The sequence below is a fragment of the Macrotis lagotis genome, chromosome 1 (genome assembly GCF_037893015.1).
Source record: "Macrotis lagotis isolate mMagLag1 chromosome 1, bilby.v1.9.chrom.fasta, whole genome shotgun sequence".
Taxonomy (NCBI): Eukaryota; Metazoa; Chordata; class Mammalia; order Peramelemorphia; family Peramelidae; genus Macrotis; species Macrotis lagotis.
In genome coordinates, this window is record NC_133658.1 from 506,994,376 (window position 1) to 507,064,915 (window position 70,540).

At 37.2% G+C, this 70,540-nt stretch overlaps 2 protein-coding genes and 1 long non-coding RNA gene across 7 annotated transcripts; 1 reads left to right on the forward strand and 2 right to left on the reverse strand.

Moving 5' to 3' along the window:
- Positions 1-6,567: 6,567 nt before the first annotated feature.
- On the reverse strand, positions 6,568-11,344 carry LOC141506893 (uncharacterized). The gene is made up of 4 exons (XR_012474004.1): positions 11,101-11,344; positions 9,308-9,445; positions 7,781-7,879; positions 6,568-6,757 (listed from the first exon to the last, which is right to left on the reverse strand). It is a non-coding gene; the product is annotated as an uncharacterized LOC141506893 (long non-coding RNA).
- Positions 11,037-51,285, forward strand: TMEM50B (transmembrane protein 50B). Of its 5 annotated transcripts, none has more exons than XM_074214077.1 (7): positions 11,044-11,207; positions 29,662-29,800; positions 37,335-37,447; positions 38,140-38,207; positions 41,546-41,638; positions 45,601-45,658; positions 47,618-47,753. In XM_074214077.1, the coding sequence occupies exons 2-7, from the start codon at positions 29,702-29,704 to the stop codon at positions 47,661-47,663; spliced, it is 477 nt and encodes a 158-aa protein (XP_074070178.1). In that variant the 5' UTR covers positions 11,044-11,207; positions 29,662-29,701; the 3' UTR covers positions 47,664-47,753. The 5 variants fall into 5 exon arrangements, 4 of the variants coding, with proteins under 4 accessions (XP_074070176.1, XP_074070175.1, XP_074070178.1 ...); XR_012474003.1 differs by lacking the exon at positions 47,618-47,753 and adding an exon at positions 41,996-43,939 and having other exon boundaries at positions 11,046-11,207; positions 45,601-45,655; XM_074214075.1 differs by lacking the exon at positions 45,601-45,658 and having other exon boundaries at positions 11,037-11,233; positions 47,618-51,285.
- LOC141506892 (NADH dehydrogenase [ubiquinone] 1 alpha subcomplex subunit 3-like) lies at positions 43,081-43,479 on the reverse strand. The gene has a single exon (XM_074214078.1). It carries the CDS (start codon positions 43,384-43,386, stop codon positions 43,087-43,089), a length of 300 nt encoding a protein of 99 aa, XP_074070179.1. The 5' UTR covers positions 43,387-43,479; the 3' UTR covers positions 43,081-43,086.
- Positions 51,286-70,540: the final 19,255 nt, after the last annotated feature.

Consider the following 70,540-nt stretch of genomic DNA (forward strand, 5'->3'; position numbering starts at 1 on the left):
TGTGTGTGTGTGTGTGTGTGTGTGTGTGCGCAAGGGTAGGGCAAAGAAAACCATTTTCCTTACCACCAAGTCCAGGCTATACTGGGTTTAAAGGTCTTGCTTCGGATTTTTAGAGATCTACTCATCAATTTCTCCTGTCTGTTCATATCCTTCTTTGCAAATGCTTCGTAAGTAGTGGTTTATATGGTAAATCTTCCAGTATATCAAAGAAATGAAAGATAACATGTGCACAAAAGATGTATCCCAGTAAAGTTTTGGAAGGAATCATGGAGTCACAAATGACTATGCCATCTGTAGTGAGGCTTAGAACAGGGTTTTTGTTCTATTCAGTGTTCTTTGTAAGAAGGAATGATAAATCCTTGTTGAGTTGAACTGAAAAAAAAATCAAGCTGTTTTAATTTTGGTCTATCATCACTTATCATTATTCATCCAACATGAGCAGAAGTGGTGTCTTTCCTTTCATTTCCCATATTTCCCTGGTATAGCTTAAACAATAACAAGATTTTTGCTTTCTTGCCTTTAGTCTTATTTGCAAGCCTCAATTCATTCTGATCTTTGGCACTGTGTTTACCATATTTTCCCCAAGTATAAGACACACCTTAATTTTGGGGGTCAAAATTTGAAAAAAAAATTACATAAAGTTATTGCATTTTTATTCATCATGAAATTCAAGGACTTTCTGCTCAAAACTTTCAGGCATCTTTTGGACAAGTCTGGTGCATTGGACACATGCTTAGTCCATTCTGTTTCATGAACCTGAAGCACCAATTGTGTCCTTTCTTTTTTTTAATTAAAGATTTTATTTGAGTTTTACAATTTTTTCCCTAATCTTACTTTCCTCCCCTCACCCCCCACCCCCAGAAGGCAATTTGTCAGTCTTTACATTATTTCCTTGGTATACATTGATCCAAATTGAGTGTGATAAGAGGGAAATCATATCCTTAAGGAAGAAACATAAAGTTTAAGAGATAGCAAGATCAGACAAATCATTTTTTCCCCCTAAATTTAAGGTAATAGTCCTTGGTCTTTGTTCAAACTCCACAGATTTTTCTCTAGATACAGATGGTATTCTCTATCACAGACAGCCCCAAATTGTCCCTGATTGTTGCACTGATAGAATGAGTGAGTCCATCAAGGTTGATCATCACCCCCATGTTGCTGTTAGGGTGTACAGTGTTTTTCTGGTTCTGCTCATCTCACTCAGCATCAGTTCATGCAAATCTCTCCAGGCTTTCCTGAAATCCCATCCCTCCTGGTTTCTAATAGAACAATAGTGTTCCATGACATACATATACCACAGTTTGCTAAGCCATTCCCCAATTGAAGGACATTGACTTGATTTCCAATTTTTTGCCACCACAAGCAGGGCTGCTATGAATATTTTTGTACAAGTGATGTTTTTACCCTTTTTCATCATCTCTTCAGGGTATAGACCCAGTAGTGGTATTGCTGGGTCAAAGGGTATGCACATTTTTGTTGCCCTTTGGGCCGTAGTTCCAAATTTCTCTCCAGAGAGGTTGGATGAGTTCACAGCTCCACCAACAATGTATTAGTTTCCCAGATTTCCCACAATACTTTCAACAATGATCATTATCCTTTCTGGTCATATGGGCCAGTCTGAGAGGTATGAGGCGGTACCTCAGAGAAGCTTTAATTTGCATTTCTCTAATAAGTAATGATTTAGAGCAATTTTTCATATAACTATGGATTGCTTTGATCTCCTCATCTGTAAATTGCCCTTGTAAATCCTTTGACCATTTGTCAATTGGGGAATGGCTTTTTTTAAAATATGACTCAATTCTTTGTATATTTTAGAAATGAGTCCTTTGTCAGAAACATTAGTTATAAAGTTTGTTTCCCAGTTTACTACATTTCTTTTGATCTTGGTTACAGTGGTTTTATCTGTGCAAAAGCTTTTTAATTTAATGTAATCAAAATTATCGAGTTTGTTTTTAGTGATGTTCTCCATCTCTTCCTTAGTCATGAACTGTTTCCCTTTCCATAGATCTGACAGGTAAACTAGACCTTGATCTTCTAATTTGCTTATAGTATTTTTTTTATGTCTAAATCCTGTATCCATTTGGATCTTATCTTGGTATAGGGTGGTCTAATCTAAGTCAGTTGTGTCCTTTCATCAGCAATTCTTGCCTTCTGCAAGAACCTTCTTTGTGGACACAGGAATTCCAATGACCTTTGCTTTTCAATTCATCTCAGTTCCCTCTTTAACTCAGACCATTTTGCTGACTTGCCTCTCAAGACCTTTTTCTGCTATGGACTTTTAAGTTGGGTTTCTTCTTCCTGTAGCCAGTCTCAGATTGTTTTCTCAGTAGGAGGAGGGCCAAACTGATATTCAACATCATGATTTCATTCACTTTTGCAAACTGGATCATTTTTAACTTGAATTCAGCATTTTAGGAAAATCTTTTCTGAGCCATTTTTGGGCAGAACATGGCAAAACATAACCTAATATGTAGGTAACAAGTGTGAAACTGTGAAGGCAAAGACAACAAGCATGAAAAAGAAGGAAATGAAAATAAAAAAATCTACAACTACTGTCTAAGATGCTCCCAGTTTTTAGACCCCAAATTTTTCAAAAAAAGTGCATCTTATATATTCGGAAACAGGGTATATACTATTCCAATAGGACCATGCCACAATTTTGTATTCATCTTCTGTAAACCAAAATATGAAAAGGTGATCCCTCGATAAAAAGGAAGATAGTGCTATAAATGGAAGTGAATTAAAAGCTGTTTATAGAGGGAAAAGTACAGGAGGCTGGATCTGAGCAGATTCCAGCAGTGGGTAGTGGGGAGAACAAATCTTTTTATAGGACATGGGATATAGGAGGCAGGTTGGTAAGGTTTCTACAGGGACTAGGAGGTGTTTGGTATCTCCATGAAGTGTATTGTTTTTTGGGGGGGTCACTAAGGTGAGATTGAGAATCGTTTGTTGTTTCTATAGAAGTTAGGGATAATCAATGGTGTTCTACTAGGCAAGAGTGAAATTCAGGCCTGGATCCAACATAAACAGTTCTCTATTTCCATCTTCTGTACTTATTGAATGATTCTAAGTTTATTAGTGAGTTCTCTGTATATCCATATTGGTTTCCTTTGAGAAATTCACTTTATCTTTCTTAAAGAAATTTTTTCTTGGTAGTGAAATTTTGAGAGATTTCCTTTCCTCTTGTGCTGACTTTGCATGTGGAATTTTAGTTCATGAGATCCTCCCTCTAATTCCTCTGAATTCTTTGAATTTCCCCAAATTCTCTCAAATTTTCCTGCCAAGATGACTTTCTAAAAAAGAGACAGACTGTCTAGCTCCTGTATAAGCACTCTAACAACCCCCTGAATTTTACACCAGACCAAATAACAATCAGGAAATCCAGTGCAAAACCACAAGAAGTGACTTCCTTCGCTCCCAAATGGCAGAAGAAATCAACAGGAGGAGTCAAAAGCAAGATCTGAAGGAGCCCTGAAGGCATCAGTCCAGCCTGAGGTAGTGCAGTCAGAGGTTGGAGACAAGGGGTCTCTTAAGAAAGCCCTAGAATAATCAGAGAGGCCCAAGGTGGGTAGTTTGGAAATATTGAAGAGTGGAGGAAGCCACCAAGGTGGTGCTGACCAGTGTTGTGCCACTGTGCTTAGTCTAAAATGACTGACCCAGAGGCTTCCAGGTTCCTAATGCTCTTTGTCTTCAGGCACCAGGGGGCCTAACTCCTGAAAGATCAGCATAAGAATTGTATAGAAACAGCACAGGGAGAACTGGATAGGGAGAGGTCAAAACAGGAACCTAGGGGACCTGGTGTTGACCATCCTACAGACACACAAGGCAAAAGCCCCTCTTTTTTTTTTTCAAGGTAAATGGGGTTAAGTGGCTTGCCCAAGGCCACACAGCTAGGTAATTATTAAGTGTCTGAGACAGGATTTGAATCCTGACTCCAGGGCCGGTGCTTTATGCACTGCACCACCTAGCCGCTCCTCCAAAGCCCCTCTTAAAGTATTCAAGTTGGGGAGAAGAGTGAGCACCTCTAGGAAGATTTTTTGTTTTTGTTATTCAGTTTGCGTATGACTCTTCATGCCCCCCCTTTAGGTTTTTTTTGGTAAGACCTGGAATGATTCGCCATTTCCTTTTTCTGCTTATTTTACAAATAAGGAACTAAGGCAGATAAGGATTAAGTGACTTGTCTACAGCTAGTAAGTGTGTGATCTGAATTCGGAAAGATATCTGTCTTTCATATCCCAGGCCTGCTCTGGAGACCTGCTCTGCTATTCTACTCACTGTGTCCCCTAGAGGTTCACAGGAAAACTTTAATACTATAAAAAATCATTACAAATCTAGAAATCTAGATCTCTAGTTGGAGAAAGTAGGTGAGTTTCCAAAAAAAAAAAAAAAATCCAACTCCGTTTCATTGACTATACTAAAACCTCATACTATATGGAACTCAACAAAATGTGTCAAGTCTTCAAAGAGACTGGAATACCAGATTATCTTCCTTGTCTCCTAAGGATCCTGTATATAGGTCAAGAAGCAATAGTTAGAACTGAATATGGAATAATTTATTGGTTTAAGATTGGAAAAGGAAGTCAACAAGACTGTATATTGTTACCTTATTTACTTTACTTACACGCAGAGTATATCATATGAAATGCCAGCCTGGATTTATCTAAAACCAGAATTAAGGTTGCCAGAAGCAATATCAGCAATCGAAGAATGCTGATGATACCATTCTGACAACAGATAGTGAAGAAGAATTAAGAAGCCTCTTGATAAGGGCTTGATGGAGTGCACATGGGATTATAAAGAGTTGGACACAACTGAACAACTAAACTACGACAAAGATATATACCAAAAGTTGAAGTGTACCAAAAGTTTGAAGTTAAGTTTGAAATTTAACATTTAACATACCCCCCCCCCCCAAATTAAGATCTTGGCAGCTGGCACCTCCTGGCAAAATAAAGGGAGAAGAAATAGAAGCAGTGTCAGATTTTATTTTCTTGGGTTCAGAGATCACTCACTACAGATGGTACTACAACCATGAAATTTAAAGATCCTTGCTCCTTGGAAGGAAAACTATGACAAACCTGGATAGCACAACAAAAAGCAGATATCATTGCTGAAAAAGGTTCTGTTTTTCCATTAGCAAGGTATGGCTGAGAGCACTGGATTATAAGGAAGCTGAGTGAAACAGAATATTTGGTTTTGAATTGTGGTGCTAGAGAAGAGGTTTGACAATTCTTTTGACAGCAAGAATATTAAATCAAGCAATACTTAAAGAATTAGTTCAGACTATTTACTGGAAGGTCAAATTCTGAAGCTGAAGCTTAAATACTTTGACCACATTATAAATAGACAGGACTCATTGGAAAATATCCCGTTGTTAGGAAAGATTGAAAGCAAAAGGAAAAGGGGATAGCAGAGGATGAGATAGTGTTAAGGAAATAATGAACATGAACTTTGACAGACTTCAAGAGATAGTGAAGGATAGAAAGGCCTGGAGGGCTATGGTCCCTGAGAGACACAGAGAGATGGACATGACTGAACAACTACACAATAACAATGAGTTGTACCAAAAGTTGAGAGTAACTGTTAACAACCACAAGTAGAAAGGAAATTCCTCATTCCAGAGGTTCCAAGATCCTACAGGAGGATCCTTTAACTAGACTTCAAAATAAGGTTAGATCAAAAAATTTATTCAGCATCAACTGAGGGGCACTTGCCAGGTGGATAGCAAAGAGAGACACATATTGGGATTTACACAATCCTAGAGTAACATTTTGGGCAGCAAAAGAGCCTATGAGGTAAGGCTGTTCAGTCACTTTCCTTATTTGGTACATTAAGTAATAGAAAAAGGATGTCAGATGATTTTTTAGAGAATGTGTTAACCTTGAGGTCTCAGGAGTTGCCAAATATCGAGTTTGTTTTAGTGGAGACATTTTTTTCTGTAGTTAATCTCATAAGAATATTTTGGTGGGATAGGAAATCTCTTAAGTTAGTGGAAGTCTCCAAGATAGATCGAATCAGTGGGCTTTTGTGAAATAAAATACATACTCAGAATCTAACTTTATATTACCTAGTACTTCCATTTCTATAAACTCTAAGATTGCTTTTTTCCCCTGAGGAGATATTTCCCACACCTTTCCCAAACACACAGCACCTAGGTTTTATCCATTTTCTGTACACAGATACTGAAAGGGGGGGGAAAAAAGGATTTTTCATAGGGACTGTATGAATACCCGGGAGAAATGAAGCAAGAGATTTAAAAACAGTAGCTTTGAAGAAAAGATTAAGGAGAATAAACTTATTTTTAAGAAAGTACTTAGTGATATAACCCTAAATGTTGATGAAGAGGAAAGTTTAGATTTTTCAAGGCAATGGGGGTTAAGTGGCTTACCCAAGGCCACACAGCTAGGTAATTATTAAGTGTCTGAGGCTGGATTTGAACTCAGGTACTCCTGACTCCAAGGCCGGTGCTCTATCCACTGTGCCACCTAGCTGCCCCCAGAAGTGGAAAGTTTAATGGATTTGTTTTTGTCAGTCTTATTTCCCTTTAAATGACCTCACATACCTTTGCATGCCAGGCCCTTCTATCTTCCATTGTCTCTTGAAGTCCATCCTTTGCCATTTCGCTTTCTTTTTGCCTCCACTCTTTCCTAACAAGAGAGTCTTTTCCAATGTGTTGTAGTCATCGTGGGATCAAAATCTGACTGATAACTTTCATCTGTGTGACAAGTCATTTCTTTTTCAGACTTAGTTTCCTTATCTGTAAAATTGAACTAAATGATTTTTTGACCTTCTAACTGTAAGTCCTATGATTCATTCATTTGACAAGAATTTATCAAGCTCCTGCCTGGTACTGTGTTAGATACCAGGGTTACAAAGACAATATAGAAACAGTTCTTGCCCTTGAAGAACTTAAATTCATTTGTAAGGGAACAACAAATACATAGAAAAATTAAATACAAAAAAAATGTAGAAAGTAATTTCCAGGGAGAAGGTACTCACATATAAGTAATGGGACAAACTTTCCTGAAAGAAGAAACACTTGAAGGAGCCTTTGGAAATTTTATCTTCTGCAAGAAGCCTTTCCAGATCTCCTTTAATACTAGTGCCATCCCTCTCAGATTTCCTCCAATTTTTTCATATTAATTTTGTGAATTTCAGTCACCCTTAATAGTTTTGAGTCTCAATCCCCATTTATAAATTGAAGAAATCATAGATGTTGGAAAGAGACTTTAGAGGTAATTTAATCCAACATACTTATTAAATACCTGAGGCCAGAGCCTACAGATGTTAAGTGACTTATTCAGTAGCAGTTCCAGAAATATAAAGCAAAGTCATCTGATTCCAAATCCCATGCTTTCCACTATACCATACCATTGAGATGCCCTCTAAGATCTCCTCCAGCATTATCTTTGAATCTGTTACAACATCATGTGGGATAATTAATGGATATATATTTTTGTCTCATTAGTGATGTCAAATAGCTTCAAATACTTTTAAGGGTACAATGTCTGAGCTAGCTGTCAGGAAGCTCTTGAACCAATTTGTCCCTGCTTTATGGATACATATGGCTGGGCATGCTAACCTTTCAACATGGTGCTATTATGGTCTCCAGCCACTAGAGGTCAATGAAAGCCTGGTTTTTCCCCTTTGAGTGGCTGCATCTTGTGCCTTTACCCTTTTTTGCTTAGAAGGGGTGACCTTTTGCCCAAAGCTATTGCTTCCTGCATTCTAGTTTAGGAAATTAAATATAAATATGGAAAAGATATATGACTAAAGTTACCTGGCTTTGGTTTCCACTAGTTTGTGAGAGTAATTCAGATTATCTTCCCTTTAGTTTTCCATTGATTCAGTTGTAATGCATTGGGGATGGGGTGGAACACTGCAGGTTTAATATATGAATTAAAATGAAAAAAGCATACAACCTTCATTAAACCTGCATTATTGTTTCTTTCATGTCCTTTTCCCTCCCAGATCTGTATGGGGAATGTTTTCACAAACTTCTGATATTAATAGAGGGTGCATCCCATAAGAAGGAAGGGAAAGAGTCAAGGCTGATTTTTTCACTGTTTCAGCAATTTGGTAGCTGGCAGAATTAATAGCACCCTGAAGTGATCAGCAGACTGTGGATTGTAGATAATACTGAAATTTCTTCTTCAAGTGACTTTGTTATATTTTTAGCAATTGTCTGGACCCTGGAGTCCCAAAAATTGTAAAAGGGAGCCATCTTTACTTTTATGATGTTGTCCGTTTCAGGACAATTCCATTTTCTAAAGAAGGGCTCTAGAATCTCATATCTTTGGTTCTCCTTTGAGTCATTCTGGGACCTTTGCGAGAGTCACAGAAGAAAAATAGAGAAAATCTCCCGAAGTTACATGTGAGTACTAAGAAAGTCCCAGAGTTTGGAGCAATCAGCTTAGCATTTTATAATTCTTTTTCACCTCAGAACACTGAGGCCAAAAGTGCTGAAACAAAGTATTGAGTTTGCATTGTTGAGCCCAGTGAAATCCAGTTTAACTGGTTGTATGAGCCTAGGCTCTGTGAAAAGGAACAGCCTCATAGCTTTGGCATGCACCTGCCCTGAAACCACTTTCAAAGTATCCTAGATAATCTGGCAAATACTCCATTGGACCTTTATTTCTGTGATAACATAACCTTCCCTATTGTGCTCCACAGCAAAAAAGTGTATTTGGGGTATAGAGGGCAGTACTATTCTTCCCTAGTGATTGAACATTGAGAGCCCTGTGCTTTGATGGAGTTGACAGTCAAGGCATATAGTGTCTTGGAGTGGTTCTGATATGGAGGGTGAGATCAGTTTGAAAGAATTTTTTCTTTTCTCTATATAGGGGTGTCTGAAACCAAAAAAATAATCAAAAACTTAACCAAAACTCAAGTAGATTGCATCTAGGGCAGTTAGATGGAGAAATGGGTAGAGTGCAGGTAGGCCCTGAAGTTAGGAGGACCTGAGTTCAAATGTGTGTGTGATCTTAGGCAAGTCACTTAACCCTGATTGCCTCACATCCACGGGCCTAATGAATCAGTTGTCCTGATTCATATCTAGTCACTGGACCCAGAGGGCTCCCAAGGAGAAAGTGAGATTGGTGACTAAGCACAGCACCCCCTCACTCAAATCCAATTCATATGTATGTCATGGTACCACCTCCCTGATGTCATAGTCTTCAAGAACAAAAGCAAGCTGCCTTGTCCTGGACTATCTAACTAGACAACCAGAGAGAGGACTACAACTAATGCCCCCTGTGGTTTAGGGGTTAAGTAGGTTGAACCATGGGGAAATTAAGTATCAAACTACCTGGCTCTCTGCGGTGTGATCAGATCCTGTTTTCTGGGATTTATTCTCATTTGGCTTCTAGAAAGGCTGGATTCATAGAGTTTTCCAAACCTTGGCCCTCTGCATAATGGGCGAGGTTGTAATTCTGAGCAAGATCAGCTGTGGATTATAATTCATCCAGTCTTAGTTTATTAATTACTTCATTAGCCATATTTCCTTAAGAATGGAGAGCTCTTGGGGGTGGTTAGGTGGCACTGTGGATAAAGCACTGGCCCTGGAGTCAGGAGTACCTAGGTTCAAATCCAGTCTCAGACACTTAATAATGACCTAGCTGTGTGGCCTTGGGCAAGCCACTTAACCCCACTGCCTTGCAAAAACCTAAAAAAAAAAAAGATTGGAGAGCTCTTGATCTGGTTACCAGGGTGCTGGGACTAGAACCTGTGAAAAACCACATAATAGATATGGCCCACCTACCCCATTCCCCCACACTCAGGATATATATGCGTGAACTAGAGACTAAGCATTATCCCCTCCTGCTTCCCAGGACCTTAGTGGATGTTAGAGTTAAGTTCTCAACATCCCAGCCATTCTTCCTTCACTCCTTAAATAAGCAATTTAGAAAATACTCTGACCTCCAGATCTAAGCAATAGGAAAGGGGGCAGCTAGGTGGCACAGTGAATAGAGCACTGGTCTTAGAGTCAGGAAGACCTGAGTTCAAATCCAACCTCAGACTTAATAATTACCTGTGTCACCTTGGACAAGTCACTTAACCTCACTGCCTTGCCAAAAAAATACAAAACTCTACACAGGAAAAAATGAATTGTTCATAGTTAGGTAGAGCTAATAAAAATGGCAATTCTACCCAAATTAAATTACTTATTCATTGACATACCAAACTACCAAAAACCTATTTTATAGAGCTAGAAAAATAGTAACAAAATTCATCTGAAGCAACAAAAGGTCAAAGTTATAAGGGAACTGATGAAAAAAATGTAATGAAAGGGGTCTTGCTCTATCAGATCTATCCTTCATTTTCTGTCTTTCTTTTTTTTTTTGCAAGGCAAACGGGGTTAAGTGGCTTGCCCAAGGCCACACAGCTAGGTCATTATTAAGTGTCTGAGGCCGGATTTGAACCCAGGTCCGCCTGACTCCAGGGCGGTGCTCTACCCACTGTACCACCCAGCCATTTCCGAGGAAGGCCTAGGGAGAGCCACGTGGGTCCAGCGGTCAGATCTGAATGGGGTGGGGGGCTGGGATGAGTCGGGGTCTGAGGCTGCGTGGGCTGCCGTCCCCCGCTCTCGGGGCCGGGGCTCCGCGCCCGCGCCCGCGCCGTCCGTGCCCGGTGCAGCTCCTGGGGTAGCTGGCGCCTCCCGGCCCGCCCCGCACCCTCCACGGAGGCGGGCACCGCCGGTCCTGGGCACGGCGCCGGGGCACTCGGGCGCGCGGCCCCCTTCGCCGCACAGCGCAGACTCGGCATCCACGGCCCGGCTGGGCCCAACTTCCGCCCCCGCACGTAGAGGAGGCCGGGACGCGGCGGCGGCGCCTCGTTCCGGCCACTTCCGGGCCCGGGAGCCCGGGGGGCGGGGCGGGGCGGGGCTCGCGGCTCTGCTCCGGGCCCCGCCCCGCGGCGCTCACGCCCGGCTCGGCCCGCGCAGGTCGGCGCCCCCGCGCTCGCCCCCGCGCTCGCCTCCCGGCCGCCGCGGCGCACGCGGCCGCCCCGCCCCGCCCCCCGCGGCTCGCCGCGCCGGGATTGGTCGCCGGCGGCCTCTGGGCGCCGCTCCCCTCTGCCCGCCCGGCCCAGCCCCTTTCCCACCTAGCCTCGGGCCGGCGGGGAGTTGGGAAAGAGGCCGCGGAGGAGGAGGCCGGCGCTGCGGGGCCCAGGCCGCGCCGGCGACCGAGGCCGGCCGGAGGACGAGGACAGTGAGTCGGCTCGGGGAAGCCTTCGGGTCGGTCGGCCGGATGGGAAGCGCCCCCCGGGGCTCCGGTTGGGGGGGGACAGTGCCCTTAGAGGGAGGGGGCCCTCCCGCCGCCGCCCCGAGCGCCCCTCCCCCGCTTCCGGCTGGCGCCGGCGGGGCGGAAGCGCTTCCGCTCCCCCCCTCGTTTCCTTCCCCCCCTGGGGTGCGGGGTCCCCGCGCGGCCTTGAGCGGAGCGCTCGCCCGGTTCCCGCCGGTGGGGCCGCGGGCCGAGGGGCTCCGGCCGGCACTCCCCAGGTCCCGGCGGCTTTTGGGCCCCCGGAAGCCTGGGGCCGCGTGAAGCCTCCCCGCCGGCGGCTCCCCCGAAGCTGCGGGCGCTACGGGGCGGGGCGGCCGGGCCGCGTGCCCCGAAGATCTCCGCCGTGAAGCGGCCCGGGAGCCCTTCTGTAGCCCCGTGGCCTTCCCCGCCCCGCCCCGCCGGCGGACAAACTTTCCTCAGATCGCTTCCGAGGTTCGGGGGGACGACCCCTTTCGCTTTCGTCCCGTCGGGAAATCGCTGCAATGTAATAATATCCGCGACCATCTCCGATGCCCTTCAACTCTGACTCAAACCCTTTTGAGCTTATTCATAATGGAGAATCAGGAATGATGTTTGGAGAATGAGAAGCAAAATATATTTGGAGGCTATCGTCCGTTCTCCAACTACCTTTTAATTCTAGAGCCGTTAGGGTTTTAAATTGACCTACCAAATGCAATTTTTTAAAACTAAATTTCTATTTTGAGTTTTACAATTTTTCCCCTAATCTCATCCCCCCCCCAGAAGCCACTCTGTTAATTTTTACATTGTTTCCATGGTATACACTGATCTAAGTTGAATGCGATGAGAGAGAAATCATATCCTTAAGGAAGAAACAAAGTATGAGATAACAAAATTACATAATAAGATAACGGTTGTTTTTTTTTTTTTTTTAATTAAAGGTATTATTTCTTGGTCTTTGTTCAAACTCCACAACTCTTTCCCCGGATACAGATGGTATTCTCCATTGCAGACAGCCCCAAATTGTCCCTGATTGTTGCACTGATGGAATGAGTGAGTCCATCAAGGTTGATCATCACTTCCATGTCGCTGTTAGGGTGTACAGTGTTCTTCTGGTTCTGCTCATCTCACCCAGCATCACTTCATGCAGATCCCTCCAGGCTTCCCTGAATTCCCATCCCTCCTGGTTTCTAATAGAACCATAGTGTTCCATGACATACATATACCACAGTTTGCTAAGCCATTCCCCAATTGATGGACATTTACTTGATTTCCAATTTTTTGCCACCACAAATGGTGGGCTATTATGAATATTTTTGAACAGGTGATGTTTCTACTCTTTTTCATGATCTCTTAAACATATAGACCCAGTAGTGTTAATGATGGGTCAAAGGGTATGAACATTTTTGTTGCCCTTTGGGCCTATTTCCAAATTGCTCTCCAGAAAGATTGGCTCCACTAATAATGTATTAGTGTCCCAGATTTCCCACATCCCTTACAACATTGGTCATTGTCCTTTCTGTTCATATTGGCCAGTCTAAGAGGTGTGAAATGATATCTCAGAGATGCTTTAATTCAATTAAAATTTTTTAAACAACTGGGTTTGAATGTCCATGCTAGAAGATATTTAAAATTTAAACATTTGATTTTTAAATAGTTTGAACCAAGTTGAGAGATTGGCTTATAAATTAATATATCTCAAAAAAATCTAAATACCAGCACCTAAATATCAGATATCTATGCAGGAACTAGTGTTTAACAATAAAACTTGTCATCTTCTTATAACTTGATGGCTCTTTATTTTCCATTTATCTTGTATACAGAGCATCCCAAAGGTCTTTGTACAGTTTAAAACTAGTAAAGCTTCAAACTGCACACAGACTGGACATATTCTATACAACATGTTTGTGCACAGTTTGCATTTCTTCCCCCAGTCTTTAGATTGTGAACTCCTTAAAGACTGGAATGGTTTTTGCATCTTTTCATATACCCAGTGCTTAGCCATGCATGTAATAGGTGCTGATAAATGTACTAACTTAGGATAGTAATGACTACTTTATTTCCAGTTTCTTTTTGAGCACTCTTTAGGTTTAGCTTTAGCATGAGATTACATATACAGTACTTGGCAGGCTAATGTGAACTAAGTGAGATGTCAATGAAGGAAAGGAAGAACAGACTAATTTTATTTTCTCAGTTTCCTATAATAATGCTTTGTAAACGGCTCATAAACCATTGTCATCTTGGGCAAGTCACTCTCTACTTCATACTTCATCTTTAAAATAAAGAGATTGTGCAGGAGATTGCCTAATCCTGTTAAAATACCATCTTTGTAAATGCTCCAAAAAACAATGACATTAACTTTTTTTATTCAAGATAATTTCATATATGTGTATATTTAGGTGTGTGTGTGTGCATCCTAGGTATGTAGGATATATATATGAAATAACTGAATAAAATGTCTTATGACATATACATACAAACTTATATACATGTGTGTATAATATCAGGGTAGGTAATAATGCAAGTTACTACTGTTTACTGCAAATCAAAATCTTTCCTTGATATTTAATGCTCCTGAATTCTCAAAGTAGGACTGAAACTGTAGTCTTTGTGGCATGTTATTTTGAAGGAGGTTAGAATCTATTTCTAGCCTAGCTTAGTGGAGAGAAGAAACTTTTAAGCAGTAAACCAAAAGTCTGCAGTCAGATAATTGAGAACTGATTATATTCCTAAAATGATTTAAGTGAAAGACCATGGACCTTGCTATTGTGCTTTCCTGATTCTCCCTTATAATTAACTTGAATTTGTTTTGTATATTCTTATATGTATTTATACATATATGTACTTACGTTATTTTGTGTATTATGGACTTCTTGAAGGTAGGGATTTTTTCATTTTTGTCTTTGTATTCCCAGGGCTCATTTCAGTTCCTGGTGCCCAGTAGATTTAATAAATGCTTGTTAATTGATACACTATGCCTTTACCCTGTGAGAGTTAGAACAATATTTCTAGTCTTTTTTTTGAATGAGGTTCACAACAAAGAAGTCTTTAACAGACTGTGATACAGTGTTTTCAGTTTATGTGTTACTGAATCTGTGATCTCCTGTGCTCATTTCATTCTCTCCATCAGTGCAGATCATAAACCACACATACCTTTTCATACAATGAAATCCTTGTACTCTTCTAAAAATCCTTCAGAAGAGGTCCAGTCAGTGGGGTGGGAGACCTTCTAGTCCTTGTTACATTTTGTGGACTTCAGTTCTTCAGGCTGTCCATTCCTACTTCTTGTCCCACATCACTGGTTCAATCTCTGTTTCCTGACATATTTCCTAAATATTAAGCAGCAGGTGGGGCAATGAAGAGAACTTTGGATTTAGAGTTAGGAAGGGAGGACCTGGGTTGGAATCCTACCTTAGACACTCACTGTGACCTAGGGCAAATCATCTAACCTTTCTCAACCTGTTTCCTTATCTGTAAAATAAACCTAATAACATCCATGATTGTTGCAAGGAAGCAAATGAGATATATGTAAAGTGCTTTGTAAATCTGGAAGGATTATTTAAATACTAGCATATGTATATATATATGATCTTTGAAAATCTGCCATAGTCTAGTTGTATACTTCCCCTTCCTGCCCTTAAATCCTTAAATTCCCCCACCACCACCACCACACATAGGTTTTCTTGGCTCTTTGTAAATTTTGGATTGCCAAGATTCCTAATCTTCAGCATCCCAGGTATAACATTTGTATTTAAAATGATGTATTTTCTTTTGGGAAAATGATTGGAATTGTTAAAAGAATTGCTTGATTTCTCAACAATGTTCTATTAAATTCTGAGTTAAGACATAGTTCATTTACAATACTTGTCATAGATATGTGCACTGACATATCTAACTTGATGTATTGGCCATCTGCATATAAAATTTGGGCAGTAGGTGGTTTTTAATCTATCCTGAAGCCATATGAAAAACTCTATATATTAGAAAGCTCTCCAGATACTCTTGTTTATGAGGTATCTTGCTGTTGAACCTGAGGGACATTATTGGCCTTCCTAACAAGATTCATTACTCATAGAATCATGGATTTAGAGCTAAAGGGACATTAGAGTTTATGTAGTTCAACTTTGCTTTTTTTCAGATGGAGGAAGTGTGGCCCACAGAATTGAAGTGACTTGCCCAAGGCCACACAGGAGTAAATGACAAATGCCACTGTTCTGATTCTTTTGAACTGACTTTTAAGTTCCTTTCTCTTTCTGCCATATCACACTACTACAATAAAACTATGAAAACAAGTTTCAACATTCACTTTTTTTTAGGGTTTTTTTTGCAAACATTCACTTTTAAAATCTTGAGTTCCAAATTCTCTTCCTCCCATCCCATCCCATCCCATCCCATCCCATCCCATCCCATCCCATCCCATCCCATCTCATTTCTTTTTTTTAATTCTTTATTTTGTAAAATACTTTAACAGTTTAATTTCTAGTTTTTGATTCTGCATCTAAGTCAGCTTATGCTCCTTATTAAACTTTTACTTAATGTGATTAAATCAGTAGGCAAGTAGTTGGGAGATAGTAATTTGAAAAATTCTTTTTTCTGAAACATTTAAAGGATCTCTTCTTAAATTCAGAATAATTTATGTTAAAACTTTTAAAGTATTTAATTTATGTTATAGCTTTTTTAAAGGGTAAAATATTCAGAGTATTAGAAGTTGGAGTTTAAGTCTAATTTGAACCATAAAAGAAATACCTAGAATATCCTCTGGCTAGATTTGAACAACAAAATTAACCATATGCTAACCATACTCTCTCAACTTTGTTTTTCCTCTAGAATTTAACTGTATCTATTCTCCGGCAGACATTGGGGCAGTGAGTCTCCATTCTTTCACAAATAGTTATCAGTTGTTGTTAATGAAGAAAACTTTTGCTGTTATAAAAGTTTTTCAACGTTCATCCATATTCATTTGCATATTTAAGTTACATAATTTCCTTCCACCCTCCCCTCAGCAATGAACAGTCAGGTGAATATTGTACCACACACTTTTGTGTTAAACATGCTTACAGATTAGTCATTTTCAATATGAGGAATTAGGATTAAGGGAAAGAAATACATGAGAGAAATTTTTAAAAAAGTGAATGTAGTGTTTTTCAGATTCTGGAGTTTTTTTTTTATTCTTTTATTTTTATTTTTTTAGTTTTTGCAAGGCAATGGCGTTAAGTGGCTTGCCCAGGGCCACACAGCTAGGTAATTATTAAGTGTCTGAGGCCAGATTTGAACTCAGGTACTCCTGACTCCAGGGCTGGTGCTGTTTCCACTGAGCCACCTAGCCACTCCTGGAGTTCTTTTTTTTAGAAAGATTTTACTTATTTTGAGTTTTATGATCCCCCCATTCTTGCTTCCTTCCCCCATCCCCCCACAGAAGGCAGTCTGTTAGTCTTTACATTGTTTCCATGTTATACATTGATCTCAGTTGAATGTGATGACACAAAAATCATATCCTTAAGGAAGAAAAATAAAGTATGAGATAGTAAAATTACATAAGATAATTTTTTTCCCCCTAATTTGAAGGTAATAGTCTTTGGTCTTTGTTCAGACTCCACAATTCTTTCTCTGGATACAGATGGTATTCTCCATCACAGATGCCCCCAAAATCGTCCCTGATTGTTGCACTGAAGGAATGAGCAAGTCTATCAAGGTTGGTCATCACCCCCACGTTGCTGTTAGGGTATACAGGTTCTGCTCATCTCGCTTAGTTCATGCAGATCTTTCCAGGCTTCCCTGAATTCCCATCCCTCCTGGTTTCTAATAGAACAATAGTGTTCCATGACATACATATACCATAGTTTGTTAAGCCTTTCCCCAATAGGACATTCACTTAATTTCCAGTTTTTTGCCACCACAAACAGGGCTGCTATAAATATTTTTGTACAAGTGATGTTTTTACCCTGTTTCATAACTTGAAGGATTTTTTTTTAATGTTTGTTTTGTTTTGTTTTTCTTCCTCTGAATGGAGATAGCCTTGTCTATCCATAGCTGGTCTAATAGGGTTGGCCTAGCTCTCTGCACTGCTGAGAGGAGCTATATTCATTAAAGTTGATCAGCTCATAGTGTTGTTGCTAATGTGTAGGATGTCCCCTTGGTTCTGCTTCATGAAGAAAACTGTGTGACTAACGTTCATTTTTATAGTTATCAGTTTCCTTGCTATTCTCTGAACTGAAGTAGCTCTCCCTTTACTTTGATTGTGGATCTGAGTCTTCCCTTCCCATTCCCCTTTCTCTCCTTTCCCTTCCCATTCTTCCTCTTCCCCTTTTCTTTCCCCTTAACGTGACTCTTTTTTTAATTAATTTTTATTAAAGATATTATTTGAGTTTTACAATTTTCCCCCACTCTTACTCCCCCCCCCCCCCACGGAAAGCAATCTATCGGTCTTTACTTTGTTTCCATGTTGTACCTTGATCCAGATTGGGTGTGATGAGAGAGAAATCATATCCTTAGAGAAGAGACAAGAATTCCAAGAGGTAACAAGATCAGACAATAAGATATCTTTTTTTTTCTAAATTAAAAGGAATAGTCCTTGCACTTTGTTCAAACTCCACAGCTCCTTATCTGGATACAGATGGCACTCTCCTTTGCAGACAGCCCCAAATTGTTCCCAATTGTTGAACTTAAGGGATGAGCAAATCCTTCAAGGTTGATCATCACTCCCATGTTGCTGTTAGGGTATACAGTGTTTTTCTGGTTCTTCTCATCTCACTCAGCATCAGTTCATGCAGATCCCTCCAGGCTTCCCTGAAATCCATCCCTCCTGGTTTCTAATAGAACAATAGTGTTCCATGACATACATATACCACAGTTTGCTAAGCCATTCCCCAATTGAAGGACATTTATTTGATTTCCAATTCTTTGCCACCACAAACAGGGCTGCTATAAATATTTTTGTACAAGTAATGTTTTTACCTTTTTTCTTCATCTCTTCAGTATATAGACCCAGTAATGGTATTGCTGGGTCAAAGGATATGCACATTTTTGTTTCCCTTTGGGTGTAGTTCCAAATTTCTCTCCAGAAAGGCTCCACCAACAGTGTAATAGTGTTCCAGATTTCCCACAAACCTTCCAACAGTGATCATTATCCTTTCTGGTCCTATTGGCCAGTCTGAGAGGTGTGAGGTGGTACCTCAGAGAAGCTTTGATTTGCATTTCCCTAATAATTAATGATTTAGAGCAATTTTTCATATAACTATGGATTGCTTTGATCTCATCTGTAAATTGCCTTTGCATATCCTTTGACCATTTGTCAATTAGGATATGGCTTTTTTTTTTAAATATGACTCAGTTCTCTGTATATTTTAGAAATGAGTCCTTTGTCAGAATCATTAGTTGTAAATATTGTTTCCCAATTCACTACATTTCTTTTGATTTTGGTTACAGTGGTTTTATCTGCAAAAGCTTTTTAATTTAATGTAATTGAAATCATCTCTTTGTAAAACATTTTTCTGTTTTATAATTTGTAATAAGAATATTCATTGTCAGGAAGAAAAGAACACCTCAGGGAAGAGGAATATTGCTTTGTAGTTAGATAGGGGACATGATTTTATATTGCATAATATAACTTTGTATCTGGTGACCAAATAGGTCACTTTGTTGTGTATGTTATGAAACATTTCTTATTTTTATTTATATTCATTCATTCATTCATTCATTCAGATTTTTGCAAGGCGATGGGGTTAAGTGGCTTGCCCAAGGCCACACAGCTAGGTAATTATTAAGTGTCTGAGGCTGGATTTGAACTCAGGTACGCTTGACTCCAGGGCTGGTGCTCTATCCACTGCGCCACCTAGCCTCCCCTATGAACCACTTCTTTTTTTTTAATTTATTTTTTATTCTCATTTTGTACAAATGTTTTTTTACATTAATAAAATATTCTTGTTTACAAGTAAACAAAATACCCCTCCCCCCATGAATATAGATAGACTTGCTTGGGCAAAAAAAAAGTAAAGGGGAGAGAAAAAAATTAAAATTAAAAAATAATAGTAATAATTGTAGGTATGGCCAGGTGGCGCAATGGACGAAGCACCAGCCCTGGAGCCACGAACACCTGAGTCCATATCCAGCCTCGTAGACCCAATAATCACCCAGCCATGTGACATGCAAGTCACCCGATTCCCACTGCCCTGCAAAAACCAAAAAGAAAAAAAAAGACCCCAAATAAAATAAAATAGTAATAATAGTAGGGGTGGCTGGGTGGCAGACAGAGCATTGGCCCTTGAGCCAGGAGCACCTGGGTCCAAATCTGGCCCCAGAGACCTAAAGATCACCCTGCTGTGTGGCCCCAGGCAGGCCACCCAGCCCCACTTGCCCTGCACCCTCCCCAAATAATAATAACAAAAAATGTGCTTCAATCTTTGTTCCAACACCAACAACTCTGTCATGGGTAGATCACATTCTTTATGGTAAGTCCATCGCAAAAGTTACTTCCATATTTTTCCAACGTTGCCATTGCTGATTGCAACTCCCTCCTTTCTTGTTTCTCCACTACCATGTACTATATTTTCTCTCTCTTTTCACTCTTGACTCTGCTGTAGGGTAGCTGAGTACTGCAGCAGACAGATCCCTGGTCCTGGGGCCAAGAGGCCCTGAGCCCCCTTACCACTCCTTAGGCCCAGCATCCACCTGGCCTTATGGTCCTGGACAGGCCTTCCAATCCCAGCCCCTTACAAAGTATAAAAGAAAATGTGTTATATCTGATCACTCTCCCCCATGGTCCATCCTCTCCTCCTTTATTCACATCCCCACCCCTTCCCCCTGCTTCCCCCTCCTTCTTACTCCAGATATTTATACCCCATTGAGTATATATGCTGTTTCCTCTCCTAGCCACCTCTGATGAGAGCAAAGGTTCCCTCATTCCCCCTTGCCTCCCCCCTTCCATATCATTGCAATAGCTCATTGTAAAAAAGTCTTATCATATGAAATATCTTGACCTGTTCCCCCTCTACTTTTTCTTTCTCCCATTACATTTCCCTTTTTTTTCTATTGACTCCATTTTTACACCATATTTTATCTTCAAATTCAGCTTTCTCCTGTGTTTGAACTATCTGTCTACCTGCTCTATTAACTGAGAAGGTTCATATGAATATTATCAGTATCATTTTTCTATACATGCAGTTCATCCTCATTAAGTCCCTCATATTTTCCCCCTCTCCTCCAATCTCCATGCTTCACCTGAGTCCTGTATCTGAAGATCAAACCTTCTGTTCAGCTCTGGCCATTCCAAAAGGAACATTTGAAATTCCCCTGGTTCATTGAAAGTCCATCTTTTTCCCTGGAAGAGGACATTCAGCCTTGCTGGGTAGTTCATTCTTGGCTGCATTCTAAGCTCTTTTGCCTTCTACTATATTGTATTCCAAGCCCTATGAGCTTCCAATGTAGTTGCTGCTAAGTCCTGTGTGATCCTGCCTGCAGCTCCACGATATTTGAACTGTGTCCTTCTGGCTGCTTGTAATATTTTCTCTTTGACTTGGGAGTTCTGGAACTTGGCTATAATATTCCTAGGGGTTGGTTTTTTGGGATCTCTTTCTCAGGGGGATTGGTGGATTCTCTCCATTTCTATTTTGCCCTCTGCTTCTAGAATATCAGGGCAATTTTCCTGTAGTAATTCTTTGAAAATGATGTCAAGGCTCTTTTCCTGATCATGACTTTCAGGTATTCCAATAATTTTTAAATTATCTTTCCTAAGTCTGTTTTCCTTATCAGTTGTTTTTTCAATGAGATATTTCACATTTTCTTCTAATTTTTCATTTTTTTGGTTTTGAAGTATTGATTCCTGATTTCTGGTAAATTCATCAATCTCCCTGAATTCTATTCTTTGTCTGAAGGACTTGTTCTCCTCATAGTTTTCTTATCTCTTTTTCCATCTGGCCAATTTTGCTTTTTAAAGCATTCTTCTCCTCAACTTTTTGAACTGTTTTATCCATTTGACCTAAGCTGGTTTTTAGCATGCTATTTTCTTCAGCATTTTTTTGGATTTCCTTGACTAAGCTGCTGACTTCATTTTCATGTTTTTCCTGCATCTCTCTCCTTTCTTTTCCCAGTTTTTCTTCCAACTCCTTCATTTGATTTTCAAAGTCTTTTTTGAGCTCTGTCATAGCCTGAGCCCAATTTCTGTTTTTCTTGGAGTCTTTAGATGCAGGAGCTTGTGCTTCCTCATCTTCAGACTGAGTATTTTGATCCTTGGGCTCATTTGCAAAATGTTTCTCAATAGTCTTCCTTTTGTTTCCTCTGCTTGCTCATTTTCCCAGCCTGGGCCTGGTTTTGGGGTGCTTCCTGAGCTTTTGGGACACTCCCACAAGGGTCTCAGTGTGTGAGGCTCTGTCCTCCCTCCTAGCCTGTGAATGACCATAAGCGCCCCCCTCTGCCACAGGGCTGAGGTGGGGGGGGGTCCTGCTGTTCTATGGGGGGGACCTAGACTGGAATTAGGATCTGAATGTGGTCAGAGCCCCAGAGTCCTGTTCCAGGGGCAGTCAGAGCTAGGCAGTCTCTCTCTTCACTCCCCTCCCTCAGCTCAATGGGCTCATGCCTTGGGGGCTCCTGCTTACTGGCTCTGCCTGCTTCTGTTTCATGGTCTGGGATGCCTAAAGACCATGCTGCTTGCTGTGTGCCCTGAAGGCTGGGCTTCACGTGCTTGCTCTGGCAGAGGTCCCCTGCTGTTCCCACTTTGTGCTCGGTGCTCCCCGGGGTGCAGCTCAAGAGACTCCCCTGCTGCTGTGAACCGTGGCTCCCAGCGCCCTGGGCCTACCTCCGGGAGGCTGAAGTTCTTTTGCTCTGGCAGGCCACCCCTCTGGCTGGCCGGTCCTCTGACCCTGGGGTGCAGAGCCTTTCTACTCTTTTCCAGGTTACCTTGAGTAGGAGAACTGCCACTCTGGGTCCCTTTGTGGGTTCTGTCTCTCGAAAGTTTAGTTTAGAGTCCTTAGCCCATGAGTTTTATCAGAGAGCTCCTAAGACTCGATCCCTTCTTGTCGCCTGACCCACTTCTTAAAATTAATTTTCTATTCCAATTGTAAAATTGTGTTTCAGTTTATAAAAAATAAGTTCCTAAAAAGCCTTAAGAACATGGAATTTTTGTCTCTCAAATCTCCTAAATAATAGAGGAAGGGAATTCATCTAGGGAACCTGTGATGAATTTTTTTTTTAATGAAAAAATAATCCTCAGTTCATAAGGTTTTAATCTTATCAGTCCAGTAGTCTGCTTCCCCCCCTTCTTTAAAATCAGAAATTTTTTTGAGATGAAAGTGATTGTATGTAGCAGTTTAATTAAGATCCCATTTTTAGAACAAGGAACCAGCCCAGGAAGTTTTAACTTTGACTTTGACTGTCTTCCAAGGTCACTTAGAAAACAGGGACATCTAGGTGACATCTAGGCAGTGGAGTGAATAGAGCACCGCCCCTGAAGTTAGGAGTAACTGAGTTCAAATTTGGCCTCAGACACTTAATTACCTAGCTATGTTTTGCTTTTACATTTCTTATATTTCCCCTTTAGTCCCTTCCATCTCAAAGAGAAGAAGAGGAAGAGAAAAAATTTAGCGAAACCAGTTCATGCATCAAAAAAATCTGAAATTATATTGTGTTCCTCATCCCCTTCTTCTCCTTCCCCCACTTCTGCAAAAAAGCTAGTATAAAATGTCTCTTCATATCTCTTTTTAGAAGTCAAATTTAGTCGTTACAATTTTGCAACATTTAGTTTTTGTTGTTTTATGTCTTTTTTTCCATTTATATTAGTATGGTCAAAAATATATTGTTTTCCTGGTCTGTTACTTCACTTTGTATCAATACATATTAGTTCTTATATGTTTCTCTGTATTTGTTATGTTTATCAATTTTTACAACTTGGCTTTTCCACTCAACCAATGAGTAATCTACTTTGTTTTCCAGTATGCCTCTATAACTAACTATTTTGGTGTATATCACAAACTCACCAGGAATACATTAATATGTCTTTCCACAACCCCGGCAATTTTGACTATTTCCAACTTTTGTTAAGCCAGTTTGTTGGGTCCAAAGTAAAACTTCAGTTTTACTTTGCATTTATCTTATTCTTGGTGATTTGTAACTTGCTTTTTTCTCTTTTCCACAATTGGTATTAAGTGACTTGCCTAGGATCACAGTATGTTGAGGTCTAGTTGAACTGAGATCCTCCTGACTCCGGGTCTGGTGCTCTATTCACTGTACCACCTTTTCATATGGATATAAATAGTTTTCATTTGTTTTAAAAACTGTTCATATTCTTTGACCATTTATGTATTGGGGAATGGCTTTTGGCCTTATACATTTCTGTTATATATGTTAAACACATAAGAGATATTTGATATGAATATTTTATTCCAATTTGATTGCTTTCTTTTTTACAATGCATCTAGCATTGTTTATGCAAAAATTTTTCAGTTTCATATTAGAATTATCTCATTTATCTTTTATACTTGCCCCATCCTTTGTTTTATTTATTCCTTAATCTTACTTGTATGTGTGATCAGTTTCTTTGAATTTCTTATTGTGATCTTAATATTCAAATCACATCCATTTTGAATTTATTTTGGCATCTTGTGTAATATAATGGCCTAATCCTAATTTCTTTGACCTAATGGAGGACCCATTCCCTTTTTACTGCTGCTCATATTTTCCTATAGTTCTTCTTGTTTAAAGACAAAGCAGTTATCTTCCCTGTGTTTTTTTTGCCCTTGGACTTCCTCTCTATTCCTCAATTTTGTTCTCTTAAGTTACGTACCCTCTCTTTCCATAATTTTGTCCCACAGAATAAACTGACACCTGTAGGAGATTATATGTGAAATTTAAACTTGGATATTACTTCTCTTGTTTAAATTTTGATTTCATCCTTATTTTCTAATATATTCTTCTTAAAAAAAGAAACCAACTTAATGATTTTTTCAAATTCCATAGATTTTGATTTTCTAAAAAATACTCTTTAGAGATACAATAGCATTTCATTATACATTATTTCTTATTAGTTCTCATTAGTTCTTATTAGTTGAATTATTATTTACCTTATTATTATTATTGCTATTTTCAAATTAAATATTCTGCCTATGTCTTTTTTTTTCTCTCCTAGGAATACCTCACATATATAGTTCATTGAATCTTTTTTCATCAATCAGTTAGGCTGGGTTTTCAGAGTATATCACTTTGGGTGTCATTGACCATTTTTGCTTTTTATGCTATATTATTTCATTCTATACTGAGGTGCATAATAGTGTTATTTCATTTAAATATAATTTATATTTGAACGAAGGTCCTCCTGATTCCAGGGATGGTACCTCTGTCTACTGTGCCACCTAGCTGCCCTCAAATATAATTTATACTTGAAGGTCCTTTGGTTTCTTGAAAAATTCGTTTGTCATTGGAATTGTTTATCCTTGAAAATATAGACTTTTTGTTTTCTAGAGGTAGATTACAGATTTTTTTTTAATGATAATTTTTTTTAATATCCCTGAATTCTGGGCAGTTTTTTTTGAATCACTTAATGTATTTTATAATGTTCAAGTTTTTCAATTTATCCTGTTTTTCTAGGAAACAGGTTAAGTTGTCTCTGTGCATCCTCTTTTTGAAGCCAATGGCTTTTTCTTTTGAGGAGATGGGATAGTTTTTTTTACCACAATTGTTGTTTGGTTCTCTTACAGATTGTTTGTACTTCATTTTTGTATATTTTCATTTCATATCAATTCTCTTTTTTTGGAGAGAATAGTTTTTTTTTTGTTTTAATGAGAAATCCATTATCTTGTAATGTTTATTTAGAGAATTTTATAACCTTTTAGTTGTTTTAGTACATATCTTAATTTTAGTATCATTTGTTGATTTTATTTGAGATTTTTAATTACATATTCTTCCTCTTGAAACTGATATTTTTACCTTTTATCCATAATTTGCTGTCACTTTCTGATACCTTCCTTTGATAGTGGATATATCTCTATAGGACGGGATTGCAAAGCTGTCTCAGCCTCCTCCTACCTTGTGGAATTTACTTTTCAATTGTGTATGTGCTAGTAAAGTTGTATTCTACTATGGATATCACTTGTAAAAGCTTCCCTATTCCATATTAATACCGCATTGATCATGCCCTCAGTATGATTTAATGAATACTTTTTGACAAGCATGCGTCTGGCATTCAAACAATATGGCTAACTCATTGTAGTTGTGCTCTCTGTAGTAAGGTTTGAATACTTGAGTTTAGCTTGAGCAAGGATCTCAGTGAAGTATCTCTGGTACCAAGGCTGTCAAGTTCTTTTATTGGGGGGGGTGTTGCAGGGTGGTGGTGTTAAGTGATTTGCCCAAGGTCACACAGCTAAGTAATTATTAAGTGTCTGAGACTGGATTCAAACTCAGGTCCTCCTGACTCCAGGGCTGGTGCTCTATCAATATATACTTATATAGATATTGACTGTTGGTGATTATGATCACTTTTTTTTTAAGGTTTTTGCAAGGCAAATGGGGTTAAGTGGCTTGCCCAAGGCCACACAGCTAGGTAATTAAGTGTCTGAGATTAGATTTGAACTCAGGTGCTCCTGACTCCAGGACCGGTGCTTTATCCACTGTGCCACCTAGCCGCCCATGATCACTTCTTTTTAAAGTATTACTAAAGGTTGAGATTTTTTTTATAAACTTATTTGTTTATTTTTTCAAGGCAATGGGTTTAAGTGGCTTGCCCAAGGCCACACGGCTAGGTAATTATTAAGTGTTGGATTTGAACCCAGGTACTCCTGACTCCAAAGATTTAAAATTTCACTATTCATGTTTGAAGTTTTATAAAATACCTTATATTACAATACCCCTTTGAGGGAAGTTCTGTTGTTGTAATCATTCTAACTGTAATTTACAGAGGAGAAACTAATTCTGAGATTAATTGATTTGCCCAAAGTCACACAAGGAAAGGGAACAAGCATTTATTAAGATTCTACCATATGTCAGACATTATGCTAATAAGTTTTACAAATATTATCTCATTTGATGTTCACAATAATCCCAAGAAGGCAGTCAGAGGTTAAATAATTTTTCCTAGGAAGATGGTAGTTAATGTCTCAGGTCATATTTAAACTCAGGTCTTCTTGATACAAGGCCCAGCATTCCATTCTTCTTAGCCACTGAGCTGACAGCTGTCTCCCTCAGCTCCTCTCCTATGAGGTGTCAGAGTCAACTGAAATTCATGTCTCCTCTGATTTTATATATATATATATATATTATATATATATATATATATATATATATATATAATATATATATATATATATATAGTTCTATGTCTGCTACTTCAGTTTACCTCAACAAGTGTGAACAAAATAACATATAACTATTTACAGTTAAAGATAAACCAAATAATGCATTTGTTGTGAATTTTCATATCGCCTTTCCAATTGTACATGAAAAAAGTATAATCAGTATAATGATTGTTAGTCACCTTTTTAACCTGCTTGGGAATTTAATTTTGTAGTGATTTCTTCTAACATTATTTGTGAAATTTTTAAAGCTTCATAATTTTGCCATATAGACAGAATAAGAACTTTTTTTTTTTTTTTTTTTGCAAGGCAGTGGGGTTAAGTGACTTGCTCAAGGTTACATAGCTAAGTAAATGTCTGAGGTCATATTTGAATTCAGGTCTTCCTGACTTCAGGGCCAGGACTCTATCTACTGTGCCACCTAGCTTGCCCAGAATAGGAACTTTTGAGCATAGATAAACCCATATGTTACTGCAGGGGGTATAGTTTGAGCTTCAATTATTTACTTTTTTTGAATCCTTAGCATTCAGTGCAGTACATTGCGTATGATGTGATATGATATGATATAAGCTTGGAATAATTTTTCATTTTTTTCCATCCTCCCCTCCCCTTCCCCCATTTTGGGCTTTTATGGGATTAGTATGATACAATTCTTTCAGACCCTTCCTTTCAAGAGTTACATTGGTCTGATTCTCTTCCAGAATATCATCTACTTGATGACTTTCCTTACTATATTCCTTTCCCCTCTTCATGCATCCCATATTATGTAAATGAATCTTAATTTTATGAGGGACATGCAAAATAACATACACACACACACACACACACCTTATTAAGCAGGTGCAGTTCTTTCTTAGGTCTTTGCTAAATTAGGACCAGCTCCCTCTTTATTCCCTACCCCCCTTTTTATTGTTTTTGTTCATTATTTTCTAACTGCAAACTTAACTTCTTTATTTGACCTTGTCTGGTCCTGATTAAATATTTCTCCAAGCAATGAAAAGTTAATTCTTACATCATCCTCATCTTGTCTAGCTCATGGATAGATGATTCTCTCCAAATAGTTGTGGGAACTCAATCTGTTCATTTTTTACACTATCCTGACCTTTTCTGTTTCAAGATTAGATGTGCAGGTGTGGAAACTTAACTTTTTATTGCTTACAATTCCTCCCTCCTCTCATGACCTCAAGTAATCTGATATGCTATTTATGTACAATCATACAAACATATATTTCCATATTAATCGTGTTGTGAAAGAAGAATCAGAACTAAAAGACAAAAAAAATAAAAGTAAACATAAAAGTAAAAAATAATATGCTTTGGTCCGCATTCAGACTCCATAGTTTTTTCCCTAGATGTGGATGGCATTTTCCAAATGAAGTCTTTTGGAATTGTTCTTGATCATTGAACTATTTAGAGGAGCTAAATCCACCATAATTGATCAACAACAATAAGAGCAACAATGTTGCTGTTAATATGTACAAGGTTTTTCTGGTTCTGCTCACTTCACTTAGCATCTGTTCATACAAGTATTTCCAGGCTTTTCTGAATTTCATCTGCTTAAGATTTCTGTAGAGAACAGTAAATACTTCGTTACATTACCACAATTTGTTCAGCCATTCACCAATTGATGTATATCCTCTCAATTTCCAATTCTTTGCTACTACAAAAAGAACTGCTAGATATATTTTTGTCAAATAGATTTTTTCCCCATTTTTTAATGATCTCTTAACAGTTTTAAAACCCTTTGGGCATAAGTCCAGATTACTCTCCAGAATGACTAGATCAGTTCACAACTTCCATCAACAGGGCATTAATGAGTTTTCCCACATCCCCTCTGCCATTAATCATTTTCAAAAGGATGTTTGTACAAAAAATACTCATAGCAGCTCTGTGGTGGCGAAGAATTGAAAACTGAGGAGATGCCAGTCAGTTGGGGACTGACACTAAGCTGTGATATATGATTGGTGTGGAATACTTTTGTGCCATTAAGAAGTGATTAGTTGGGGTGGCTAGGTGGCGCTGTGGATAGAGCACCAGCCCTGTAGTCAGGAGTACCTGAGTTCAAATGTGGCCTCAGACACTTAATAATTACCTAGCTGTGTGGCCTTGGGCAAGCCACTTAACCCCATTTGCCTTGCAAAAAAAAAAAAAAGAAATACCTGAAAAGTGATATTGAATGAAGTGAGCAGAACCAGGAGAACATTGTATAGAATAACAACAATTTTGAATGATGGAGAACTATGAATGACTTAGCTATTTAGCTATTCTCAGCGTTACAGTGATCCAAAACAATTCTGACTAAGATGAAAAATATTATCAACTTCAAGAGAAAGAATTAATGAAATCTCAATGCAGATCAAAGTATGCTTTTTTTTTTACTATTTTTTTACTTTCTTTTCTTGTTTGTTTTTAGTCTGTGCTTTCTTTTGTGACATGTATAATATGGAAATAAGTTTTTATATGACTGCACATGGATGATCTATATCTAATTGCTTGCCTCTCAAGGATGGGAGAAGTGAGAGGGGTGGAGAATTTGGAATTCAAAATTTTTTTTCCAGCAAGTTATAAACTTTTTTTATTAAAGATTTTATATATTTTGAGTTTTACAATTTTCCCCCCAATCTTATTTCCCTCCTTCCACCCCCCCACCAGAAAGCAATTTGTCAGTCTTTACATTGTTTCCATGGTATACATTGATCCAAATTGAGTGTGATGAGAGAGAAATCATATCCTTAAGGAAGAAACAAAAAGTATAAGAGATAACAAAATCAGACAATAAGATATCTTTTTTTTCTAAATTAAATTTTTCTAAATTTGAACTTTGTTCAAACTCCATGGTTTTTTATCTGGATACAGATGGTATTCTCCATTGCAGACAGCCCAAAATTGTCCCTGATTGTTGCGCTGATGGAATGAGCAAGTCCATCAAGATTGATCATCACACCCATTTTGCTGTTAGGGTATACAGTGTCTTTCTGGTTTTGCTCAACTCACTCAGCTTCAGTTCATGCAAATCCCTCCAATCTTCCCTGAATGTAATTCAAAATTAAAAAAAAACAAAAATTAAAAATTTTTTATAAGTAATTTGAAAAAAAATTTAGTTTTTTTTATAATTTTTGTTGAATTGATTTCTTATTTTCTTTGTTTCTAAGATTTGACATCTAATGAACAATCCTTGCAGAAGAAATAGAAATGGCAGGCTTCCTAGATAATTTCCGGTGGCCAGAATGTGAATGCATTGATTGGAGTGAGAGAAGAAACGCAGTTGCATCTGTAGTAGCAGGTGTATTGGTAAGTTGTCAGGGACTTGGTTAATATAATAAATGTTATTTCTGTTTTTCTTTCTATATTGCAAAATCAGTTCTATTTCTGGTTTGCCTTTGGATTATGAATACCATTGTAAAAAATTGTTTCCATAATCATATACCTCTGCTAAAGGTCTGTTTGAGTTTTTTTAACTTTGTACATGACCCTGGGACCTCAAAAACTAAATGGAACCAGCTGGGTTTTACTGACCTGTAAAGGCTTTGAGGTTAAACAAGTATTTACCCAAAGAGTGCAGATTCTTTTGGTCACAGCAATTCATGAATAGTGTGGAGTTGTTGAACTTTGTTTTGATTTTAGAGATACTGATATAAGTGAAACTTAATAATCTTTTCAAGAATTAAGAAAACCAGGGGCGCCTAGGTGGCACAGTGGATAGAGCACTGGCCTTGGAATCAGGAGTACCTGAGTTCAAATCCGGCCTCAGACACTTAATAATTACCTAGCCATGTGGCCTTGGGCAAGTTACTTAACCCCATTGCCTTGAAAAATCTAAAAAACAAAAAAAAAGAAACAAAAAAAAGAATTAAGAAAACCTAAAATACATCTCAACAGTTAGTAGGATATATATCCTTAGTTTTCCAGATAACTGAAATCTTAAGATTAAAGGGATTCTCCAGGTTTTCTAATCCAGCTACCCAGATCATGATTCTCATCTGAATATGCCTTATCTTTTACATACCTAGAGATGGACAGCTAACTTTTCTTCTCAAAGTAGCACATTTTGTTTTGTGTCACATTTCTTTTTAAGATGTTTTCCCAGATTTGTCTTAGAGTAACTTCTTCTCTAAATTCACTTCTGCCCCTCCTAGTCAAACAAAAACCTAATCCTTTCATATAATAATTTTAAATACTTTGAAATGTCTTTTCCCTTCTTATCTTCTCTTTTCCTGCCATATAAGTCAAACATTCAGTCAATAATTATCAAATGTTTGCCTTTGTGAGACATTGTTTTAAGCATTGAGATCACAAAGACAAAAACAGTTCTTGCCCTCAGAGATGTTTTTTGGTTGTTGCTTTTTATATTTTATTTATTTTTCCAACTACATGCAATGATCATTTTTGGGAGTTTTTTTTGAGTTTTACATTTTTCTCTCTCCTTTCTTTCCTCCCTCCCCCTGACAGAAAGCAATCTGAAAAAGACTATATTTATAATCATGCAAAACAAAAGAATATATTAGAAAAAATGATAATACATAAAATAACTTCTAAAAATTGAAGATAATAAAGTTTGGTTTTCATTTAAACTCCACAGTTCCTTCTTTGGATAGGGATGGTATTTTCCATCACAAGTCTTTTAAAATTGTCTTTGATTATTGTGCTGCTGAAATGAACAAATCCATCATGGTTGATCATCACCCAGTGTTGCTGGAAGTATGTTTAATGTTCTTCTGGTTTTGCCTATTTCACTTGCATCAATTCATGTAAATCTTAACATTCTTTTCTGAAATCTTGTCCCTTGTGATTTCTCATAGAACAATAGTGTTCCATCACATACGTATGCCACAATTTGTTCAGCCATTCCCCAATTGATGGGCATCTCCTCGATTCCCAGTTTTTTGCCACTGCAAAAATCACTGCTCTGTCTGAACATTTTTGTACAAATAAGATTTTTGTCCTTTTTCATGATTTTTTTCAGGATATAGATCCCCGTAGTGGTATTACTGAATCAAAGGTTATGCACATTTTTATTGCTCTTTGGGTATAATTCTCAATTGCTTTCCAGAAAGGTTGGATCAGTTCACAACTCTACCAACAATGCATTAGTGTTCTAGTTTTCCCACATCCCCTCTAACATTGATCATTTTCCTTTCTAGTCATATTGGCCAATCTGATAGGTGTGAGGTGATACCTCAAAGATGTCTTTATTTGCATTTCTCTAATTATTAATGATATAGAGCAAATTTTTCATAAGACTAGAGATAGCTTTGATTTCTTCAACTGAGAATTGCCTTTCCCTATCCTTGGACCATTTATCAATTGAGGAATGCCTTTTTTTTAAAATAAATTTGACTCTTTTCTCTCTATATAGTTCTCTATATGTAGAAATGAATACTTTTTCAGAAGTACTAGTTGTAAAATTTTTTTCCTAGCTTATTATATTTCTTTTAATCTTGATTACAGTGGTTTTTTTTGTACAAAAACTTTTTAATTTAATGTAATCAAAGTTATCCACCTTTTTTTTTTTTTGTAATATTCTCTGTCTTCTTTGGCCATAAACTGCTCCTCTTTCCTTATGTGTGGGATATTCCCTCTTAAGAGTTAATATTCTTAGTGAAGTTCTCTCGGGGTTAAAAATCATTAAAACAAAGACAGACTATTACTCTTAGACTATTCTTAGAAGAAAGAGGGAGAGAAACCTTGCATTCCAAGCCAGGCACCCTCCTGATTCTGTGTGTGGGAGGGAGTAATAGACTACTTCCAGAGAAACCTTGCATTTTTAGTTAGTCACCTATTTGATGATAAAACTATCTTAACTGGGAGAACAGTAGACTATTCCCATGAGAAAAACCTTGCATTCCAACGAAGCTCATAAGACTCCTTGTTTGATGGTAAGTAGCCTGTTACTTTAGTAAGATAGTTATAATCCTGAAGGTTATTCTCACCATCTGGATGGTGAGGTAATATTTTATGAAAACCTTTTCATTCTTTTCTTTGTTGCTGGAGTAGATTTTTCACAAGTAGAATGTAACTCTGAAGACTAACCAATGAGTCGATAGAGAGGGACGATAGGGAGGAGGAGGGGATCGTGTTAGACCATATGATCTTGCTTGACCATCAATTCGGGGCAGGTCCTTGATCTTCACTACCTTTGTGAGACTTGGAGTGTGCCCTTTTCTCTTTTTTTTTTTTTATTTTTTTTCCCTTTTTTTTTTTTGGTTTTTGCAAGGTAAGTGGGGTTAAGTGGTTTGCCCAAGGCCACACAGCTAGGTAATTATTAAGTGTCTGAGATTGGATTTGAACCCAGGTATTCCTGACTCCAGGGCGGGTGCTTTATCCACTGCGCCACCTAGCCGCCCCGAGTGTGCCCTTTTCTCGACAAAAGCCAAAATAAATTTTCTTTTTTTGCTCAGAGGAGTGGAGTCTCTATATTTTTTTTAAGTGCATTTTTATCCCACACACAGATGTGACAGATAATCTATTCCTTATTCTCCTAATTGGTTTATAATATTACCTTTTATGTCTAAATCCTTTGCAAGCTTATCTTGGCATTGAGTGAGAGATTTTGGTCTATGCCTGGTTTCTGCCATACTATCTTCCAGTTTTCCCAGTAGTTTTATTGAAGAGTGAGTTCTTATCCCAGATGCTGGAATCTTTGAGTTTATCAAACAATAGATTATTACTGTCATTTACTGCTATTTCTTTTGCACCTAATCTATTCCACTTGTCCTCCTCTCTATTTCTTGGCCAGTACCAAACAGTTTTTTCTATCTCACTAAAGTATTGCTTTGGAAATTTAATTGGTATGGAATAAATAATTTAAATTAGTAGAATTATCATTTTTATTATATTAGCTCGGTCTACCCACGAGCAGTTGACAATTGGCCTTATTTAAATGCCCTCTGAAGTTTTTAAAGATTCTCATTTCTAATGAGAGAACATGCAAACAATTATATACCAATAAGATATGTGTATAAATGTGGTGTGTATGTGTATATGTATATGTATGTATGTATGTATATAATGAGATAAATTGGAGGTAGTCTTAAAGGGAAGGCATAGAGCTAATTAAAGGGGTTGAGCAAGTTTTCTTACTTAAAGAAAGTAGAACTTTAAGTGAGGTTTGAAGAGAGGGAAGCCAGGAATTTGAGATGAGGAAGAAGAGCATTTCTGGCAAGAGAGTCTGCCTTGTGTGAGGAACAGCAAAGAGATCAGTGTTACTATATCATAAAGTACATGCAGGGGAGTAAAAGTTTAAGACTGAAAGATAGAAAGGGAGGGGTCAGATTATAAAGGTTTTAGAATTTTATATTTGATATTGAAGATTATAAGGAACCACTGAAGTTTATTGAATAGAGGATGGGAGTCAATGACCATATCCGTTATTAGACCTGAGCTTTGAAAAATCACTTGGATACCTAAACTATGAGGAAGCAGGGAGACCAGTCAAAGGGCTAATTCAAGAGTGTAGGTAATAGGGCCTGTACCAGCATGGTGGCAGTGTCAGAGAAGATAGAAAAACTGAGATGTTGTAAAGGTATAATCAGGGACTTGGCAGTAAATTGCATTTGGTGTGAGAATAGAATTTGGAGCTGAGGATGACCCTAGATTGCAAGTCTGGATGATTGGTAGAATGGTAGTACCCTGAATAGAGAAGTTGGGGGGGGGGGCCTTTTTTGAGAGGAAGGAGTACTAAAGAATTGAGTTTTGGACAGGCTGAACTTAAGTAGTCTATGGTCATTTAGTATGAAATGACCAGAAGGCATTTGAAACCAATCTTCACATGGCATGATTTTGAATCCTCTTACTAACCTGGTTATCTTTCTCTTACTCATAGGTTATCACTATTTAAATTAATATAGATACCAAACCACACTGATGATAGATACCACTTTGTCTTTAGATGCCTTTTTCACATAAACTGCTTTCTATTCACATCCCCTTCATTTTGTATGAATGTTAAGCATGTGATTTTTTTTAACCTGTGTAGGACTTTACCTTTATTCCTATTAAATTTATTATTATAGCCTTTGAAAATCTTTTTTTTAATGCTTATTCTTTCATTTTTGCATTAGTTTTTTATCTCAGCTTTGTATTGTATGCACATTTCTTAAATGTACTATATATTTTAACCATCCAAATGAGTGATAAATAAATATATAAAATAGAATCGGGTCAATGTCAAGAGTCCTGGGATACTTACACTTAAGAACTCACCTGTATGTTGTCATTAATTCATTCATTAATCAATAAATATTATTGGGTCTGGTCCTCCTAACTGCTTCCCGTTGTTGTATGCTCATATGATTTACTGAAATCTGGGTTAACTGTTTTTGGTATTCCCTTGACCCATTGATCAAGGAAATACTAAAGACATATCATAATTTCTTGATATCTCCATGAGCCTTCTCTGTGAACAAAGTATGGAAAAGCATTTAAAGTAAAATCAAAGTCTGATGAGTGTGTGTGACATTTTATGCTCATAGTTCCCAAACTTCCATTTGAAGGAGACAGTTTCATTAACTTATTTCTCCTTTGGGTCCAAGATTTGCATTACTATTGCATTTTTAATGATTGCTTCCCTTCTAAATACTATAAACTATTTTCTCACTTGAGTATTAATAATGTATTTTAGAATGTTTTTTTAAAAAAATTTTTAGGTTTTTGCTAGGCAAATGGGGTTAAGTGGCTTGCCCAAGGCCACACAGCTAGGTAATTATTAAGTGTTTGAGACCAGATTTGAACCCAGGTACTCCTGACTCCAGGGCCGGTGTTTTTTCCACTGCACCACCTAGCTGCCCCTATATTTTAGAATGTTAGCAGGAATTGATGTCAGGCTCACCTATAGTTTGAAATATATACCTTCTTTCCCTTCTTTATTAGGACATGCTTTGTCAGGTTCTAATGTACCTCTTCTAATTCCTACAGTTGTACTCTTTAAGGATAGCAATTCATTAAGATCTCTCATATTCTCCTTATTTACTTTAAATATTTTTTTTCTTTTTAACCGTTTTTGTTCTTTCCTTCCTGATGAAAAATTAATTTTGCTTGGTAAGGAAAACTGTGGAAAAATTAAGTAATTGTGTCTTCTGCCTTTGATTGTCTTCCTCCCATGCATTGCAAACAAGTTCTGTACATTACTTGATTTTCCTCAAGATCTCTTTCATATTGAGAGCTTTTTTGATGCAAAGAGTGAATCTTACATAAATATTCCATGTTTATAAACTTTTTCTTATGCCCTTTTCAGCTTTTTGGATGTCTTTCTAAAATCATTCTGCATTGGTTAGCTAATTAAAATAAATTTGACAAATCATTATATCAGTATAATATAAACTCCTTGAGTGCAAATCATACCTCATTTTTGTAATTGTATTTCTAGTTTTTATCATATTATTGATATGTAGTAGGTATTATTGTAAATTAGAATTTTTTTGCATAAGACCCACATTCTTATTCATTTTAGGGGGTGATACTAATCCTATGACTTGTTTTCATTTACTTTTATTTTTTTGAGTTTGGTGAGAAATTATCAAAAAAAATTTTTTTATTTATTTGTTTTTCCAACAACTTGCAGTGGTAATTTTAACCATTCATTCTTTTGCAAGGTTTTGAGTTTTATGTTTTTCTCCTTCCCTCTTTTCCCTCCCCCTCCCCTTGAGAACAATCTGATATAGGCTCTTTATTTATCACTGTGCTAAACAATAGAACCATATTAATTATGTTGTGAAAGAACAAACAGAAGAAAAAAATTAGGAAAAAAATGTAATACATAAGATGACTTTTAAAAATCGAAGATAGTAAGCTTTGGTCTGCATTTAACTCAACTCCACAGTTCCTTCTCTGGATATGGATGATATTTTCCATCACAAGTCTTTTAAAATTGTCTTTGATTATTGTACTGTTGAAATAAACAAGTCTAACATAGTTGATCATCACCCAGTGTTGCTATAAGTATTTTTAATGATCTTCTGGTTCTATTCACTTCACACAGCTTTAATTCATGCAAGTCTTTCCAGGCATTTCTAAAGTCCCATTCTTCATGATTTTTTATAGAACATCACATACCATACCATATGCCACCTAGCCACCCCCGGGAGATATGTTTAAATTAACAAGAGAAGAAGCTGTTCCTGATTATTTTTTTATGTCTTTTCTAATATAGCTAAATGACATGTGTCTGAAACTTTTTAAGACTGCATATGGTAGGGGCAGTTAGGTGGTGTAGTGGATAAAGCACCTGTCCTGGAGTCAGGAGTACCTGGGTTCAAATCCGGTCTCACACACTTAATAATTACCTAGCTGTGTGGCCTTGGGCAAGCCACTTAACCCCGTTTGGCTTACGAAAAAAACCTTAAAAAAAAAGACTGCATGTAGGTATCATTGAGGCAGTATAATGCCGTATGTAGAGAGATTAAGTCATGAAGGCTTAGATTCAAAATTTACCTCTGACATGTTGGCTTTATGATTGTTTGAAGAAGTTAAGTTGGCTTAAAAGGTACTGATTTTGCAATGAAAGCTTCTATGCAGATGAAATCACAAATCCAGCAAAAGCATATACTATATACTGTATAAATATAAAAGAAAAATTTACCTTTTGCTTTCCTTTTAAAAAATAATTCAAAGTAGAAATATTTTAATAAAGAAGATATGAAAAATTTATCAGCAAATTGAATCACTTTTTAATGTGCAATGCATTATGCTAGAATGGAAGGCAGGAGAAGGAGGAAGTACAAAATCTTAAATTAAGACCTTGATTTGGATTTATTTCTAGTCCTTAGAATTTTAGAAATACTCTCAAGGTTTAATTGGTAAAATGTATGTTTACTGTTTTTTTTTTAAGTTTTTTACAGGTTGGTGGATAATGATTGATGCAGCAGTGGTATATCCTAAACCAGAACAAATGAACCATGCTTTTCATACATGTGGAGTGTTTTCCACATTAGCTTTTTTCATGTAAGTATGAAGGTAATTCTAAAAGTTGAGATTATTTTTTTTTAGTTTTTTTTATTTTGAGATATTTTTCTTAGAATAGTTAATATATGGCTTGATAAATGAGAAACACTCAGACTATAAAGTTTTCCTAAGAAGTAATAACCAAATAAATAAAAAGGAATTCTTGCTGTCATTTTAGCATTAGATCCTGAACTTTGCTTTAACTTAAGTAGGAAGAAAAAGTTATCTTTAAGCTGAATAAAGTGGGCAAGTTATTATACATATTTCCAAGTTCTAAAACATTTTTCTCCATAATTTTACTATCTGAATTTTTTTCTTAAAGTTCAAAAACTGTTCAGGAACAGCCAAAAGTAAGCTACTGTTGTATTGGTGGCCTTGGCATAATCTAATATTGCTATACAGATTTTGTTTTTAAAAAAAAGTAATAAAGGGAAGTTGAGTCCTGATTCATATCATATATAACAGGAAGTAAAAATTTAAGAAGTGTGTTGTATTCTGAGTGTCCTTTAGGAATAAGATAAAGTATCATTTCTAACCACAGAGTACCTGTGGTTTCACAAATGTGTATTTAGTTGCCTTCTTGTTTTGTGATTAAGAAACAAGTTATTCAAAGAGAATGTATTATTCGAAGACATTTATTTTAAAAAATCATATGTGGATCATATTTTTTTGTGTGTGTTTGTGTATTCTAGGATAAATGCTGTGTCAAATGCACAAGTGAGAGGTGATAGCTATGAAAGTGGCTGCTTAGGGAGAACAGGTAGGTAGAATCTATTTTGACTGACTCTTGGGTTTACTATAAATGAAGAAAAATTGGCAAAGTATGCTTTAAATTATAAAAACTGAGTTCTTTTTGCAGAACTAATAATTGGGTCCCAATATACATCTTTACAACTTTTTATAGTCTTACCATGGGTTAAATACCCTATAAAGATAAAAAATTTTTCAAGAAATTTGTACTTGTGATAATGTGTTGTTCTTTGTGTATTATACACTAATTAGTTGGTCTCAGGCTTTGATTTATTTTTCTTGGAGGGATGGTGGATTTTTATGTTTATCTTCTTATTTCCCCCCAATGAGCAAATTTAGTTGGGTTTGGTAACTATCATATTCAAAGATTGAACCTATGACTTTTTAAAATCAATTGATTGAATTATCCAAAGACTTTGATATTATTATGTAGATGTGTATACATGTATATGTGTATACGTATACACATGTCTATATGTACTCATACACATATATAGGTATAGTTGCATATGCATAGATATACATGTCTATGTACACAAATACATGCATGTATGTATATAGGCACATATAAATAAATAGATAGCAATGAATGGCATATACTAACCATTTTGTCTGTTTGCTTATGATATATATATTTCTTAATATGCATTCTTTTGGTTGTACATAACATCTTTACCTGTATGCTGTAGTATAGCCTTCTTGATATCACTTCATAAATGACATTTTATCTCTTGTCCCTTTACCTTTGCACCTGTATTCCCTATGTTTGGAGTAGACTCTTTTTTTGTTTTCTTCAAAACTCAAATGCTATCTTCTACATGAAGCTTTTCCTTCTAGATGATAATTCTTTCCCACCTACCATTTACTTGCTTGTATATAGCTTGCAACTTTAATCTCCCCCATTAGTATATAAGGTTGCTGAAGGCAAGGATTATTTCGTTTTTGTCTCTGAAGCTACAGTCTTGAGCATAGTGCCTGCCAAATAATAGGTGCTTGATAAGAACTTGTTGATTGATTAGGGAAACATCTAAATTTTCACTCAATAATTTTTAATCCCTATTAAACTTCCTTATAATAAACTTCTCTAGGTATCTGATACTTTCATCACACTGGAATTTCATTGCAATGAATAATAATCACATTCCCAGCTTTTGAAAGGGCAGTAGATTAAATTGAGCAGATGTCCAACTTCTTTATTATCTTTTTTTTTTTTTTTTTTTTTTTTTAGGTTTTTGCAAGGCAAATGGGGTTAAAGTGGCTTGCCCAAGGCCACACAGCTAGGTAATTATTAAGTGTCTGAGACCAGATTTGAACCCAGGTACTCCTGACTCCAGGGCCGGTGCTTTATCCACTGCGCCACCTAGTCACCCCTGTATTATCTTTTAATACTATAGAACTACCATTGATGCTCTCAAACTTGATGTTTTGTTATGTTTTTATTTTGACATGACTTACTTTGTTGAATCTTCTAAACTTTTACTGTGATCCTTCATCACAGTATGGAAATGATCCTGCGTTTCTGAAGGCTATGGATCTACTAGGCTTTGAAAGTTTAGAACATAGACTTGATGATGGATTGAATAAGTATCTGTCATATGTGATACAACTTAGCTGAACTGTTAGGCTCATTACTGGATTGGTCATATAGTGAGGGACTTTTTGACTGAATCCACTCTTGAACAGAGGTGCTAAACTGTAAAGCATTCTGTCAATTCAGAGAGTACCACCACCAAAATTACAATTCCTTTAAGTATTCTTGAACTGTCTTGGTAGTTGGACTTACTTTTTATTTTTATTTTTTGTTCTTTCTGCTTTTCTAATAGGAATGTTTGGAGAATTTGAGGTATTTAGAAGAATTATTTGAGATATTTTGAAGAATTATTTCCATTGGTTTGTCACATAGAATTTTATTCAGTCTTGTTTCATCTGCCTAATTAGCATTGTAGGTGTTATTTTTTCCCCTTGTTGGACAAAAGTACTCTAAAAAGTTTAATTTCTCAGTTTAAACTTGAATAAAAGAAAACAAAAAGAGGTACTTCTTAATCTAACTCCTATGGGAATGCTCTAGAAATTGGGTGACAAGAAGGCATTTGGATAGGGGGATCAAGAGGCCCTAAACTTTTGGCCTTCCTATTGTTCCTCCTTTCCTTAAGCTAAATTTCTTTTTTTCTTTTTTTTTTTTGCAAGGCAATGGGGTTAAGTGGCTTGCTCAAGGCCACACAGCTAGGTCATTATTAAGTGTCTAAAGCTGGATTTGAACTCAGGTCCTCCTGACTCCAGGGCTGGTGCTCTATCCACTGCACCACCTAGCCGCCCCTAAGCTAAATTTCTAAGAAAGAAAAAGCTCAGAAATCAGCAGTGAGTGTGGTTCAGTGGCAGGAACTTTCTTTTGAAATCGGAAGACATGAATTCAAGTTTTGAGCTTTAGTTTTTTTTTGTAAAGTAGAAATTTTGCTTTAGAGGGTTAGTAATAACTAGTATAATAGTCAAAATAAGTTGTACATAATGATGAATGATGATAATGAAAAATATGATTGATATTTTCTTCCAGTGATAAAATAAAACCTCAGCTGTAATAATAAGCATTTAAATAATGCTTTAAATTTGCAAAGCCCTTTTCTTACTTTCTCTTGTTTGATTCTTGTTATTTATCTTTTGATCTTGTTATCTTCATCTCATAGCTGAGAACTCAGGGGAAGTGGTTTGCCCATGTTCTCCCTAATGATCATGTAAGGTAAAATTTGAACTTGTGTCTTCCTGACTGTAAGGGAGTCAGTCATTTGGGATAGGTTCATTTTCTAGAAAGCTGGAAATTTGGCATTTGTAAGTAGCAGAACTGAAGGATCATTTTGAAGAGAATCTTTGTGAAATGTCCTAGTTCTTGCCTCATGAAATTAAATGCATGGAACACAGGGCCACCTTTCTTCATGATGCGGGTCATTTGGGCCAACATCCATTGCTGTGTACGGGATGTTGGTTTTCATGGCCTGGGAAGGTAGTCAGGGCTACTTTGTTCTCATACTAAATGGCCTCTTTCTACTTTCTGTAAATTTTTTGTTTCCTCCTTGGCTTCAATTACATTTACTTTATTTATTTATACTTAATTTATTTATACTTAATTTATTATTCTTAATTTTTAATATCCTGGATATCAGAGAAACAAATATTGCTACAGCTTTTTGACAACTCTTCAAGCTAGCCAGGCAGCTTCTCGTGTGTTTTACAGTTCTCAGTTGTGTATAATGGTAGGTGATGATGCTGAAACGCAGGGTGTGGGATTGATGAAGTTGTCCCAGGTGTGGAGAAATAGGAAAATGAACAAAATGATAAATCCTATCTTACTTACAGGTGCTCGAGTTTGGCTTTTCATTGGTTTCATGTTGATGTTTGGTTCGCTTATTGCTTCGATGTGGATTCTTTTTGGTGCATATGTTACTCAAAGTAAGTTCATTCTTTCCTAGTTAGTTTTTTTTTTAATGTTAATATAATCAACTTTAGTTTGTCTTAACTTGTTATCCATCTAATATAAAATTTGTTTTAAAATTTAGTGTGGAGGTAATGCACTTAAGTTTAAAAATGTTTTTAGTTTGATCATTTTCAGAAATCCAGTTGTTTTTGCAGGTTCTAGTTCCTTTGAGGAAGGCACTAAAATTTGTCTCAGTTTCTCTGGCTGAAGTAGGAAAAATGCTGTTTAATTCCCAAAGAATGTATAAATTGGTCTTTTCTAAAAGTAAGGGTATTGTTTTTTCTTCAAGTTACCAAGTATTTATTTATTTATTTATCCATTCATTTATTTAGGTGAGACCATGGAATTGTGACTGGCTGAGGTTCACACAGTTAATAAGTATCTGAAGCTGGATTTGAACTCAAGTCCTCCTGACTCTGGGATTGGTGTTCTATCCACTGCACCACCTAGTTGTACCCATGCATTTATTTTTTTTTCCCCACCCACCTTCACTGGAAAAAAATAGAAAAATATGCTCTTAAAAAATAAGCATAATCACAACAAATTCCTATAGTGTCCAGGTCTAAAAAATTATGTCCCTTTTTGCATATTAGGAGATTTTATTATGAACCTAACAAACAGCAGTAAATGTGAACATTTTAGTATACAAAGAATAAAATATAATAAATTGTATGAAACTATGAAACCTCTTTAAGCACAGATTTTTTTTTAAGTGGATATTACATTTAACATGATGCTTTTTTGGTCTACTGGGTTTGGTACTGATCTTAATAAAGTGAGTTAGCTTATTGGATGAAAGTTAAATATAAAGAAATTAAATATATAGAATGAAATATTCTGATGGTTTTTGAGCTCATCTGGACATTATTACTAATACAGTACTTATTTTGTATTTATCCTTGTGGAATGAATGTAATTTTTGTTAGGGGACATTTCCATGATGTGTAATATTTCACTGCAGAGATTTTTAGTAAATAATATATTAGTTGGTGTTATTTACTTCAGTTTGCTGTATTTAAAGCCTGCTAGGAATTTAATTAGTTCTTTCATCCTGTAACAACCATGAAAATAGTTTCAAAATTACTTTTCTACAACAATCTATTGCAATTTTATAATGATAGATTGCTAGGCCTTGGAGTCAGGAATACCTAAGTTCAAATAATGTTTATCCTTCATTATTTTTTTAAATTTTTTATTTTTTTAGATTTTTGTAAGGCAAATGGGGTTAAGTGGCTTGCCCAAGGCCACACAGCTAGGTAATTATTAAATGTCTGAGACCGGATTTGAACCCAGGTACTCCTGACTCCATGGCTGGTGCTTTATCCACTACGCCACCAAGCCCCACCCCCCCTCCTTCATTTTCTGTCTTTTTTTTAAAGACCAGGATGTTTATTGGGGAGGGGGAGGGGAACAGATAGAGGATTCACAGATTCTTCAGCCACTGGAGGGAAGGACCCTCAGGGTCCTGAGGATGGCTGGGTATGTCGGGCATGTTGCCATCATCTCGAACGGGAACAGGGTAGTTGTAAGGTGTGGCCCGGTTCATCATGCCCGCATACTTGGTATGGGGGCTTAAGGGGGGTAAGAGCAGAGCCATGGTGCCGATGGTGAAGGACATGGTCACCACGGGTTCCTTGGCCCAGGCCTCCTTCAGGAACCGGCCCAGCCTGCCCGCCATGGTGCCACTTCTCCCATCCTTCATTTTCAAAGAAGACCATGGCATCAGGGAGATGATGTGATGACAAACACATGAATTGAGTTTTGAGGGAATGGGCTGTTAAGTCACCAGCCTCACTTCTTCCTCCAGAGCCCTCTGGGTGGTCCTATGGCTAGACATGAATCAGAACGACTGGAGATAAACCTGGATCTGAGGCAGTCAGGGTTAAGTGACTTGCCCAAGGTCACAGAGCTAGTGAGAATCAAGTGTCTGAGACTGGATTCAAACTCCTGTTCTCCTGATTCCAAGGCCAATGCTCTATTCACTGTGCCATCTAGCTACCCAGAGTTCAAATCCCACACTGGTTGTGTTAGCTCAGTTTCTTCTTCTGTAAAACAAGTGACCTTATAAGATCCTCTTTGAACTCTAAATCTATGAACCTGTATGATAACTGCTCATGGTATTAAAACTTAAATCTACCATTTCCATGATTTTCTTCCTACTTTTCCAATCAAAAAACCAACAAATTGTTCCTGATATTTAATGACACTGAGCAGCGTTGAATAGTAAAATATACATTTCACCTCTCTGGAACCCTCAGAGAATGAGTTCAGAACAAGTGAGTTGATATTTCTCTTATACTTTGATCTTGAATATTTTGTTTGATTCTGAGTGCTAAGTTTGGAAGGCCTATTGATAAATAAATAGGTCTGGAGGGAGGGAGGAGAGGTCAGACACAGAAGGCATCAAGTAAGGCCTCTGATGCCTTAGATGGCCCTAAAGCACTTTACACATAGGATTCCATTGCATCCTTACAACAACTCAGGGAAATAAGTGCCATTTTTACATATAAGGAGGCTGAGGCAGGCAGTTGAAATGTCTTCCCCAGAGTCACCTAGGAAATGTCTGAGGCTGGATCTGAACTCATCTTCCTGACTCTCCAGACTTGGCACTATGTCTACTGTGCCACCTCCCTAGCAATAAACTGGGCGAGACCAGGTGGTGAGGGAACTGCAGGTGATGCTTTGTGAGAGTGACCAGACAAAAAATAAACTGAAGACTGGAGAGAAAATGCCTGTCTTCAAGTAGCCCAAGGGTTAGATCTGTTTATAATTGTTCTGTTCCTGTTTGGGGAGGGAGTTGTGGTGGTGATAGTATCCCACCCTCATTTATTGCTGCTGACATGACAGAAGTATTCATTGTGACTCTGTAGTATTTTTTTCTTTGAATTTTTAAATTTGCTTCTAATCTATCTTAAACTAGAAAACCAGTTAATCATAAAGTAAGAGTAAATAGATCAAAGAACTATTCTATGAGAGTGTCAAAGTGTAAAGATTCTGGGCCTTTCCTTAAGCAGAGAGGCCTTTTTGTTCACTTCCTTGATGTTTATTGTTTACTGGGATCTAGGAATAAATTTGGAGTTTTGGATTGGTTAGGTAAAGATGTATTCCTTGTTTTTATACAATTTACTGACAACATATAATAGTATTCTAGAAGTCTCCTAGTAAAATACAGTTACAGAATTGTTGATGACCTATTAATATTTTTCAACAACTTGTTTTTGACAGTATTCCACTTTTTCCTCTTAGTTCTGATCCACTCCATAATAGTTGTGCTGAATAAGCAGTAAATTAAAAAAAAAACTGCTTATCTACTTTTGCCTTAGGTCATCGGTTCTCAATTTTTGAATAGGAGGAACTTTTTTCTTCTTCCCCTTTTCTATTGGTTTGTGATAATAACAGAATGAAAATATTTGATGTGCTTGTGAATTAGTGCTCCTTACAACGAATCCTTGTCTGCCTTTAGGTGTCCTTGGCTCACATAATAATATAACCAGTACCCTAGGTGATATGTCCATATCTCTTGTTATTGTCATAGCTTATTGGGAAAAAATTGAGCCCCCCCCCCTTTGGGGGGGAAGAGGAACATCCATTTTTATAGTAAAGAATCTATAAATATTATTTGCATAAGGTAAATAAATGCTTTTAAAAAATTCAGATAATTCAATTAAGTATTTTTTGGTTCCTTTTGATACTTTTTTTTGGTAAGGCAGTGGGTTAAGTGACTTGCCCAAGGTCACACAGCTAGGTATTAATTAAGTGTCTGAGGTCAAATTTGAACTCAGATCCTCTTGACTGCAGGTCAGTGCTCTATCACTGCACTACCTACCTTCCCTGATACCTTATTTCTTGGTGTCTATTTGTGGTTAGCACTGATACTCTTTGTTATTGAATAAGTTGATAGCAGTTTTTCTTGACCTATATTTTTAATTTCTTGCAGATACTAATGTTTATCCAGGACTAGCTGTATTTTTCCAAAATGCACTTATATTTTTTAGGTGAGTTAACCACTTTACTATTTTACCTCTATAAAGTTTTCTGGGAATTCAGTTCGATTTATGTGTATTATAAAAAAGAATATAAAAATTAAGGACAAAGTGCGAATTCTGATAGTACAATAAGAGTAATACTTTGTTATAAAATTATAGGTAATGAGTAATAGTTAACTAGTTGCTACGTAGTTCTGTTTAAATGTGGGGTAAATGCAAAAAAAACCGTGACAGTAATCTACTAAAAGTAATCTGCTAAAAGGCCACAAGATGGAGACATTTCTCCATGAAATAATTTATGAACTAAAAAGTTTGGCTTGATCTAATTGAAAATAAGGAAAAAGACAATTTCCCTAGATAATGTTTGTCTTAGGAGTCCTAAGGTAAGTACTCTTAACAAATTAACAGTCCCTACCTTCCCAGCATCCCCTCCAATCTTTAGGAGTTCTTAAATTTGAGAAGATCCCCTTCTCAAGATATTTATAAATGTATAAAATACATAAGGTAACAAAGAAAATGGATTATATTGGAATTCAATGATCAAAATATTAAAAAAAAACCCACAAGGAAGTTTATGGACCGCCCCCAGTCAAAAAATCCCTGTTCTAGGAGCACTGTGTTTAAAAATTTCAAGACTTAGGGAAGCTAGGTGGCACAGAGAATAGAGCACCAGCCCTGGAGTCAGAAGAATCTGAGTTCAAATCCAGCCTCAGACACTTAATAATTAACTAGCTGTGTGACCTTTGGCAAGTCACTTAACCCCCAATGCCTTTCCAAAAACTAAAAAAAAATCAAAACTTGAATATTAGTAAATTAAATCTATTTTTCATAGGACTTTGTTAACAGCCAGACTAAGTCTAACAGAATAGGAAATATATGAATATGGAATTTATGAATTTGAATATATGATATGAATATAAAAGATAAAATTTCCTGATACAATAGCATAGTGATCATAATTTAGATAACTAACAGGTATGAAGGTGACTTCTGAATTTTTGGAGTGGAAATCTTTTGGATAGTATCAGCTCTACCCACTCTATGTGATCTTGTCATTTAAAAATGCCAATGACTTGATTGTTATTTTATACTTGAAATCTTAATTTAAGAATTATTTTTAGTAGAGTGATAATCACACATGTCTTGTGACCTATTTTTTAAAAACAGATACCCAGATGTATATTATATTACCACTCTGTGGTTGATTCAAAGACCCACTCAGATTTTTATGTTATTTATTTTTTCTTATCAACTGAAACTTTCCCTTTGTCCTTTTCCCATTTTATCATTTAGTATTAGTAGTACTTAAGTAACTCCTGTATAGTAGACCTGGAAAATACCCTACTCTCAAGAAGCTTTCTGTTGCTGCCATATTAAACCCATATTATAATTCAGGACCAAGAATATGCTTTTATAACATTGTTTTATCATTTGGAAGTGGTAACTTTAGTTTTTTAATTTTTGATATATTTTTAGTTGAGAGTTGAATTATCAATTAACAGGTTCAAGTAGCAGGTATTGTTAAAGTAGAATTAATAGGTTAACGATCTAATGAGATACTAGGCACTCAGATATAATTGATGAAATTGTTAGTACCTAAATAACATGTTACTGAGTTGTTTAGGGGAAAGTGCTTAACTGTAAATTGAAAAATATATAAATGCAAGTTATTATTTTTAATAACAAGAAAACCTAAACTCTTAATTTTTTGGATATGGTTGAATCTGAAAGAGAATGATATGTTGGAATATTATAATGTATCTGTGCTTGAAGAATAACATTCAAAATGGTTCAGACATTTTAGGTTGGTTCAGGAAGTTGAGTTATGAAAAATAATACCTTAGCTGATAAGTAGCTATACTACTTGATTTTATCAGGTCCACAATTGAACCTAAATACATATATTGTAATATGTAGTTCCAAGTTTTTCTCATCTTGTATAATTGTATGTTTTTCATATTTTTATAGTACCCTCATCTACAAATTTGGACGAACAGAAGAGTTGTGGGGATAAATCACTACTTGCATCAAAAATCATTTTGTTATATTCTTTATGTATAAAATTTTCTCTCAATTTGATTTATATTTTGCTAATGTATTGTACATTAAATGTCAAATTATTTTCCTTTTATGCCAATTTAAAAATATTTTGATGTCATTTTTACCCTTTATTTCATTGAATAGATTGTGAATATGTACATATTTGGATGTATATATTATAGATGGTGGAAAACACCCATTTTTTATTCTTGTCCACTTAAGGTTGATCTTTGTTGTTTTTTTTTTTTTTAAGTTTTTTGGCAAGGCAAATGGGGTTAAGTGGCTTGCCCAAGGCCACACACCTAGGTAATTATCAAGTGTCTGAGACCGGATTTGAACCCAGGTACTCCTGACTCCAGGGCTGATGCTTTATCCACTGTGCCACCTAGCCGCCCTGATCTTTGTTTTCTGAGCAAGGTTGCATCATGTCACTTTAGAGTTTATTGGCTGTACTAGTGTTTGCTGTTCCTATCTGCCGAATATGTACAAAAATAAATCAATGAATATTTGAAATCTGCACTGAAATATTAGGTAGGAAGGACATTTCATTAAGTTGTATTTGTTTTGACAGAGAAAATGAGCATGTTTTGTTTTTCTTTTTAATGCTTGCTTGCAGATGTTTAAGTGGAACTACACATGAAGCTTTTAATATCCAAAGGACTAATTTGGAAATGATTTTTGAGGAAAAAATAATTCTGAACTGCAAGGCTCTGAAATGGAATAAATTTAATGTGGTTAAAGTAAAATGACCACAGAAAACCTTGGCAACATTAATTCTTAGAAAATACAAGTAAAATAGTCTGAATATTGTCCTTTTTTCTTTTTATCACTTGTAGATTATATGCCTGCATTGCTTCAGCTTGTGGTAAAGTAAGTTGACTTGAAAGAATCAAGATTTTCGAGCATAGACAGTAGTACAACACATACTTTTACTATAATGAAAATATTAAAAAATAAAGTTTTCTTTCCAAAAGGGTACTACCACTATGTTGTTTAAGAAAGAAACATTTTATTTACTTATTTGCAAGACTGAAAGCCCCTATTCAAATGTATTCATTGCGCTTTGGATAAACAGTTGTAAAATAAATTTAGAAAATTCTGCAGGCATGTATTATGTTACAATCAATGCTCTAATTTAATGAATCGTATTAGCTAAGTAAGCACAAATACACAATGTAGCATCAAGGGAATTTTTTGAATATTGTCACTGTCTCATATTGCACTCTCACTTGTTACATAGGTTTTGGTTGTATTTTATTTTTCCCTAGTTTTACAAATTTATTTTTTTGTCTCTAAAACAGAGCATAAAACAAATAGCATTAAAATGCAACTTTAAAAATACTTTTTCCTGAGAGGATTTCCTTTGCACAGAATATGAAACAAATTGTGGAAAGCTGTGCTACTGGCCATATACTTCTTCCTGTTTACTGTTTGTGTGTTTTTGTTTCATAACCTTAGCAAACGTTTTATTTTCTCAAATTATAAAACTAGTTCTTTGCAGTCCTTTTTCATGTTCTCTCAGTTGTAACTTATTTTAAAAACAATAAATGTTTCTTTTAAGGGTGGTTTGTTAAATTTATTTGACCAAAAATAGAGCTTAAAATTTTTATTCATCACTTACATAAATAAGTGGCTAAAAGAGGCAGTTTATATATATAAAAACAAATAAAGAGTACATGTGATCTCAGCACTTTTTTGGGGGGGAGATGAGAAGTTTGGTTTATTTCTTTCAATTCCAGGAGTTCAGCAAAAAACAAACTTTAACAGAACAAAATGCCTCTAGCAAAGTAACTATATAAAAGGAAACCAGAATTGCTCTAACAGTTCACGTATTGGTATTCTGTCTAGATGGCAAATTTGCATCAAAAACTGAAAATTCAAACAAAGCCAAAATATTACAATATAATCAAAATTAAGCTACTTTTACATAAAGTAAAAATGTAGGTAAAGGAAAACAGCTACAAAGGGACAAGGGTGCACTGTGCTGAGCCCCAAAAATGTTTTACATATCTTAAAGTAGCCTAACAAAGAAAATACTGCTACTACTATATTTATTCCTTTAGTTTAACGGTATAGTTTAGACACTATGTGGAAGAGACAAAAAATGCACAAAGAAGATAGAATGTGTAGAATCTATATGAATGGATAAAGTACCCACAGAAATGAGATAATGAAGACAGTTTTCAATTATTTCTTCCTGAACAATAGCTGTACCCACCAAAGTAATTCTTTTTTCTGCAAATCATCATAACTACTTCCAGTTTCTCTTCACTGCACTGACAAGTCTTCTGCAGCCTTCACCTCAGAAGGACTCAACGCCTCCCTCCTGAAGTATATACAGCAATCTTAAAATATTTTAACATTTAATATACTCCTAACAAAATAGAATACCTATGTGTATAGTGCTTATTTTACTCATATAAACACTATGCTCGGCAGAATAGAAAATAGAAAGCAAGGACTTGTAAATACAAATGCTAAAAAGGATTGTCTCAACAAAACTGAACATGCCCACATCAACAGAACAAAATTAGGATGGACTGTGGGCCCTAATATGCAAAGTCTCATCAAGGACTTGGGGATTACAACTAGATTCTCTAATACTAGATTCTACCAATATGATATTAACTGCAGAAGTACAGCTATTAACATTAGAACTGAAGAAAGTTAAATAAAACTACAAAAACCAGTGTTTAAACTTAATGATGCAAAAGTGCAAATGAACTTGCAATGTCAAAACCACAAAAATCTTGATGTTACATTTCTGTTTCAACTTTTGAGCATGTTAACACTGACTTTTCTATCACAATCATATAGAATGGAATTAAGCATGAGCATCTGCTTCATAGCTAGGTCTCCTGAAAAGGCTAGCAGCAACATAAAAAAGGACCTGAAGGTTCCATTAGTACTCTCACTTTAAACAAAGAACAGGAAATGGACTTGTGGATTCACCCTTTAAAAACGTACAAAATCTCAACAGGCTTGCAAATTTTATAATACATTGTAAGAATTAATTTCTTAGGGAACTCTTAAAGTCAAGAGTCCTTTGGTGGGCAGGCTCTTAAAAACTAAATCTGTAGAAGAAACCAATGAAAGTAAGATAGATAATAAAACTTTGTCACCTTTTAAAATTTGTATAAATGTTTGAAATGCAATGCTAATTTATGAAGGCAATTTATGACTTGAGATTTCAGATATACTATTCTGAGAAATATACCTCTTCTAAAAAATATAATTATTGTCTATATCTAAGGAATGTACTGCTGTAACTTTTTAAGATTACAGGAACACAAATCTTAAGTATCAATAGGCACAATTCTTGATAGGGCAGGAAATCTAGATTCTATTTGGTGAAGAGGCTTATTTGGTTTGAATTGGAAAAGGGCTGGGAGTGGGAGGTGGGGAGAAGAGAGAGGTTGTGCAAACAATTGAATGTACGTCACAACAGTATTGCTATAGCTCAATGTAGGTCAGGCTAGGTGCTCAAAATTAAGTGAGCTACATTGGTTTAGAACTTAGTGGACTACTATTTAAATTTTAAAATGTTAAGACTCTAATTTAACCGAAAACTGGATAGAAAAGGAGCAAGAATGCTTAGAGTAGTCTTTAAAAAAAAATTGTATTTTGTTTTGTTTCTTTACTCAAAGGGAATGTAATCTGATAAAGTGCTTTCAAGATTTTGCCCCTAATTTAGTGACTGATGGCAAAATGATTCCTAGTTGTACAAAAAGACTGATTCTCCTTTTATGTGTCAAGCACTGTTCCCAAGTACTGTACTTGCTTATTTATCCACAATAAACTAAAGTTTTTTTTTAAAAGTCCATCTAAAATGTACACAAGACAATGAATTCTGAAACACCTAGCTCAAAACACTCAGGTGATAACTTTTTTTCAATTTTTTATCATGTGTGAATTCTGACTATCTACAGTAGAATTTTAGAGCTATAAGGAAATAGAGTAGCTCATTCACCCTTTAAAAATACCCAGCATTTAGCACTTCTGGAGTATTGGGACATCCTCTTGGTTTTGTTATTTCCAGAGCAAGTTACTTAGCCAAAACACTCTTGAATGACACTAAACCTTTAGTATACCTTTTTTCTATTGAAAATGTAGGGGGTGGGGGGCAGAGCCAAGATGGCAGCAGGAGAGGACCAACTCTTAGGTGCTCTTGATCAAAACTTATAAACTAAGGACTCTACACTTTCAAGAGAGATAGAATTCACAGAGGGACCCAGTGAGGCAGTTCTCCAACCCAAGGTAACCTGGAAAATAGCAGAAAGGCTCCGCTCTACCAGGTTGGACAGGTGGACTACCAGAGTGAAGGAACTTCAGCCTCCCAGAGGCAGCCCCAGGGCACTGGGACCCGTGGCTCACCAGCAGCGAGGGCAGTTTCCTGGACTACAGCCCAGGGAGCACCAGGCACAACTTGAGGGATCAGCCGGGGAGCTCTGCCAGAGCGAGCACATGAAGCCCAGCACTCAGGGCATACAGCAAGCAGTGTGGCAACAGGAGCCCAGATCTAGGAACCAGAAGCAGGCAGAGCCAGTAAGCAGGAGCCCCCAGGGCATTAGTGCTGAGCCTAGGGAGGGGAGTAGAGAGAGAGATTACTGAGCTCTGTCCTCTGTCCCTGGAACAGGACTCGGGGATTCTGATCACATTCAGATCCTGATTGCAATTTAGGCCCCCCCATAGAACAACAGCTTCCCCCCCCCCACCTCAGCCCTGTGCAGAGAGGGGCACTTGTGGTCATTCACAGACCAGGAGGGAAGACAGAGCCTCACACATGGAGATCCTTGTGGGGATGTCCCACTAATGCTCAAAAGCTCAGAAAGTGCCCCCAAACCAGGCTCAGGCTGGGGAAATGAGTAAGCAGAGAAAAAGGAGGCACACTATTGAGAAATACTTTGCCTTTGATTCCCAAGAAGGATCAAAAAACTCAATCTGAAGATGAGGAAGTACAAACTCCTGCATCTAAAGACTCCAAGAAAAACAGAAATTAGGCTGGGACTATGACATCTCAAAAAAGACTTTGAAAATCAAGTGAGGGAGACAGAAAAATTGGGAAAAGAAATGAGAGATCCTGGAAAAACATGAAAAGGAGGTCAGCAGCTTAGTCAAGGAGATCCAAAAAAATGCTGAAGAAAATAACATGTTAAAAACCAGCATATGGCAAATGGATAAAACAGTCCAAAAAAATTATTGAGGGGAAGAATGCTTTAAAAAAGCAGAATTGGCCAGATGGAAAAAGAGATAAAACTCTCTGAGGAAAACAAATCCTGGGGGCAGCTAGGTGACGTAGTGAATAAAGCACCAGCACTGGAGTCAGGAGTACCTGGGTTCAAATCCAGTCTCAGACACTTAATAATTACCTAGCTGTGTGGCCTTGGGCAAGCCACTTAACCCCATTTGCCTTGTAAAAAAAAAAGAAAAGAAAACAAATCCTTCAGACAAAGAATGGGACTGAGGGAGGTTGCTGATTTTACAGAAATCAGGACACAATACTTCAAAATCAAAACAATGAAAAATTAGAAGAAAATGTAAAACATCTCATTGAAAAAAACAACAGATATGGAAAACAGATTCAGGAAAAATAATTTTAAAATTATTGGAATACCTGAAAGTCATGACCAGGAAAAGAGTCTTGACATCATTTTCAAAGAAATTACTACAGGAAAATTGCCCTGATATCCTAGAAGCAGAGGGCAAAACAGAAATGGAAAGACTCCACCGACCTCCCTGAGAAAGAGATCTCAAAAAGACAACCCCCAGGAATATTATAGCCAAGTTCCAGAACTCCCAAGTCAAAGAGAAAATATTACAAGCAGCCAGAAGGACACAATTCGAATACCATGGAGCTGCAATCAGGATCTCACAGGACTTAGCAGCAACTACATTAAAAGCTCATAGGGCTTGGAATATAATATACTGGAAGGCAAAAGAGCTTAGAATGAAACAGAATCAACTACCCAGCAAAACTGAAGGTCCTTTTCCAGGGAAAAAGATGGACTTTCAATGAACCAGGGGCATTTCAAAGGTTCCTGTTGGAATGGCCAGAGCTGAACAGAAAGTTTGATCTTCAAATACAGGACTCAGGTGAAGCATAGAGATTGGAGGAGAAGGGGAAAATATGAGGGACTTGATGAACTGCATGTATTCCTGCATAGAAAAATGATGCTGATAATACTCATATGAAACTTCTCATTTAATAGAGCAGGTAGAAGGAGCTTTTATAAATGAAGCACAGGAGAAAGCTGAATTTGAAGATATATTGTGGTGTAAAAATGGAGTCAATAGATAAAAGGGAAATGTAATGGGAGAAGGAAAAAGGAGAGGGGGAATAGGTCAAGATATGTCATATAATAAGTTTTTTTCTTTATTACAATGAGCTATTGCAATGACATGGAAGGGGGAAGGCAAGGGGGAATGAGAGAATCTTTGCTCTCATCAGAGGTGGCTCAGAGAGGAAACAGCATATATACTCAATGGGATACAGACATCTGGAGTGAGGAGAGAAGGGGGACAAGGGGAAGGGGGAATGTGAGTGATGGAGGAGAGGATGGACCATGGGGGGAGAGTGGCCAGATATAACACATTTTCTTTTTTACTTCTTGCAAGGGGCTGGGATTGGATGGTCTGTCCAGGACCATAGGGCCAGGAGAATGCTGGGCCCAAGGGGTGGTATGGGGGCTCCGGGCCTCTTGGCCCCAGGGCCAGGGATCTGTCTGCTGCACCACTCAGCTACCCTACAGCAGAGTCAGAGTGAAAGGAGAGAGAAAATATAGTACATGGTAGTGGAGAAATACGAAAGGAGGGAGTTGCAATCAGCAATGGCAACGGTGGAAAAATATGGAAGTAACTTTTGTGATGTACTTACCATAAAGAATGTGATCCACCCACAACAGAGTTGTTGGTGTTGGAACAAAGACTCAAGCACATTTTTTATTATTATTATTTTTTAGGGGGGTGCAGGGCAAATGGGGTTGGGTGGCCTGCCTGGGGCTGCATAGCAGGTTGATCGTTGGGTGTCTGAGGCTGGATTTGGACCCGGGTGCTCCTGGCTCAAAGGCCAATGCTCTGTCCGCCACCCAGCCACCCGTACTATTATTACTATTTTACTTTATTTTGGGTCTTTTTTTTCCCCCTTTTTTTGGTTTTTGCAGGGCAGTGGGGTTCAGGTGGCTTGTATGTCACACGGCTGGGTGATTGTTGGGTGTACGGGGCCAGATATGGTCTCGGGTGCTCGTGGCTCCAGGGCTGGTGCTCCGTCCATTGCGCCACCTGGCCATATCCACAATTATTACTATTATTTTTTTAATTTTAATTTTTTCTCTCCCCTTTACTTTATTGCTCAACCGAGTCTATATTTATGAGGGGAGGGGGTATTTCATTTACTCTTAAGAATATCTTATTAATGAGAATAAAAAATAATAAAAAATATTCTCATTTTGTACAAATTTTTTTATACATTAATAACATATTCTTGTTTAAGAGTAAACAAAATACCCCTCCCCCCATAAATATAGACTCGCTTGAGCAATAAAGGGGAGAGAAAAAAATTAAAATAAAAAAAATAATAGTAATAATTGTAGGTATGGCTAGGTTGCGCAATGGACGGAGCACCAGCCCTGGACCCATGAGCACCCGAGCCCACATCCGGCCCCGTAGACCCAACAATCACCCAGCCGTGTGACATGCAAGCCACCCCAATCCCACTGCCCTGCAAAAACCAAAAAGAAGAAAAAAAAAAGACCCCAAATAAAATAAAATAGTAATAATAGTAGGGGTGGCTGGGTGATGGATAGAGCATTTGCCTTTGAGCCAGGAGCACCCAGGTCCAAATCCGGCCTCAGACACACAACGATCACCCCGCTATGTGGCCCTAGGCAGTCCACCCAGCCCCATTTGCCCTTCACCCTCCCCCAAATAATAATAATAAAAAAATGTGCTTCAGTCTATGTTCCAACACCAACAACTCTGCTATGGGTGCATCACATTCTTTATGGTAAGTCCATTGCAAAAGTTACTTCCATATTTTTCCACTGTTGCCATTGCTGATCGCAACTCCCTGCTTTCTTATTTCTCCACTACCATGTACTATATTTTCTCTCTCCTTTCACTCTGACTCTGCTGTAGGGTAGCTGAGTGGTGCAGCAGACAGATCCCTGGTCCTGGGGCCAAGAGGCCCTGAGCCCCCATACCACCCCTTAGGCCCAGAATCCACCTGGCCCTATGGTCCTGGACAGGCCATCCAATCCCAGCCCCTTGCAAGAAGTAAAAAAGAAAATGTGTTATATATGACCGACCACTCTCCCCCCATGGCCCATCCTCTACTTTATTCACATCCCCACCCCTTCCCCCTGCCCCTGCTCCCCCCTCCTTCTTACTCCAGATGTCTATACCCCATTGAGCATATATGCTGTTTCCTCTCTTAGTCACCTCTGATGAGAGCAAAGGTTCCCTCATTCCCCCTTGCCTCTCCCCTTCCATATCATTGCAATAGCTCATTGTAATAAAGAAAAACCTTATTATATGAAATATCTTGGCCTATTCCCCCTCTCCTTTTTCTTTCTCCCATTCCATTTCCCTTTTTCTCTATTGACTCCATTTTACACTATATTTTATCTTCGAATTCAGTTTTCTCCTGTGCTTCAACTATAAAAGCTCCCTCTACCTGCTCTATTAGCTGAGAAGGTTCATATGAGTATTATCAGTGTCATTTTTCTATGCAGGAATACATGCAATTCATCATCGTTAAGTCCCTCATTTTCCCCCTCTCCTCCAATTTCCATGCTTCACCTGAGTCCTGTATCTGAAGATCAAACCTTCTGTTCAGCTCTGGCCATTCCAAAAGGAACCTTTGAAATTCCCCTGGTTTATTGAAAGTCCATCTTTTTCCCTGGAAGAGGACATTCAGCCTTGCTGGGTAGTTCATTCTTGGCTAAATTCTAAGCTCTTTTGCCTTCCGGTATATTGTATTCCAAGCCCTACGAGCTTCCAATGTAGTTGCTGCTAAATCCTGTGTGATCCTGACTGCCGCTCCATGATATTTGAACTGTGTCCTTCTGGCTGCTTGTAATATTTTATCTTTGACTTGGGAGTTCTGGAACTTGGCTATAATATTCCTAGGGGTTGGTTTTTTGGGATCTCTTTCTCTGGGGGATAGGTGGATTCTCTCCATTTCTATTTTGCCCTCTGCTTCTAGAATATCAGGGCAATTTTCCTGTAGTAATTCTTTGAAAATGATGTCAAAACTCTTTTCCTGATCATGACTTTCAGGTATTCAAATAATTTTTAAATTATCTTTCCTAAGTCTGTTTTCCATATCAATTGTTTTTTCAATGAGATATTTCACATTTTCTTCTAATTTTTCATTTTTTTTTTTGGTTTTGAAGTATTGATTCCTGATTTCTGGTAAATTCATCAATCTCCCTGAATTCTATTCTTTGTCTGAAGGATTTGTTCTCCTCAGAGAGTTTTCTTATCTCTTTTTCCATCTGGCCAATTTTGCTTTTTAAAGCATTCTTCTCCTCAATAACTTTTTGAACTGTTTTATCCATTTGACCTAAGCTGGTTTTTAGCATGCTGTTTTCTTCAGCATTTTTTTGTATTTCCTTGACTAAGCTGCTGACTTCATTTTCATGTTTTTCCTGCATCTCTCTCCTTTCGTTTCCCAGTTTTTCTTCCAACTCCCTCATTTGATTTTCAAAGTCCTTTTTGATCTCTGTCATAGCCTGATCCCAGTTTCTGTTTTTCTGGGAGTCTTTACATGCAGGAGTTTGTGTTTCCTCATCTTCAGACTGAGTATATTGATCCTTCTTGGTATCATAGATAATGCATTTCTCAATGGTGTTCCTCTTTTTTCTCTGCTTGCTCATTTTCCCAGCCTAAGCCTGTTTTTGGGGTGCTTCTTGAGCTTTTTGTGCAGTCCCACAAGGGTCTCAGTGTGTGAGGCTCTGTCCTCCCTCCTGGTCTGTGAATAACCATATGCACTCCTATCTGCCACAGGCCTGAGGTGGAGGGGGCTGCTGCTGTTCTGTGTGGGGGCCTAGACTGCAATCAGTATTTGAATGTGTTCAGAGCCCCAGAGTCCTGTTCCAGAGGCAGAGGACAGAGCTCTGCAGTTTCTCTTCACTCCCCTCCCTCACCTCAATGGGCTCATGCCCAGGAAGCTCCTGCTTACTGGTTCCACCTGCTTCTGTTCCTGGATCTGGGCTGCTGAAAGACCACGCTGGCTGTGTGCCCTGAGGGCTGGGCTCCACGTGCTCACTCTGGCAGAGGTCCCCCGCTGTTCCTCCACTTTGTGCCTGGTGCTCCCCAGGGTGTAACTCAGGAGACTCCCCCTCTGCTGTGATCTGGGGCTCCCAGTGCCCTGGGGCTACCTCCAGGAGGCTGAAGTTCTTTTGCTCTGGCAGGCCACCCCTCTGGCGGGCCACCCCTTCCATCCCAGGGAGCAGAGCCTTTCTGCTCTTTTCCAGGTTACCTTGAGTAGGAGAACTGCCTCTCTGGGTTCCTTTGTGGGTCCTGTCTCTCGAAAGTTTAGTTAGAGTCCTTAGTTTAGAAGTTTTATCAGAGAGCACCTAAGACTTGATCCTTTCTTGTCGCCATCTTGGCTCCACCCCTACATTTCTTTTGATCTTGATTACAGTGGGTTTGTATGTGCAAAAGTTTTTTAATTTAATGTAATCAAAATTGTCTAGTTCATTTTTAATGGTGTTCTCCATCTCTTCCTTGGTCATAAAGTGCTTCCCTTTCCATAGTTCTGACAGGTAAACTATTCCTTGATCTCCTAGCTTGCTTATAATATTTTCTTATTTCTAGATCCTGTATCCATTTTGATCTTATCTTGGTATAGGTTGTGAAGTGTTGGTCTAATCTATGTTTCTGCCATGCTAACTTCCAATTTTTCCAACAGTTTTTATTGGAGAGAGTGTTTATCCCAATAGCTGAACTCTTTGGGTTTATCAAACAGCAGATTACTCTGATCAGTTCCTGCTATTGTACCTAGTCTATTCCACTGATCCACCACTCTGTTTCTTAGCCAGTACCAGACAGTTTTGGTGACTGATGCTTCATAGTATAATTTTAGATCTGGTAGGGCTAGGCCACATTTTTTTGCACTTTTTTTCATTAAAATTCTTGGAGATTCTTAACTTTTTGTTTCTCTATATGAATTTACTTACAATTTTTTCTAACTCATTAAAGTAATTTATTGGAATTTTGATTGTCAGGGCATGAAATAAGTAGTTTAATTTTAGTAGAACTGTTATTTTTTATTATATTAGCTCAACCTATCCATGAACAGTTGATGTTTGCCCAGTTATTTAAATCTGATTTTATTTGTGTGAGAAGAATTTTGTAATTGTTTTCTTTTTTTAAATCAAATTGACCATAGGTTTATCAATTTTATTGTTTTTTTCATAAAATCAACTTTTGGTTTTATTTATTAATTCAATAGTTCTTTTGCTTTTGATTTTATTAATTTCTCCTTTAATTTCTAGAATTTCTAATTTGGTATTTAATTGGAGATTTTAAATTTGTTCTATCTCTAATTTTTTTAGTTGCATATTTAGCTCATTGATTTCCTCTTTCTCTAATTTATTCATGTAAGCATTTCAAGATATGATATATCCCTTGAGGACTGCTTTGAGTGAATCCCATAGGTTTTGGTATGTTGCTTCATTATTGTCATTATCTAGGATAAAATGATTAATTCTTTCTATAATTTGTTTTTTGGTCCACTCATTCTTTAAAATGAGGTTATTCGGTTTCCAATTTGTTCTGGGTCTATATCTCCTTGGCCCAATATTGCATATGACTTTTATTGCATTGTGATCTGAGAAAGATATATTCACTATTTCTGTGTTTCTTCAGTTGATCATTAAGCTTTTATGTCCTAGTACCTGGTCAATTTTTGTATAAGTTCCATGTACTGCAGAGAAAAAGGTATATTCCTTTCTATCCCCATTCAGTTTCCTCCATAAGTCTGCCATATCTAGTTTTTCTAGCAATCTATTTACCTCCTTTACTTCTTTCTTGTTTATTTTATGATTTGATTTATCTAGATCTGAGAGTGGGAGGTTGAGGTCTCCCACTAGTAGAGTTTTGCTGTCTATGTCTTCCTGTAGTTCTTTCAGCTTTTCCTATAAGAATTTGGATGCTGTCCCATTGGGTGTATATCTATTCAGTACTGAAATTATTGTCTATGGTACCTTTTAGGAGAATATAGTTTCCTTCCTTATCTCTTTTAATGCTATCTATTTGTGCAGCTGCTTTGTCTGAGATAAGGATTGCTACTCCTGCTTTTTTCACTTCAGCTGAAGCAAAATATATTTTACTCCAGCCTTTTACCTTTATATGTATCTCTCTGCTTCAAATGAGTTTCTTGTAAGCAGCATATTGTAAGATTCTGTTTTTTAATCCACCCTGCTATTTGCTTACGTTTTAGGGAGAGTTAATCCCATTCACATTCAAAGTTATCATTACTGATTCTTTATTGCCCTCCATTCTATCTTCCCTCTGTTTTTTTACCCTTTCCTCCATCCGTATTCCCCAGTATTTTGTTTCTGAATACCACCCCCTTGAGTGTGTTTGCCCTCCTATATCCACCCCTCCCCTTTCTTTCCCCTTTCCCTTTTTCCCTTTTCCATTCCCTTCCTTTTGTAAGTTCCCCTTCTTCCCTCCCCCCTTCTCTGTCTCCCCCTCCCCCTTTCCCCTTTTAATACTTGAAAGGTTAGATTTTTTTTTAAGTTAACTGAGTATGTGTGTAAATTGACTTTAAACCAAGTCTGATGAGAAGAAGATTCAGGTGTTTCTCATCTGCTCCCTTCTTCCCTTCTATTACCATAGGTTTTTTGGTACCTCTTAGTGTAATGAGATTTACCCCATTCAATCCCTTTCCTCCTCCTGTCTCTTTCCTGTCCCCCTTTTTAAGGAGGTAGTGTTTTTTTGAGATTATTCTGAGTCATAGAAAATTCTGAGTATCTGTCTAACCCCATTGCTGATCAAGCAGGTCCAGCACTTGGGTCCTCAGGGTCCCTGGGCTCCAATCCAGCCCCTAGTCAGGCTGATCCGTGGCCAATCTGCCCTCTGTGCCTGGACTCACCCATGGCTGCAGAAGACAAATCCTGAGGTACATGTTCTGTCTACAGGCTTTTCTTTCTGTGTTTTGTGGGTCGGATTTCTGTTAAGAGGTTTGTTTCATATCATAAATGGGGAAAGATCAGGAGACTTTAGAACTCTGCCTGTCTTCTCTCCACCATCTTGTTCCTGTAATTGTTTTCAAAAAAGTTTTTGAGTCTACCTTGGCAGGTAGACTCCCAGGTATTTTATATTGTTTGAGGTTACTTTGAATGGGATTTCTCTTTCTAGCTCTTTCTGCTGTATCTTGCTAATCATAAATAGAAATGTTGATTTCTGAGGGTTTACTTTATATCCTGCTACTTTACTAAAGTTGCTAATTATTTCTAGTAGTTTTTTTAGATGATTTTTTGAATTCTCTAGGTATACCATCTTGTCATCTGCAAAGAGTGAGAGTTTTGGCTCTTCCTTCCCAATTCTAATTTCTTCAACTTCTTTTTCTTCTCTTATTGCTGAAGCTAACATTTCTAATACAATATTGAATAATGGGCATCCTTGTTTCACCCCTGATCTTATTGGCAATGTCTCTAGCTTATCCCTGTTGCATATAATGCTTGTTGATGGTTTCATATAGATACTGCTTATTATTCTAAGGAACTATCCATTTATTCCTACCATCTCTAGTGTTTTTATTAGGAATGGGCACTGTATTTTGTCAAAAGCTTTTTCAGCATCTATTGATATAATCATATGATTTCTGATAGGTTTGTTAGTGATATAATTAATTATACTGAGAGTTTTCCTAATATTTAACCAACCCTGCATTCCTGGGATAAATTCTACTTGGTCATAATGTATTATCCTAGTGAAAACTTATAATCATTTTGCTAAGATTTTATTTACCATTTTTGCATCTATATTCATCAGGGAGATAGGTCTATAATTTTCTTTCTCTGTTTTAACTCTTTCTGGTTTAGGTATCAGCACCATATTGGTGTCATAGAAAGAGTTAGGCAGAATTCAGTCTTCTTCCCCTATTTTCCCAAAGAGTTTATATAGAATTAGAACCAAATGTTCCTTAAATGTTTGATAGAGTTCACTTGTGAATCCATCTGGCCCTGGATATTTTTTCTTAGGAAGGTCAATAATGGCTTGTTGAATTTATTTTTCTGAGATAGGGTTATTTAGGTTTTTAATTTCCTCTTCATTTAATCTCGGTAAGTTATATTTTTGTAAAAATTCATTCATTCATTTAGATTGTCAAATTTACTGGCATAGAGTTGGGCAAAATAATTCCAAATTATTACTTGAATTTCCTCCTCATTGGTGGTGAGCTCATCTTTTTCATTTATGATACTAGCAATTTGGTTTTCTTCTTTCTTTTTTTTTTAATCAAATTGACCTGAGGTTTATCAATTTTATTGTTTTGTTCGTAAAATCAGCTCTTGGCTTTATTTATTCAATAGTTTTCTTGCCTTTGATTTTATTAATTTCTCCTTTAATTTTGAGAATTTCTAATTTGGTATTTAACTGGGGGGTTTTAATTTGTTCTTTCTCTAATTTTTTTAGTTGCATATTTACCTCATTGATTTCCTCTTTCTCTAATTTGTTCATATAAGCATTTTTTTAGGTTTTTTCAAGGCAAATGGGGTTAAGTGGCTTGCCCAAGGCTACACAGCTAGGTAATTATTAAGTGTCTGAGACCGGATTTGAACCCAGGTACTCCTGACTCCAAGGCCGGTGCTTTATCCACTAGCCGCCCCCAATATAAGTATTTAAAGATATAATATATCCCCTGACAACCGCTTTCGCTTTATCCCTTAAGTTTTGTTATGTTGTTTCATTATTGTCATTATCTAGGGTGAAATCATTAATTCTTTCTATAATTTATTGTTTGAGCGACTCATTCTTTAAAATTAGGTTATTTAGTTTCCAATTAGTTGTGGGTGTCTACCTCCCTGGCCCAATATTGCATGTGATTTTAATTGCATTATGATCTAAGAAAATGTGCTCACTATATCTGCCTTTCTGCAATTGATTATTAGGTTTTTATGCCCTAGTAAATGGTCAATTTTTCTGTCAGTGCCATGTACTGCAGAAAAGAAAGTATATTCCTTTCTTTCCCCATTCAGTTTCCTCCATAAGTCTGTCATGTTTAGGTTTTTTAACAATCTATTTACCTCCTTAACTTCCTCCTTGTTTATTTTATGATTTGATTTATCTAAATTTGTGAGCAGGAGGTTGAGGTCTCCCACTAGTAGAATTTTTCTGTCTTTGTCTTCCTATAACTCCTTCAACTTCTCCTCTAAGAACTGGGATGCTATACCATTGAGTGCATAAATATTTAGTATTGAAATTATTTTATTGTCTATGGTACCTTGTAGGCAGATAGTTTCCTTCCTTATCCCTTAATGCTATCTATTTTTGCAGCTGCTTTATCTGAGATAAGGATTGCTACCCTTGCTTTTTTCACTTCATCTGAAGCAAAATATATTTTGCTCTAACCTTTTTTTAATTAAAGATTTTATTTATTTTGAGTTTTATAATTTCCCCCCTAATCTTACTTCCCTCCCCCCACCCCCCCACAGGAGGCAATTTGTCAGTCTTTACATTGTTTCCATGGTATACATTGATCCAAATTGAGTGTGATGAGAGAGAAATCATATCCTTAAGGAAAAAACTAAAGTATAAGAGATAGCAAGATCAGACAATAAGATAGCAGGGTTTTTTTTTTCTAATTTTAAGGTACTAGTCCTTGATCTTTGCTCAAAATCCACAGTTGTTTCTCTGGATACAGATGGTATTCTCCATTGCAGAGAGCTCCAAATTGTCCCTGATTGTTGCATTGATGGAATGAGAGAGTCCATCAAGGTTGATCATGGCCTCCATCTTGCTATTAAGGTGTGCAGTGTTTTTCTGGTTCTGCTCATCTCACTCTTGCTCTGCACTCTATATATATCTCTCTGCTTCAAATGAGTTTCTTGTAAGCAGCATATTGTAGGATTGTGGTTTTTAATCCACTCTGCTATTCACTTCCCTTTTAAGGGAGAGTTCATCCCTTTCACATTCAAAGTTACAATTACTAACTCTTATTGCCTTCCATGTTATCTTCCCTCTGTTTATATTTTCCCCTTTTTTATCTTTATCCATATTCCCTGGTATTTTGTTTCTGAATACCACCATTTTCAGTGTGTTTGCCCTCCCATATCCAACTCTCCTCCCCTTTTTCTTCTCCTTTCCCTTTGTCCCTTCTTCCTTCCCTTCCTTTTGTTGGTTCCCCCTTTCCTCCCCCTCCCCTTTTCACCTTCTAACACTTTAAAGGTAAGATAAGTTTCTTAACGGAGTGTATGTATATTAATTTTAGACTGATGAGAGTACGATTCAGGTAGGTTCTCACCTCCTCCCTTCTTCACCTCTATTGCAATAGGTCCTTTGTATCTCTTAAGGTAATGAGATTTACCTCATTCAGTTTCCTCCTTCCTCTCATCTCTTTACTGTCCCCCTTTTTAAGGAGCTATTGTTTTTAAATCATTCTATCTGAGTCACAGAAAGATCATGAGTGTCCATCACTTCTGGCTAAGTATAGTCTCTCTACTAGAATTACAATTATTGAGAGTTATTAGAGTCTTTCTCTCAGGGAAGGATATAGCCAGTTTCATCTTATTGCATAGCAGTTTCTCGAATAAGTCATGAGTGTCCATCTCTTCTGGCTAATTAAATTCTCTCTAATAGAACTACAGTTCTCAAGAGTTGTTAAAGACTTTCTCCTAGGTAGGGATATATAGCTACTTTCATCTTATTTGATAAGTTTTTTTTCTTTTTCTTCCACTCTTCCCTGCACCTTTTTAAATTTTACCTTTTCATGTGTCTCTTGAGTCTCCTGTTTGAAGTCCAAATTTTTTATTAAGCTCTGGTCTTTTCTTTAGGAAAAGCTGAAAGTCTCCTATTTCATTAAATGTCCATCTTTTGCCCTGGAAGAGAAGGCTCAGTTTTGCTGGATAATGGATTCTTGGCTGCATTTCAAGCTCCCTTGCTTTTTGGAATAATACATTCCAGGCCCTTTGATCCCTTAATGTTGATGCTGCCAGGTCCTGTGTAATCCTTAATGTCACTCCTTGGTATCTAAATTGTTTCTTTCTGGCTGCTTGCAGGAATTTTTCTTTTATCTGATAGTTCTGGAATTTGCCTACAATATTCCTTAGTGTTTTCATTTTGGGATCCCTTTCCTGAAGGGACTGATGTATTCTTTCAATAAATAATTTGCCCTTTGGTTCCACAATATCAGGGCAGTTTTCCATCACTAAATCCTGTAATATTGAGTCCAGGCTTTTATTCTCTTCAATGTTTTCAGGAAGAACAATAATTTTTTGGTTATCTCTCCTTGATCTATTCTTGAGGTCAGTAGTTTTACTAATGAGGTATTTTACATTTTCTTCTGTTTTTTCAGTTTTTTTTTGGTTTTGTTTAACAGATTTTTGTTTCATGAAGTTATTATTTCCTGCAGACTCCATTCTTTTTTTTTTTTAGAGAGGAGTTTTCTTCATTTACCTTTTGCAACTCCTTTTTCAATTGTTCAATTCAATTTTTGTAAGATTTTTCCATTTGACCAGTTGAGGTTTTGAGAGAATGTTTTTCTTTTTAAATTTTTCCAATTGTATTTTCCAAGGATTTGTTTTCTTGTTGCAAGGTGTTAATCTTCTCTTGGATTTATTTTCCCAAATTTTCCAAATTTTCCAATTGATTTTTAAACTCCTTCGTGATTTCTTCAAGGAAGTCTTTCTGTGCTGGAGACCAAATCATATTCTTAGAGGTTCTACATCTCTCTGATTTAGGGTCTTTTCCTTCTCAGAATTTTTCTATGGACCCCCTTTCTACTGGCCTTTCTTCATTTTTCCCAAGATTTTGTGTTGGGTTGGGGCTGGCTCAGAGGTTTTGGTTGATCCCTAGAGGTTTTCCTCACTGGGTTTAGTAACTCTACATGGGCCGGCCAGTGGGGGGTGGGGACCAGAGGCTTTTCTCAGTGTAATATATCCATTTGGCCAGTAGGAGGTGCTAGAGGCTGGAACTTACCCTCCTGCTCTTCTGTAAATCCCAGATGGTCAGTCCCATGGCCATGCTTCCACTCTCTTGTTGTTTCTCAGAGTGAATGCCTTTGGGGCTGATCTTTGGCAAGTTCAGCTCTCCACCCCACCCAGTTGTAGGCAATCTGCACTAGGTGCACCCAGGATCCCCAAAGACAGACCTTGGGGTAGGTGTTCTCCTAGCTTCTCTTTCTGGGTTTTGTCAATTGGATTTCTAATAAGAGGTTTGTTTCATATATATATGACGGGAGATCAGGAGACCTTAGCACAGGGCTGGGCTTCTCTATGACATCTTGGCCAGAAGTTGAGAAACTTAAATTTCTCTTTTTTCTTTTTTTTTTAAATTAAAGATATTATTTGAGTTTTACAATCCCCCCCCCCCCCCCATCTTACTTCCCTCCCCCACCCCCACGGAAAGCAATCTGTCAGTCTTTACTTTGTTTCCATGTTGTACATTGATCTAAATTGAGTGTGATGAGAGAGTAATCGTATCCTTAAGGAAGAGACAAGAAGTCTCAAAGGTAATAAGATCAGACAATTAGATATTTTTTTTTTCTAAATTAAAGGGAATAGTCCTTGCACTTTGTTCAAACTCCACAGCTCCTTATCTGGATACAGATAGCACTCTCCTTTGTAGACAGCCCAAAATTGTTCCTGATTGTTGCACTGATGGAATGAGCAAGTCCTTCAAGGTTGATCATCACTCCCATGTTGCTGTTAGGTTATACAGTATTTTTCTGGTTCTGCTCATCTCACTCAGCACCAGTTCATGCAAATCCCTCCAGGCTTCCCTGAATTCCCATCCCTTCTGGTTTCTAATAGAACAATAGTGTTCCATGACATACATATACCACAGTTTGCTAAGCCATTCCCCAATTGAAGGACATTTACTTGATTTCCAATTCTTTGCCACCACAGGCAGGGCTGCTATGAATATTTTTGTACAAGTGATGTTTTTACCCTTTTCCATCATCTCTTCAGGGTATAGACCCAGTAGTGGTATTGTTGGGTCAAAGGGTATGCTCATTTTTGTTGCCCTTTGGGGTTCCAAATTTCTTTCCAGAAATGGATGAGTTCACAGCTCCACCAACAGTGTAATTGTGTCCCAGATTTCCCACATCCCTTCCAACATTGATCATTATCCTTTCTGGTCATATTGGCCAGTCTGAGAGGTGTGAGGTGGTACCTCAGAGAAGCTTTCATTTGCATTTCTCTAATAAGTAATTATTTAGAGCAATTTTTCATATAGCTATGGATTGCTTTGATCTCCTCATCTGTAAATTGCCTTTGCATATCCTTTGACCATTTGTCAATTGGAGAATGGCTTTTTGTTTTAAAAATATGACTCAGTTCTCTGTATATTTTAGAAATGAGTCCTTTGTCAGTATCATTAGTTGTAAGGATTGTTTCCCAATTTACTATATTTCTTTTGATCTTGGTTACACTGGTTTTATCTGTGCAAAAGCTTTTTAATTTAATGTAATCGAAATCATCTAGTTGGTTTTTGGTGATGTTTTCCCAACTCTTTCTTAGTCATAAACTGCTCCCCTTTCCATAGATCTGACAGGTAAACTAGTCCTTGATCTTCTAATTTGCTTATAGTATTGTTTTTTATGTCTATGTCCTGTAACCATTTGGATCTTATCTTGGTAAAGGGTGTTAGTTTCTTCCATACTAATTTCCAATTTTCCCAGCAGTTTTTATCAAAGAGGGAGTGTTTATCCCAATGAGAAACTTAAATTTCAAGAAAGATGTTTTTGACTAGTAACTCTTTGATTTCTCTAGTTTTGAATCTGATCTTTCCTAACCTTTGACCTTGGATAACACTTTATAGCTCAAGTCAAGACATCATCCTTGGTATCATTGGACAGAGAAAGCTAGGTGACACATTGGAATGAGCACTGGCCCTGGAGTCAGGAGGACCTGAGTTCAAATTTTTCCTCAGACACTTAAATAATTACCTAGCTGTGTGGCCTTGGGCAAGTCACTTAACCTCATTCACTGTCTTGCAAAAAACAAAAAAAAAGAGAAATAAAATGAAGGAAAAACAACAGTATATTATACTTCTTACACAGTCAAGGCATTGTATATTTTACTGCATTGCTAAATTGTGAATGTCATTTCCTTTCTGCTGAGAAGGAATAAGGCATTTTCTCAGAGTACAATGATCAAAGACAATTCTTAAAGACTTGTGATGGAAAATATCATCCATATCCAGAGAAAGAATGTAGAGTCTGAATGTAGACCAAAGCATACTATTTTCACTTAAAAATATGGTTTTTTCCCTTTTGTTCTGATTCTTCCTGACTAATATGGAAATATGTTTAACATAGTTGTCCACATGAAACATATTTGAGTATTTTGTCAAGGGGAGCCGGAGGGAAGAGAGGCAAAAAAGTGTGGAATTAAAATCTTATAAAAATGAATGTTGAAAAGTATCTTTTCATGTACCTGGAAAAAATTAAAAACAAACAAAAAGGAATGGAGCACGATGGAAACATGGATTTGTATTCCCCTATCCTATTTTCTGTAGTGCATGTCCTTAAATTGATGAATTATAAACTACATATCTGTATATGTATACTTGGAAGCTTCTGAAAGATGCTATATCAATGTTAACAAGGTGCTCTAGTGTGCAGTTACAAAGTATGTTACATTTTATTGTTTTTAAGAAAGACTGTAGATTGGGGGAAGGAAAGAGAACTGAGTAAACCACCAGTGAACCCTGTGGGAAGTGGTTTGAGAACAGAAACTAAAGATCTCAGGATGCAGATGTACAGTAAGAAAGGGCTGCCTGTTTTCTGATGCACAGACTTAAGGTTGCAGCATATTTAAGAAAAAAGAGATTGGACAAGTTTGCATTTTGTTGGCAAATAAAGATCACAAAGGATATGAATCTGATAACAATCCAGTTAATATATGTCCTTTTTCATCTCCCATTGGAGCTTTGTAATCACTCTCTAAGAAAATTGACCTGATTAGAGTGGAGATAGACCAAACCTGATTGTTAACCTAAATGGGTGTGTCTATCACTGAGTCATTTCTAGGGTACAGACTTCAGAGGCTTAATTGGAAACCCTTATCAACTGATGAGAAGGAAAAGACTACCAGTTGGTATATAAAAAAAAGTATCTTTAGTATTTTATTTTTCCTCATTTGCATGTAAAACTTTTCAAATATGTCTTTAAAATTGTTTCAAATTCTCTCCTTTCCCTCCCCAACCCCCTCATTGAGAAGTCAAGCAATTGACTTCTATATTGACTTAAAATAACCTTTGATTTAACATGGGTAGTCATGTTGTGAAAGAAAACAGTCATGTGAAAGAAAAAAAGGAAGTAAAGTAAAAGTATTCTTTAATATGTTTTCAGACACCAGTTATTTTTCATCATAAGTTTCTTTGGAGTTGTTTTGGATCTTTGTATTGCTGAGAATAGTTAAATTATTCAAAGCTAATCTTTTTTAGAATATTGCTATTATTTTTTTAAAGTACATTTTATCTTCTATCAGCTCATGTAAGTGTTTTCAGGCTTTTCTGAGAGCATTGTGCTCATCATTTCTTATAGCACAAAGGTATTCCATTACAATCACATAGCACAATTTGTTCAGTCATTCCCCAATTGATGGGAATCACCTCAGTTTTCACTTGTTTGCCATCAGAAAAGAGCAGCTATAAATTTTTGTACATATAGTTTTTCTTTCTTTCTTTCTTTCTTTCTTTCTTTCTTTCTTTCTTTCTTTCTTTCTTTCTTTCTTTCTTTCTTCCTTCCTTCCTTCCTTCCTTCCTTCCTTCCTTCCTTCCTTTCTTTCTGTCTTTTGGTTTTTGCAAGGCAATGGGGTTAAGTGGCTTGCCCAAGGCCACACAGCTAGGTAATTATTGTCTTGAAGCCAGATTTGAACTCAGGTACTCCTGACTCCAGGGCTGGTGCTCTATCCACTGTGCCACCTAGCCGCCCTTTTTTTTTTATCTCTTTCGATACAGACCTAATACCTGTATTGTATTCTAAATCACACATACATGGTTTTATAACTTTTTTGGGCATAGTTCCAAATTGCTCTAAAGAATAGTTGAATCAGTTCACAACTCCACCAACAGTGCATTAATGTCTCATTTTCCCCACGTCCTCTCCAACATTTATTTTCCTTTTCTTTCCTATTAAATCATGCAGCAGTCCCCCGAAATTGTTTTAATTTGCATATCTCCAATCAATAGTGATTTAGAGTATTTTTTCATATTGCTATAGATAGCTTAATTTTCTTCATCTGAGAACTTCATATTTTTTGATCATTTATCAATTGTAGACTTTTGTTTTTATAAATTTGACTCAGCTCTCTATATATTTGAGAAATGCAAGCTTTATCAGAGAAATTTACTTAAAATTTTTTTCAATTACTATTGCTAAATATTTCCCAACATTTCATTTCTTCCCTTCTCCCCATTTTCTCTCCTTTCACCTTGTTCCTTCTCAAAAGTTTAACTTCTGTTTATCACCTCCCCGAGTCTGTCCTCCCTTCTATTACCCTCCTCCTTTTCTTACTCCCTTCCCCTCCTACTTTCCTGTAGGATAAGGAGTTTTATAGACAAATGATTGTGTATGTTATTCCCTCTTAGAGCAAGTTCTGATGAGAGTAAGGTTCACTTACTCCCCTCTCCTCTTCCCTCCAGTGTCAAAGCATTATCTTGTCTTTTATGTGA

Coding starts and splice junctions, on each gene's coding strand:
- TMEM50B (XM_074214075.1), top strand. CDS start 29,702: ATGGCAGGCTTCCTAGATAATTTCCGGTGGCCAGAATGTGAATGCATT. Junction 29,801..37,334: donor CTGTAGTAGCAGGTGTATTG/GTAAGTTGTCAG, acceptor TTTTTTTTTAAG/TTTTTTACAGGTTGGTGGAT. Junction 41,639..47,617: donor TGGTGCATATGTTACTCAAA/GTAAGTTCATTC, acceptor ATATTTTTATAG/TACCCTCATCTACAAATTTG.
- LOC141506892 (XM_074214078.1), bottom strand. CDS start 43,386: ATGCCATGGTCTTCTTTGAAAATGAAGGATGGGAGAAGTGGCACCATG.